The 72,089-nt window shown below is 45.0% G+C and overlaps 1 protein-coding gene across 1 annotated transcript; it reads right to left on the bottom strand.

Annotated features, from left to right (window-relative positions):
- Positions 1 to 36,694: 36,694 nt before the first annotated feature.
- LOC146863361 (cytochrome c oxidase assembly protein COX18, mitochondrial-like) lies at positions 36,695 to 70,111 on the bottom strand. The gene is made up of 6 exons (XM_085642794.1): positions 69,473 to 70,111; positions 49,432 to 49,532; positions 48,175 to 48,338; positions 39,091 to 39,212; positions 38,391 to 38,498; positions 36,695 to 36,923 (listed from the first exon to the last, which is right to left on the bottom strand). Exons 1-6 carry the CDS (start codon positions 69,983 to 69,985, stop codon positions 36,750 to 36,752), a joined length of 1,182 nt encoding a protein of 393 aa, XP_085498920.1. The 5' UTR covers positions 69,986 to 70,111; the 3' UTR covers positions 36,695 to 36,749.
- Between the last annotated feature and the right edge of the window lie 1,978 nt (positions 70,112 to 72,089).

Below are 72,089 nucleotides of genomic sequence, written 5' to 3'. Positions count from 1 at the left end.
AGCGTCCAGCGTCAGTCACCCTTGCCGCTGCGCCACACCTCTTCCCTAGAAGACGAAGACAAGTCCTACTTTTTAAATACACTACACCCTGCCCTGAGGGCTGTTTATGGCCTACCTTAAGACATAATGTATTAAAAAGGAAGTTTTACGTCTGTCAAAAGGTTTATTTTACTGGGTTGAGTTGGTAGCTTAACACGAACACTGAATAAGGAGTGGTGTTTTCTTAAAACACAAGCAAATCCCAACTTAATCGCGGAGGTCGAATCCTTGCGCACCCAGTACAAAAAACAAATTTGGCAAGCTAAATAAGACCATGAGGAACTGCTCCAAACCAAACTGTTTATGGCTTGTAGGCACAAAAATGCAAGACGTTTCTGGATGATCAAAAATAGGCTGAATCATGGCTCATCTCTCATTGCAACAAATGGGAACAGCGTCACTGCAGAAAAATGGAAAAAGCATATTACCACGTTATACAAAGCTTCTCCCATAAAGTCCAATGAAGTGCCAGCCTAAGCAAACAAAACCTTGCACAGCTCTCGTCAACACCAACTGTGGCCATAAACTATCAATATACATTAACTTTTGATGCTGGCAAAATAGCAACATTAATTTGAAAAAGTAGAGGATATAGCACGCCAGGCCCAACGGCATCCAAGTATCAATCTACAAACATGACATTGATTTTTGGTCGGGCATACTTGAAAATGTATTCAAGAGATGGAGTAGTTTCTTACCTGTAACTCCAGTTCTCTTGTAGGGGTATTTCAGTGATAGTCCTTGTGACTAGTCCCACCCATATCCGTGGTGCCCGGAGCACTTCATTAGATATATCTTCTCAAGTTGTCATCTTCTGCCTTTCTTCAGGAAGGCCTGTATGGATACTTTAGAGATAAAGAGACAATAATGCAGCCTAAGCAACTAGGCCACACTGGCCATTACTTCATCCTGAAGTGAAAAAAGATAGCCAGTTTAACTTAGATTTAGTAATTTGCTGAGTTTTACACATAGAAAACTCTCCTTCACAAAACTCCTTTTTCCATGATAAAGGATGAAAAGCAATGGATAGAGATGCCCCCATGGGCTGCCATTATGGGCCTCATGTAGGTAGCCAAATACCGGTCGGTAACGGCCGATTTTCGGTAAATATGCCGTTACCGACCGGTATTCAGACAAGTGAGATGTAGGAGTCCAAAAACGACTTTTCGGTAAATATGAGGCGGTAAATACCGAATCATATTTACCGAATTCTAAAATACCGAATCAGAGTTACCGAATACATACTTAACGAATCGGTAAATATGAAGTGGTAAATATGAAGTGGTAAAAATGATAATGACATGTAGGAGCACTCGGTAATTAAGAAATCCAAGAAAATCGGTAAATAAGAGTCGGTAATTAACACGGATTGAAAGCAGGTGGTAACCATCAACAGTGCATATTAGCAATCCCAAAATGCAACAGCGTGGACAACATGGCCGCTATGTATGTCATTGCAAGGCGCCTACGTCTACAGGCAGCAGGACTGAGGGTTTGGCGACGGGAGGAACGCATCTACAGACAGCGCATCACACTATTCCACCTGACTGATGCAGAGATACATGAGAGGTACAGGCTACACCCCGAAACCATCATGGACTTAATCAGGGACCTTCACCCACTCCTGGACCAGCCAATAAGAAGGGCGCACGCCATACCCCCACATGTGCAGGTGCTCTGCAGCCTACATCTGCTGGCATCCGGCAGTTATCAGGTGGTGATAGCTGCGGTGGGTGGTGTATCCCAGAGTTGCCTGTCACGTTTCTTCAGGAAGTTGCTGGATGCCATGATGCAGAGAATGCACCACTACATCAGCTTCCCCAACACACAGGCTGCACTGCAGAAAACTAAAACTGACTTTTATCACATGGCACAGTTCCCCCATGTCATCGGCTGTATTGATGGTACACACATCCCAATCTGTCCACCAGCTGACACAGAGCACATCTACAGGAACAGGAAGTCCACCCACTCCATCAATGTGCAGGTGATCTGTGATGCAGGGAACATCATCACAGATATTGTTGCAAAGTTTCCTGGGAGCACCCACGACTCGTACATCTTCCAGAATAGTGGGATCTACACACGACTGAGTGCCGGAGAATTTGGAGAGGGATACCTGCTAGGTGAGTAACAGTGACGCCCCTTGCAACCTGCAAATCATAGTGTAAAGAGGCATGTGACTGATGTTTCCCTTCAACTCATATAGGCGACAGTGCATATGCATGCCGGTCATTCATCCTCACTCCCTACCTACACCCAGCAACCCAGAGTGAGAGACGATACAACGTGGCACACAAAACAACACGCAATGTGGTGGAGCGCACGTTTGGACTACTGAAGAGCAGGTTCCGCTGCCTCCACAAGAGCGGAGGCGCACGCCAGTACACACCCATCACCTGCTGCAAGATTATTGCCACTTGTGCAATGCTGCACAACCTTGCCACGAAAAAAGGTACAGATGTGGAACTAACATATTTTGAGGACAACGAGGATGAGTCAGGCCAGCCACAGGGCAACGCAGCTAGAGTGCCAACTGCAATCGATGGGAGAGAGAGACGGGCAGAGATCACATGCAACTATTTCTGAGTAAGTAAGGGGACACAGCCAGTTGTGATTAGTCATGACGTGGTTTTAATGTGGCACCACGCCATGAACACATGAACAAGCCAATCTGGCAATATAACATCTATACAAGGAGTATGTCCAGGGTTACGTCACCCATTGGGAAGTGGCTAAGCAGGGCCACATCAATGTTTGCGCATACGCGCTGCAGTGGTGGATGGCATGGCCTGTGCATCCTCACTAGAGCCACCCCCAAGCCGCCTGCTGCTCCTGCGTGCTTCTGGGATGGGGGGTGTGATGCTGCTCCTGCTGCTGGTGTCGATGCTCTCCGCAGCATCCCCTGCAGCAGTTGTCGACGCCTGACTAGTCAATAGCACCCCTAGTGCACTTGTCACCTGCACCATCCCCCGAGACAGGTCGCTGCAGCAGTGTGTTAGGCCCTCCTGCATCGTCACAGAGCGCCGGCACAGTAGAGAAGTCGCAGTTGCCAGACGGTTGAGTGCCCTGTTGGTAGTGTCCCTTCTCTGCCGTTCCCGGCGCCGTGCCTCGATGTCAGCATCCAATTTGCTGCACAACTGCTGGACTGACTGGGACATGTCCCGAATGCCCGCAGCCATGCCGCTGATGTTAGTGTCCATGTTGAGTAATGTAGTTTTCATCACCCGCATGTGCCTCTGGACTGTCATGACTGCCTTTGTTTGCAGGCGCTGTTGCTTCAACATTTGGCCCTCGAGACCCAAGAAGACACCATGGCCGTCAATGGGTGCTGGTGGACTCTGGACACGCGACCTGCGGCGCCCTCTTGCTCCAGTCTGTGCTGCCTGTGAGGTGTGGGGCACAGTGGCATGGCTCCCTTCCTGGGGCCTGGAGAGTTCTTCAGGGCCCATGCTGTCGTCTGACGAGGTGTCTAAGGCTCGTAGCCTGGCTGCTGGACGCCTCCTCATTCCCACACCTGCAAGCGGAGATGTGGCCGGTGATTCGAACATGAGTGGCGATGCTGGCTCTGGGTGAGGTGATGCTGGCTCTGGGTGAGGTGATGCTGGCTCTGGGTGAGGTGATGCTGGCTCTGGCTGCGGCGAGGCTGCCTGTGTTGGTGGTGCGGCTGCCAGTGGGCCTGCTCCCTGGTCTGAACTTGTGCTGGCTAGAGGTGATATTTGTGGCCGGTGTGCCGTCTCTCCTGCAGCATGCCCTGTCCTGCATGATGTCACATCTGTGGACAGAAATACAACATTGGCTCAGTGTCCCCGAAGGGCTGCATTGAAAGCGTCACAATACATAATTTCACATTCCAAAATGTCCTCTGTCTCCTTGTGCCTCGAGTGCGTGACATGCCTTGTTGCCCTGTAACATTTACGTCATGGTTGGTGTTTCCCTGACTACATCTCCCGGAATGAATTGCCTGTCTGCACTGACACGTGTGGACTGCAGTGTGATTCTCGTTTCACATTGGGGGATGTGGGATAGGGATAGGGGGTGCTACATTGCTGTGCTTTCGTCTTACCTTGTTGTGTGGCGGCTCTGGCAGAGCTGTCGGCGTCCCCAAGACCCACGACGCTCTCTTGCTCGATTGTGGCCCCCACCAGCTCCTCCAGTTCGGTGAGGGCAGGTGCCCTGTTGGTTCCACCTCCAGTCTGGCTGGCCTCCTTCTGGATGTCGCCCATCTTCCTCTTGGTTACAATCCTCAGGTCATACCAGCGCTTCTTTAGGACCTCTATGTCCCTGTGGGTCACTCCCACGGCATTCACATGGGCCTGGATGGCCAGCCATATGTTGCGCTTTTCAGCCTCAGGCACTTGCAGGGATTGCCTTCCAAACAGCTTCTGGTGCTGCTTCACCACCTCCTCCACCAGCACCTGGAGTTCCTTGGGGCTAAATTTCAGCTTCCTCCTCCTTTCCCCTCCGTCTCTCTGTGTTCTCTGGCTGGACATGATGTTCGTTTTCCCGCTCGCACAGGCACCGGCTCCCTGCCTCTCCTCTGCACTCCAAGCCTCTCCAGGGTCGGCTAATTATGTACACCTGCCTGGGTGTGGCCACTTCCTGGTTGGGTGGGCTGTGGTTGCACGGGATTAGCTGTTTCGTCAAGTCATGTGATTTTACTTAACGGTTCCGTACATACCGATTCGGTATTTTCCGATTCGGTAAATACCACCTCGGTATTTTCCGATTCGGTAAATACCACCTCGGTATTTTCCGATTCGGTAAATACCACCTCGGTATTTACCGATTCGGTGAATTCCGATTCGTGATTACCGAATGTTACCGAATCGGTAACTGTTACCGAATTTTTACCTACATATAACTTACCGATTCTAATTTACCGATTCGGTACGGCTCGGTATTTAAGAAACGGTAACATTTATTTACCTACATGAGGCCCTATGTGTCTAAAAACGGGTACCGTGCCTTTAAGAGTCTCCAGAGACCCTCGGTATCCCACGAGGCACAGCCAGAGGCATTTACTTTCAGTTCTTTTTGAAGGCGTAAAGGAGCAGAGCCTGCTGAGTCTTTGGGACATCTGTGTCTGCCACCGGGGAGGAGGGCGGGTTGCTTAGGACTATCACAGAAATACCCCTACAAGAGAACTGGAGTTACAGGTAAGAAACTACTCCTTCTCTTGTAGGGGATTTCCATGTTTAGTCATAATCATGTGAATAGACTAGCAAGCCCATCCCCCAAAAAACCCACCAGCGGTGGCAGAACAGAGAACAACCGCACTATTGTGCAAATAAATTTCTAAGTGAAGCCTGCCCAACCTGAGCATCTGCCCTAGAATCAGTGTCTAGGCAGTAGTGCTTAGTTAATGTGTGGACTGACTTCCAAGTAGCAGCCTTACAGATTTCCGCAATAGGTACATTACGAAGTAAAGCCACAGTAGCTGCTTTACCTCTGGTAGAATGAGCCCTATGCTTACTAATCAAAGGCTTGTTAGCTTTTTGATAACACAGCTGAATACATGAAACAATCCACTGAGAAATGGATTGTTTGGAGGTGGCCAGACCAGTTCGGACCGAGCCATAATTTACAAATAGCTGATCTGATCTACGGATATCCTTAGTCTTGTCCAAATAGTATTTCAAGACCCTCCAAACATCAAGAGAATGCAGCGACCTCCCAGCAGGAGAAGATGGATTTTGAAAAAAAATGTAGGTAGTGTAATAGTTTGGTTTACATGAAACTCCGAAACAACTTTAGGAAGGAACTTAGGTTGCGTCCTCATAACTACCTTAGAGGAATGAAAGACTGTATAAGGTTCTTTACAACATAAAGCCTAAAGTTCACTAACCCTGTGGGCAGATGTAATGGCCACAAGGAAAGCCGTCTTCCAGGACAGATGCTGAAGAGAAGCCTTATGAATGGGTTCAAACGGTTCCTTCATCAGTCGTGAAAGGACTACATTCAGCTCCCAGGGAGGCGAAGGACGCCTAATGGGAGGAAACACTTTCTTCAATCCTTCAAGAAAATCTCTGATAAATGCGATTTTAAAAAAGGAAGTTTGTGAAGGACATTTCCTATAAGCAGTCAAAGCTACCAGATGAACTTTGATCGAATGGAACTGAAGGCCAGATTGCGCCAAATGTAATAAGTAAGGAAGGATGACATCTTCCTTACAGGAGGTAGGATCCAAATACTTAGAAGCACACCAGATGCAAAATCTCTTCCATTTATACGCACAGGACGTGCGTGTAGATGGTCCCTTGGCCTCTTTCAAGATCTCCATACAGTAATGAGTGAGATTTAAATGTCCATACTGTACTAGCTCAGGAGCCATGCCACCAAATTAAACGAAGAGAGGTTGGGGTGCACCATCTGTCCGCCGAACTTCGTCAGAAGGTCCGACCTGCATGGCAGACGGAGAGGTGGCAGGAGAGACCAGTGGAGTAGATCTGTGAACCACCACGGACGGGGCCACTCCGGAGCAATGAGGATCATCTTGGCCCGTGATTGGGAGAGCTTGATCAGCACTGTCAGAATCAGGGGAATTGGCGGAAAAGCGCAGAGAAAGCCGCCTGACCAATTGATCCATAGGGCATTCCCCAGAGTCCCTGGTTGATAAAACCTGGAGGCGAAGTCGCAGCATTTGCTGTTTTCTGCGGTAGCTAACAGATCGACTCCTGGAGGACCCCATCTGTCGAAGAGGTCTTGCACCACTTCGTCGTTTAAGACCCATTCGTGGTTTTCGTGAATGAGTCTGCTGAGCAACCAATCGTGCAGGTATGGGTAGACAAATATTTTGTTCCTCCTCAGATGCGCAGCCACCACTGCCATGCATTTGGAAAAAGTCTGAGGCGCTGACTTCAGGCCGAAGGGCAGCACGGAGTATTGATAATGGTTGTTGCCCACTGTAAAACGCAGGAACTTGCGATGTTTCCTCACTATGGGCACATGAAAGTATGCGTCCTGCAGATCTATTGCACATAGCCAGTCTCCCTGACGAAGTTGAGGGTAGATCTGATGCAAGGACAACATCCAAAACGATTCTCTTCAAACCCATTTGTTGGCTTGTCGTAAATCGAGAATGGGTCTGAACTCGTTCTAGACTTTCTTGCGAACTAGAAAGAACCGTGAATACAGCAATGTTACTTTTTGTCCCAGAGGAACCGGTTCTATCGCCCTTTTCTCTAGGAGGGTGTTGGCCTACTTCTGCAACTTGCGCAGCATGTATCTTGATCGAGTTGGAGGGATTGATGGAGGAGGGCTTGTAAAACATATTGAATATCCGCTGCGAACAATATTCAGCACCCAATTGTCCAGAGTTTTCTGCCACTCTGCCAGAAGTTCTTGGACACTCTCTCCCCCCCCCCCCCCCCTTCCCCCACGGAGATGGACGAGGGACGAGGGGAAAGAAACCCTTCAGGGCTTGGGACCAGCAGGAGCCTTGTTCTCCTATCCAGACTGCTGGTTAGATCGTCCTCCTTGTTGACGTTTCTGAAACGGCTGAAAAGACCGCTGGAACTGCTGCGGTTGGTTGGACTGGCGACCCTGAGAGAGTTGGAACCTTTGAGAGGAATAACGCTGCTGGAAAGGACGGAAAATCTTACGTTGTTCTTTAGGTTTCTCCAAACCTACAGCCTTCAACGTCTCCATTTCGGTCTTCATGCAGGCCATCCCGTCGTCCACATGGGAGCCAAAAAGAGTTGTGCCAGAGAACTAGAGATTGGAAATTCGTTGTTGCGCCTCAGGCTTCAGAGATGTGAGAGGAAGCCAAGCATAACGCCATAGAGCAATACCAAGGCAATACCCGTGGGCTGCCAGGAGCGAAGTATCCGCCGTAGCGCTGATGACTTGGTTAGAGACCATCAGGCCCTCATTCACAATATCCTGGAAGTCTTCCCTCTTTTCTCTGGGTATAAGATCCACAAACTGTTGAAGGGACTCCCACAATGATCTATCGTAACGACCCAGCAAGGTAGTAGAGCTGGACACCTTCATGGAAGTCGCCGCGGCGTTACAAGACTTTCTGCAAACTGAATACAGCTTACGGCTCTCCTTATCCGGGGGCACCGTGGAAATCGGAGCTGTAGCATGCTGTTTCCGTGCCGCCACGACTATGACAGAGTCCAGACTGGGGTCCAGCCGGAGGAAGGCAGGATCCGAATCCGGTGGACAATACTACTTCTGCAAACTTGAAGGCGCAGACTTTATAGAGGATGGCGCCAGGAACAGTTCCATTGCCAGTTCCTCCAAACCCAGCACCAATGGAAGCAACGAACGTGATGTTGGTCTCTTCTGTAGAGTTTCAAATATCAGAGGTCGGCTGCACAGGCTTAGAGAGGGGAATGTTCAGTTTCGCAGCCCCTCTGACCAGAACCTCCTGGAAGGTGGAAAGATCAAACGGGGAGACCCTCTGCGGGGGAGAGTCCGTGAGAGTATTTTATTTATTTATTAGGTTTTTAAAGCGCGACAGCTACCCAAAAAGGGTTTCCCGGCGCTAAGAGATATTGACCACTTGAGAGAGCTAGAAACTTAGAGGAGAGGATGGAGCAAATTACTGGCAGAAGAGCCAGGTCTTGATGGCTTTGCGAAAGCGAATATAGCTGATTTCCAAACATAAGTGCTGAGGAAGGGAATTCCAGAGCTTAGGACCCAGTAGGGAAAAAGATCTGCCCCCCATCCTTGCTAAGCGAACTTTGGGTACACAGAAAAGACCTTGATATGAAGATCTCAGACAGCGAGCCGGAGTGTAAGTTCGCACAAGGACTTGCAGATAACTGGGGGCATTGCCCCATTTAATTCTGTGCATAAGGCTGAGTGTTTTAAATTTGACCCTATTTACGATTGGTAGCCAATGGAGTGCCTTAAGATGACTGGACATATGTTCCCGTCTGTTGCACTTGCAGAGCAATCTTGCTGCAGCATTCTGCACCAATTGTAGGCGACGTATGATTGCCTGTGAAGACCCCAGATAAAGAACATTTCCGTAGTCTAAACGGGAGGTGATTAGTGCATTGACCACAGACTTTTGGGTGTCGTCAGGTAGCATCCAAATGATTTTCCTGAGCCACCTCAGAATGGTAAAACAGGTGAATGTCAGGTTAATAACTTGGGGCTCCATGGTTAGGCCGTCGTCAATGATTATGCCTAGATTGCGAACTTTTTGTGACGGAGTGGGTAGGGGGCCCATTTCGGATGGCCAGTGTCTAGGGTTCCAAAGATTTTGATTTGGGCCCAGAATCACAACCTCCGTTTTGCTACCGTTAAGTTTGAGCAGGTTTTTACTCATCCAGGTGGAGATGTTCCTAAGGCCAGACTTCAGAAGGGAGGAGGAGTCGTGATCACCATTTGAGAGTGAAAATATGATCTGTGAATCATCAGCATAGGTAAACATGTTTAGACCTGATACTTCAGCGATCTGGGCAAGCGGAGTAACGTATAGGTTAAAAAGCAGAGGGCTTAATACCGAGCCTTGAGGGACACCGTGGGGGGATGTGTGGACATTCGAGGTCGCGTTACTGGAGGTAATTTGAAACGTCCTAAGAGTTAGGAAAGATGATATCCAATCCAATGCTTTGCCCCTATTACCTATGGTGGAAAGTGAGTTTAACAAAATGTCATGGGAGATGGTATCGAACGCTGCGCTGAGATCGAGTAGGATCAGCGCAGCGGAGTCACCTCTATCAACTAGAAGGCGAAGATTTTCCATCACACCAAGCAGTGTAGTCTCCGTTGAGAAACCAGGGCGGAAACCCGATTGGGAGGGATGTAGTATGTTATTTGCCTCTGAAAAACTAGCGAGGTGTCCATGGACATGTTTCTCCATTACTTTGGAGAAAGCGGGTAGGAGGGATATTGGGCGGAAGTTGGCCAGGATTTTTGGATCTGCCGAGGGTTTCTTAAGGAGAGGTGAGACCATGGCATATTTCCACATGGCTGGGACCTTAGCTGTGGAGAGGGATAGATTTAAAGCTTGGCAGATGATGGAAAGTTGTGGGGTATCAAGAAGTCTAAGTACAGAGATTGGGAGGGGGTCACTGGGAGAACCAGATTTAACTTTCCCTAAAATGACTTGTAGACCCTGATTATTTATCTCGGGCCAGACTGTAAGTGGCTCGTAAGACAAGTATGGCGCAGGAGAGAAGGTAACCATCTTCGGGTCAAGGTCCCGATCTGTCACTACTTGTGTCTGGTGTTGTTTTTTTAGGTCCTGGTGAATTGTATCAATCTGGTCTGTGAAGAAACGCGCCAATTCCTCACATTGAGCATTATTCAGTGGAAGGGGTTTGGCTGCAGTATTTGAGCCCGCTAATTCTCTTACAAGATTAAACAGAATTTTGGATTTGTTGGTGGCATCTGAAATAGATTTCGCCACGTAGGTAGCTCTGGCCATGGAGCATGCTTTATGATAAAGCTTAAGTTCTTTTCGGTAAGTCAGGCAGGCTGCAGGGGAGTAGTCCGTCCTCCAAAGGCGTTCCAAGCGTTTGCACTTGGATTTGGCTACCTTCAGTTCCTCGTTGTACCAAGGCGCAGGAGCATTGTGGGATGAGAATTTTTTGCGTGCCAACGGGAGACAGATGTTTAGAGCTCCTAATAGCCATTTATTTATATTAGCGGCTACAATCTCTATATCATCAGTATTAAATAATTCATCCAGAGGAGCAGAGTCTAATACAGACATAAAGTAAGTTATGTCCAGTTTCTTCCAGTTTCTTTTGCCGGACTGCCCTGTCCTGCCAGAGGATCTAAAATTCAGATGGTCAGACACACTAAAGTAAATAAGAAAGTGATCTGACCACTGTAGGGGCACGGCTGGGTGGCTAAGTGATAGGGGAAAACTGGAAAAAATTGGGTCCAGTAGATGACCACCTTTGTGTGTAGCTCCCGAATTCCACAAGGTGAGATTCATGGCAGCCAGATCGTGAATTAAATTTATGCCAGATTTATTCAGATGGTCGTCTAAATGTATGTTTAGGTCTCCGATAATGGATACGTTGCTGTAGTTTACTCTGACCGAGGCGATCCAATCCACCAGTTGCGTGGCCCAGGATTGTAGCGGGCCAGGTGGTCGGTAAATCAGTAGACCCGTGAAGGAGAAATTCGGGTGGAGTAGAAGTTTAAAAAGGGCCATCTCACAGGCATTTAAGGAAACGTGTTCCAAGGTACAGTGCAGGGATTTTTTGAAAATGACTGCTATGCCGCCCCCTACTCCAATGGTTCGATCTTGTCTGACAATGGCATAATTGGGCGGAAGAGCTTCGGCTATGTCTGGGCCTGAGCTGGCGTGTAGCCACGTCTCTGTGAGAAATAAGGCATCCAGTAAATTGTCAGACAAGAGGTCGTATATATTTCTTTTATGTTTACCAAGGGATCTGCAGTTTAGGTTACCGAGAAGCCATGTATGTGTCGGCTTATGGCCTTAGGAGATGGGCCGACAGAGCTGGGGGACATCGAGTTGGAAGTTACAGTATGAACATGAGATGGTATCATGCCTGTCATTTGGTAAGATCTTGCAGTTTTGCTTAACAGGGGGTCGCATGGACATTAGTAGATCAGGCGAGTAGATTCTTGATCCAGAAGCGTGGACTCCAGGGGTGGTGGGCCCTGGGTCCGGCCTGGCACGGACGGGCTTCCCTTTGGCGTGCCTTCGGCGTGCATACGGCGCGCCCGCTGCGCGTCCGAGGAAGGCACATGGATATAGGGAGAGGGGAGGCGTGGCCTCAGGAGTGGGCGTGGCCCGGAGGTTTGGCACGCGATGGCGACGATGTTGTTCCCTTCCCGTAACAGCGATAGGATCGGCTGTGCAAGGGCGATTCAAGCAGCTATCGGGGGGTAAAGTGCTCACAGGTAAGAATACAGTAAAGTTTAAAAGCAATTACAATACAAGGCTAAAATCAGGACAAAATGTGAACAAACTCTCCCGGCTTCCGCCTCAGGAGTGGTTATGCCATCTCTAACGTGCTCGTGAATCAGCGCGACTAAGAAGGTTTGAGTTAAAGTGGGCGTGGCCTAAGGAAGTGGGCGTGGCCCGGAGGTTTGGCGCGCGATGGCGGCGTTGTTGTTCCCTTCCTGTAACAGCGATAGGATCGGCTGTGCAAGGGCGATTCGATTCAAGCAGCTATCGGGGGGTAAAGTGCTCACAGGTAAGAATACAGTAAAGTTTAAAAGCAATTACAATACAAGGCGAGTACCTCCCTGTATCCCTGGTATGCCAGGACCGAGACCTTTCGTATCGACGATATGATCTTGTGGAGGACCGGTGGTGTCTATGTGAACGATGTCTCGAGCGAGACCATGTTCTTGGCCGTCGAGGTTCCACAGGGCGCGTAAGCTGAGGAGCCACGGGCCCAGGTTGGAGGATGAGGGGGTGGGGGTGGTGGAGGAGGAATCTGTGACAGAGGAGGAGCCGGAGAAGGCGGAGGACTCCATGGCGGCTGCGGTATACCTGGTGGGGCCACCGGTGGAGGAGCAGGAGGCGACCTAGTTGGTGAGTAGGTACGCGAATACTCAAAACTTGGCGAAGAAGCCAACCTCTTTTTACAAGCGGGCCATGAGGAAGGGACCCTAGACTCTCCATCAGTCCCCCTCGACGTCTATCTACTGCTCAAATGTCGAGTGTCGACGTCATCTGGAATGCGAAGTCCCTGCTGATGACAAGGAAAGGCTCACCACGGAGCAAGGCCCTGAACGGGACATTGAACGTCGGTATCGTCCCCCTGTCGTCGACCTTCTCTTCGATCCTCGTGTAGAAGTAAATTTCCTCCTCGACCTCGGTCTTCGCGTTGATGTCAATGGAGATTGGCGAGGACGCTTCGGCGGCGAACGCCGCTTGTGAGATTCAGATCGACACCAATGATGCTTCGACGGCGATGTTCTGTGCGTTGACATCAAACGCTGGGAACTCCGCGACGTGGATTGTCGGCGTCGCTTCGACCCAGAGCCCTGGGTCGACAGAGAGCATATCGTGGTCATACCTGCTCTCGACGTAGTCGTCACCCTCGACCAGGTCCGGCGTCGTTTTTCTGCTGGGGAGCCCCCCAGAGGTCGAAGCATGGGACTTGGTAAAGGACTTGCCCTCTCCTTTCCCAGTGGCTGAAGAAGCCGCCATCTGGCTCCTCTGCTCCATCCCATGGAACCGAATCTTCTCCCTGTCACGCAGGGTGCGCCTGCAAAAGGTCTTACAAATGGAACAGGTGACACATGAGAGACAGGCAAACTCAGAATACAGACACTGTGAGACTCCGACTTGGCCTTATTCCTACCGCAGTCAGGACACTTGTCAAATACAGATGGAATTATGACAAGAAAACAGCAGAAATTCTGCCAAAAAACTACAGAAAAAGTTAGATAAAGGCCAAAGACGTCGAGTGAAACTGTAAAAAGCCAGGAATAATCACTAGTTTTGATGAAATACCAAAAAAGGTAGTGCTCAATGCTCCAGGGTCCTGCCGGAAAAAAGAACTGAAAGTAAATACCTCTGGCTGTGCCTCATGGGATACCGGGGGTCTCTGGAGACTCTTAAAGGAACGGTACCCATTTGCAGACACATAATGGCAGCCTATGGGGGCTGCTCTATCCATTCCTTTTCATCTCTATCATGAAAAAAGGAGTTTTGGAAGGAGAGTTTTCTATGTGTAAAACTCAGCAAATTACGAAACCTAAGTTAAACTGGCTATCTTTTTTCACTTCAGGATGAAGTAATGGCCAGTATAGCCTAGTTGCTTAGGCTGCATTATTGTCTTTTTATCTCTAAAGTATCCATACAGGCCTTCCTTAACCCCTTGAGTGCCCGCCCCTTTCCCCGCCCTGTGCCGGCCGTTGCATTAGCGGGCGGGGTCTATGACGAGCTGGACTCGTCATGGGCACAGCGCAACCGCGGCCCATGACGAGTCCAGCTCGTCATGGGCACTCAAGGAGTTAAGAAAGGCAGAAGATGACAACTTAAGAAGATATATCTAATGAAGTGCTCCGGGGTCCACGCACATGGGCGAGACTATTCACATGATTATGACTATACACGGAAATTCCCTACAAGAGAAACAGTTCAGCACACAGTGCAATCATCCTGGCAAAGCTCGATTTTCCATACTATTTACAAAAAAAGGCCCCATCTCCCTCCCAGACAGGTATAGACATATCGCACTAGTGGACACTGGGGCAAAATATTTTGCCTTGTTACTACTCCAGGAATTACAAAACTGGGCGACGTCAAAGTTGTTCCCCTTCAACCAAGCTTGGTTTAGAACACAGACCGGCACCACAGACAACCTGGTGGCCATGCTTGAAAACAGACAAATACAGAAAAAGGAAAAGCTGTTTTGCTGTTTTACAATAGTAAAGCCTTTCACCGAATCAACTGTCGTCCTTGAAAATCCCAGAGCCAATATAACAAAGCATCATGCTGCTCTACTCCAACACATGGGCTAGAGTAAAATTAGGACGTCACAACCCTGTATCGGAAAAAATCAGCACGGAACAAGGGATTAAACAGGGGAGTTTATTAGCACCTACCCTTTAAAATCTGTATATGAGCGATTTGGTTCCCGCATAAAACCAAGTTAGCAGTTCTGCTCCTAAACTGGCAAATCAAAACATCTCTTCTCCGATGTATGCCGATGACGTCACCCTGTTCAGCCAAATGCCGGTAGGGCTTCAAAGACTGCTAGATGCCTTAGATACACTTTGCCTGGCAAATGAGATGAAAATTAACTATGAAAAAACCCAATATTGTTATCTTCAGCCAGAAAAAGAAAGAACAACATAATTGGCATCTTGACAACCATTGCCTGACCATCACAAACAAATACACATGCTTGGACTGCTGGTTAGACAATAAAGGAGGTAATTTTCTGCTTCTGAACTCACTAAAACCAAAACTAGTTGTGTTGCAATGTGCCTTTCGAACAATCTTTAAGAGCACCAACAAGTTCTCTTTTGAGGCACTGTTGAAAATAGTGTCTGCCAAATTAGCTCCAACATTGTCATACCCGGGGAAACTGGGGGCCTTCCTAAACAGGGCACAGTGCTTAGTGTTCAGGTCTTTATTTCAATTAGATCAGAATGGAATTTGCATGACAATCAACTGTTCGTACAGATGCCCAGCATAATATACCTGCACTCCACAAGGTTTGCTGAGCAAGGATCATTGAAAAATCTTATCTGGTTCGAAGTTGCGTGTTCAATCCACTCAAATGCCTGGTCACACGCTCTCTCTGAAGCATTGGTGCAAACTCGCTCAATGGAGCTATGGAATTTAAAATTACCACACTTTCAGTTTAAAACAGCCCTAAACACAAAGGTAAAAATTACATCTCTTAAATGTTACTAAAGAGCACTTGCTAGAAGAGAACATGCCCACTTGGTCCTTCGTAGTTACGCCAGAAAAGGCCCACAAAATATATTAACGAACCATTCTCCTCCTATAACAAAATTAAATACCTGCAGCGTCCGATGGGCTCTTTTGCGTCTTTAGACTTGTCGCCACCATGGGCAGTTAAACCAGATTCGAAACTATGTCGACTGTGTGGTCTATTCCAGAAGTCAATAATACTTGCTCTGTAAATGCCGGATATTCCTGGAAGAACGCATAATATAGCTCCGGCTCCTGTGGGCTAAGGAGGGGACACAGACATTACCATCTGCCGTCAGCTTCCTACTGAAAAACGCGCAGCCGTAAGTGATCTCCAAACTGGTAAAATTTTGGGAGAGTATTGAGAAGGAACTAATAATAAACCCAAAAGCCCAAAATGAAGAAGGGGAGGAACCCTGAATCTCAGCATCCTCAAAGTCTACCTTCAAATAGACAGACAGTACTGCGTTTTTTTTTTTTTTTTAAGTATAGTTTTTTTATCCGAACAGACCGAATATTAGGAAGCTAGACACCGCGAAATGTTAACCAAAGACTATTTTATCAAGTTACTAGTTGTCTATTGAATGGTATTTTACATTTTTTAACCGTTGAGGAAACCTGCGGATGAACTATGGGTTATCTGTTAAATTATAAATACTTATGAAAAATTGTGACACATCATTTTAATTCTATTTGGCACTAATGCACTTTGACAGACTTGTCTAAATAAAGTATTTTTGAATCTGAATCTGGTAGCTTAACACTGCATTACAGGCTGCAATGGAAGGCCTTAGACATGTTTTAACGGGCTACTTTAGTGGGTGTACAAATATTGCTGCAGGCCCACTAGTAGCATTTAATTTACTGGCCCTGGATTCAGGTAGTACCATATACTAAGGATATATACTTGAATTAAATGTGCCAATTTTACCATGTTTTCGGGCGAGAGTACAAGCACTTTAGCACTTGTTAGTGGTAAAGTGCACAGTCATAATGAAAAAAAATAAAAAAGGGGGGGATGAGAGCAAACAAATTGCAGGTGACACTGAAGGGAGGGCCAAGTCCAACAAAGCGGTTCTATACACACAAGCTCTCCTGTGTTTCAAATTTCTTTGCGCCCAGCAAATGAGGATCCATGAAAATATGTTTCAGAATGATGTAGAAAGCTGAAATACCAGAAGCTTATAAGAGAAAGCGATATAGCGTCCAGTATTTTAAAAAAACAACACACAGAAAGCAGTGAGCGTTAGCAACTTCACATATAAACACCATTTTCAAAAAGCTGTCAAGTTATCCGATTGATGCAAGAACAACCTGCAAATCCCAATTCTACGGAAATCATTATACAAAATAGAAATCACTGCAAGAGCAAAGGCATGCCCATGCCACTGTAAAAGTTTCCAAAACCAACCTCTGTCTAGACTCTGTATGAGGTAGCTATAACACTGCACAACGCTAAATAACAAATGCACTGCATGGTAAGTACTTAATAAAATCTGGGTTTGGAAAGCCCGAAGAAATCAAAAAGTCCAAAGACACTGTAGCTATAAAACCTTAACCCAGACAAGTGAAGCCTAAACGGAAAATAGCTTCTACTATTTAGAAAACAGAACAATGTCCTAGCCTGTTTTTACTCAGCAAAAAGGTATTGTGTAAACATAAATAAAAATATATGTTAGATCTACTTTTACATTTCATACCATACACAGTTGGCTGGGGAAGGTTTTACGAGAAGTGTGGACAACAGTTTATACAATTGTGATTTTAAAAATAAATCTTATTGTATCTAAACTGGATTTGCATCTAGAAAAAGTTAAACCTCCTTGAATAACTCCTATCCACAGCTTAGATGCTTCATTCTTTTATCTAAACAGATTGGGGTTCTTGCAGCACACCATTATGTATATTACTGATCTATAAACAATTGAGATCAAATTAATGGAAACAATGTTAAGGGTGGACAAGACACAACAAAATAGATCCAAAACAAAGATCCAGGGAAGTCATTTCTCATGCAGTTCAGTATTCTTTTCTTATTGTCGAAAATATTCTTTTTTTTGTAAAATAGTCCCAGCACACAATAGCCGACACGAGTTTTGTCTTATGCTAAGACTTTTTCAAGGCAATCCTGTAGGAATCTATGCGTCACAAATTGATAGTAGCTAATAGCCATTAAAACAGGGTGAGGTCTATAAGGGAACCCCAGTCTGGGTGATGGTACACCCCATGAAACCCTAGGATAAGTAGATAACGTGTTTCTGAATGTTAATAGCACGTTTTAAAATCAAATCCAAAAGACCACATTCTATGTGCTAAGCAACTATTAAAAAGATCTTCATTTGTGGTCCTGCTGCATATATATATATATATATATATATATATATATATAGTCACCTTACACACATAGAGTTAGTCCAAATTGTCCTAACAAAGTTCCCTTTATCTTGATCCAAGCGGCGCAACCATGATACGTTGTAACCAAACGGTAATAATATAACCGCCGATCCGCGTGTGCCCGCAGTAGTAGGAGACTACCACCTCCGTTTCTATGCTTCATTCTTTTGTTTCTCTTTTCGACAAATACTATTATACAACTTCTCCTTCCCCCTTATCTCCTACTATTTTACTCTCCCTTTCTATTTTTGTACACACTATGCTGTATGTGAGGAGCTGGACGGATATATGATGTCCACTTATGTAAGTGGGCACCTTGCACCAGTCCAGACAACCCTTATGGTGATTTAAGGAGGTCTCATACAACCATAGAAAGCTATCCAAGTGGTAGCTGTGGAGAGCAGTCTTGGAGTGTAAAGCACCTTGTTTTACCAGAACCCAATCTTATAGTATAGATTAAATTATAACGAACCGCACAAAATATTTATTATATAACATTATCTAGTACGTTACAGTATCTCCTACACGCTGATAGACAGAAAGCAGACAATACTTAAGCAAGGAAATCACAGTAAATAGGCACTAATACACAGTGGGCTCGGGTGGGCGGGGGCGTGAATTAAATCATATACTAAGAAAGTGGTACAAGAACCATGACTCGAGGCAGGACAATGTCGAGAGGACATAGAATTGCTGGGGACCCACAGAACCACCCAAGGTAAGTAGATAGGGACCCCACGGAGATCGTGTGCAGTGTATGAACTGGGGTGGTAGAGTGAGCTAAAGAAGGATGATGGATTAAACCCAGATCAGTTGACTGGGGGTGAGTGTTTGATTTGCTCAAGAGCTCCGTCCATCATCCCCTTTGGAATCGAGTGTATGAACACAACCACGTGCTCCATACAAGTCTATGTGCAAGTTGCGGTTTGATTTTTAAAGATTAGGGACCCTTCCCAGTGGACCCTGAAGAAACCCAGTGGAAGACAGAAAGTTGGAGAGCCACCCCACCTGTGCATACCATGGTACTCAAGTTACCTAACCCAGGAACGCCAGGTGCATAGGTGTGAATGGTCGTCGGAAACCGCAGTCAAACCCAATGGAGGACTTCAGAAAATTGCTGTTGCTGGAAGAGGAGAAAGTGTCCGGAGGAATCAAAACATGGATTCTTGCAGAGGAGTACCTGAAAGCAGAGGGGACAGTGTCTATGTTACTCAGGGGTGACCAGGAGACTTGGAAGACTGATGCCCTCCGATGTTGGGTGCTTCAGGAAAAATGACTGACCTTGACTCTGCAGCTGCGAGGACCAGAGGACACTGAGGACATGAGCTGTCCCACAAAAGATGTCGAGTGCTGAGGGGTCAGTGCCCGGCGGGAGCACAAACAAGCCTTAGCAAATGCAACCCAGGCAGGAAGTCAAGAAGGTCAATGGTTGGGACTAGCAAGGTCCAGGAGACTCACCACAAGCAGGGGAGTCAGGGCAGGCCCAGAGCAATCAGAAGAGCCCAACGAAAACAAAAGGTGACCCTCAAATGGACCGACAGGCCAGAAGCACAGGGATCGCAAGAGGACCTCGAGCAGCTCACCAAAAGGAGCATGCCACAGTGCCCACGAGGCGATGTGGCTGAAGATCTTGGTGGAAGAAGTTGCCGGAGGTTGGGGCTACTTGGAGCCCAAAGCACTTGTTGCAGAGTTGCCCTTGCAAAAGTACACAGTGCACACAGGTTCTGTTAATGCAGCCCCAACAAGGGATACTGACTCCAGATGTGGTGCGAGGGGAGCTCGGGCCTCAGGAGACGTAGGTAATCACCACCAGTGTTATTGAACCCTACAGGAGTCTGCAGGAGCAGAATGCAGGGAAGTGACGAGGGGAGGTTACTCCCATGTCCTTTGTCCAGTTTCGTGCCAGAGCAGGAACCAACAGCTCCCAGGACTGGTTTGAACTGAACTGTGCACTGGGACACCAAATGTGCCCCTCATGCAGACTATCAGGTGCTGGCAAGCGCACCCACCCAGCCCTAATACACTAAATCCTGTCTGGGAGGTGGTCACAGTGACAGGATGCCTATTGTTCTGCCTTCCCCTGCACGAGCAGAAATGTCTGGGTTTGCCAAAAACACAGGTGACCCTCCTTGCAAAACCAGGTCATTTTGTGATAAGTAATTTTGATGGGTCCACAATACTGTTTGGGCCCTTTCCTCCCGCGGGCACTTAGCCCACCCACACAAGTAAGGTTTCATCAGGAGACTTTGAGGAATGCGGAATGGGTGGAAGTTTGTGGATCCACACATTCTAGAACTTTCTATCACCGAAATGTAAGAAAAATTTGTTATTTTTGACAAAGTTTGAGGTTTGCAAGGGATTCTGGGTAACTGGACCCAGTGAGAGCCACAAAAGTCACCACATCCTGGATTCCCCTGGTGTCTAGTTTTAAAAAATGTACAGGTTTGCTAGGTTTCACTAGGTGCCGGCTGAGCTAGGGTCCAAAATCCAGCTAGGCACATTGGGAAAAAGAGTGAGTTTTCACTAGAAAAATGCGATATGTCCATGTAGCTTTTCAGGCAGTTTCCTGTTGCAGGCACTAGGCCTACCCACACAAGTGAGGTACCGTTTTTAATCGGGAGACTTGGAGGAACTCAGAATAGTATTGTTATTATCAATTGACTTATTTTTGTATTTCTGCCTTTCAAATGTAAGACAATTTGTAAAAAGAAAGTCATTTTGAAAAATGACCTACAATTCACGTTTGTAAGGGTATCTAGAATTTTGGAGATGTGCAAATAACCACTGCTACTAAACTCTATATTTTGTCCTGATTTCAGAAATATATAGGTTTCCTCGTTACCCATTTTTCACCCTTTATATTTTACCAAATTAATTGCTATTTACCCGGTACACAATGAAAAACCATTGCAAGACGCAGCTCAGTTATTGGCTCTGGGCTCCTCAGGTTCTTGGTAAACCTACAAATCCTATATAGCCCCACAACCAGAAGGGTCCAGCATATGTAACGGTATACTGCTTTAAAAAAATCTGTCATACTTAGAAGTTACAGGTGAAAACATTGGCACAAACTGCTGTTTTTTTCAAACCAATTTTCAATATTTCTTATTTTCAACTGTTAGTTTCTATTAAAAAAAACCTTGAATAATCTACACAAGCGACCCCTTGCTGAATTCGGAATCTTGTCTACGTTTTAGAAAAGTATAGCTGTCCGCGATTGCTTTCACACCCATTTCTACCATTAACTGGAAGGAAGTTGAGAGCACAAAAAGTAGCAAAAATAGGCTATGTCCCAGTAAAATGCCAAAACGCTGGCGAAATTTTTGGTTTTCTAACAAAGGTCTGCCTGTTCCTGAAAGCTGGGAAGATGGGGATGTCAGCACCACAAACCCTTTGTTGATACCATTTGCAGGGAAATAAAACGGACGCTTTCTTCTGCAGCACTTTTCCCCCATTGGAAAAAAAAACCCTAATGTAGCTGTATTTTGGCTAATTTCTGGGTCCCCTCCAGGAGAATCCATAAACCCTGGGTACCTTTAAAATCCTCATGATGCTGGAAGAAAAGGATGCAAATTTGGCGTAAATAGCTTATGTGGACAAAAGGTTACAGGGACCTAAGTGCAAACTACCCCAAATAACCCCAAAAAGGTTTTTAGCACGGGGGAAAAGGCCTAGCAGCAAATGGGTTAAGGAAATCTCATCCTGTTTTTTTTTTTTTAACTCTCCAGCTGGTGCCTGGAATTCAGGGAAGACCGCATTGAGTGTCTCTGACCAGAAGCACCACTAAGTATATTTCCGCTTTTTAAAATAAATAGACAGGCACACATTATTTTCGGTCTGTATCTGTAAAAATCAGTAAAAACAAAAAAAAACCCAAGCCTTAATTATGATATAGTCAATACTGCAACTTTTAATTGGGGGGGGGGGGGGGGGGGGGGTCTTGAGGTTGCTTTATATAGAGAATGGGATGGGTAGTGTTGGGTAATAAGTAAGGAGGATAATAGGTAGTGTTATAATAAATATGTATCATGTTTAGTGGAAATGACTGTGTAATTCAAAGTTATGAAATAATTCAAATTGATGGAAATTGTGTTTATGGTGCAAATTAGTTAATGTGCATATGTAAAACAAAAAATGAAATTTCCCTCGTAACATTGTAAGTGAAGGGAGGTGGGAAGCACATTTTCTTATCTCAAAGGAAATGGAATGAGACGGAGTGTGTGTGGCAAGCAGTTCCCCCAATGTAATAACATGTGTGCTTGAGCCAAGAATAAATGCTAATTATTTTTAAAGGACAGCAAAAGTGTGCCCATGGTGTTGGAGAGTAGGATCTGCTTCTTATAGTTACCCTCACTTTTTGCTATGGTATACTATGTACCCAGGGCATAGGTACCCCAGAGGCCTACCAGGGGATGCAGCATGTATTATGCCACCCCTGTGAAGCCTTCCAAAATGACACCTCAGGACTGCTACTGCGGCCTGAGTGAGGTGGTGCATGCACCCCTTACTGAGATATAGGTTCACTATATCTCAACCTATCACTAAACATATAAACCTATCAGTCACCCCTATGCTTGGTTTTGTGTGAGAGGGTGCCCATGCAAGAGCAGAGCCCCTCTGCATCCTTCAGAATCTATTCTCCGGGGTGGTTTGTGATGCAGCCGGACCATATACTCTTAAGTGCATTATAACCTCACAGTAAATGCTAACTTTGGGGATGGCTGCACAGAAACATGTCGTGTTTGGTGTCAAACATCTTGGAATCATACCCCCACACCAGTAACTGGTGTGGGAGTATGATCCCACCCTTCTAGAGAGAGAGAGACATGACAGCACCGGTATAACCGGTACCAGCTAACAGAGCCCTGGCATCACAAAATGGATGCTACCAGCCACAGACACAAGTCTGGCCTCATGCTGTTGACCGAAACTTCGGCAGGGGAGGTCTGGACAATAGGTTTCCTGTCACAGGGAGGTGTAACCACCTCCCAAGACAGGCTTAAGTGTATTAGGGCGGGACGGGTGCACTCCAAGAGTGCTTTGAAGTTCAGCACTGGGGGCACATTTGGTGTCCCTGTGCATAGTCCAGCTCAAACCGGTTGCAGGAGCTACCAGCCCTTGCTCTGGCGCGAAACTGGACAAAGGAAATGGGTGTAGCCACCCCTCTTTCCAAACCCTCTCATAGGTGGGTCCCCTGAGTTAGTCCAAACCCTTCCTTGGGGGTTCCGTCTTTATACCCGACTACAGAACTTTAGATCTACCTGGACGAAACTCTGAAACTGAATCCTGGAACTTCGATGATCTACACGACGGTAGATGACTGAATAATTTCCCTTGGAGTAAGGAAGTTACTCCCTTGCTTGGCAGGCACCAAAGACGCATCTGTCTGGTTTGCATCTCCGAAGCTCCCGCCGGACTCCGAAGAAGTTTGCAACACAGGAGGTTGGTTTCCGTGGTCTTTAAGGTCGATCAGTGCCCACAGCAAGTCTGAGGCCCGTATCCCTCGTGGCGACCTTGCAACCCGAACCCCTGGACACCGCGACGATTTGCAGAAGCATCAGCTTTGAGGTGACCTCTGTAGCTGAGCTTTGGGTTACTTGTAGCCCTCACCCTGAGCAGCATTTGCACTGAAGATTGCCCACCTACACTCCACGAGTGTTCCGTGAGATGGCCCTTTGTGTTTTCTCGCTCGAGGTCCCTTTGTAATACCTGGTCCGTCGACTGGTGGGTCCTTGTGAAGGCAACTCTAACTTTAATTGGGCTTCCCTGTTTGCTCCAGACGTGCCCTGACTTTCCATCGCTTGGGGAGTCTCCGGGACCTTGCTGGTCTGCACCGTAGCATCTTTCCTCTTCCTGAGTAGGTTGCTGTTGACAAAGCTGGTTGTGTCCAATACGGGCACGGACACTGCAGCACTCGACATCCTTCGTGGGACAGCTCGAATCCAGCTCCTGTTCGTCGTCGACGCCTCCTGGTCCTCGTGGCTGAAGAGTCAAGCTTCCCCTCTTTGCACCTGAAGCACCCGACATCGGTGGGCATTCGTCTATCGTGCCCCTGGTCACTGGCAAGTCACCCAGACTCTGTCCCCTCTGCCTTCAGGTTCTTCACATCTTTGATCCAGGCTTGGATCTCTTCGGACACTTCTCTTCCTGGCAGCAGCACTTTTCAGCATCTTGCCATTGAAATCGACGAAGACGCCCAACACCATTTGACACCTATGCACCCTGCTTCCCTGGGTGAGGTAACAAGAGTACTTCGGTGCTCCCGTGGGTGTTGGCCCTAGAACCATTCAAGTCCAAAAGGGTTTGTTCCTAGTCCACCTGTAAGTGTCCTTAACCTTTAAAATTCCAACCACGAGTTTCCCCATAGAAGCTAACAGAGCTCGCGGCTGTGTTCTCACACTGCACTCGGCCCCCGTGGGTCCCCTGTGTCACTACCTTGGGTGGTTCCTTGGGGTCCCAGCGATCCTACAGGCTCTAGGGCTTGTGTCTAGTCAAGTCGTGGTTCTTCTACCACGTTCTTAATATATGGTTTGGTTTGCCCCTAGGGCCTATCGTATATTGTGCTAATTTACTGTGATATTTTAAGTGTAACATATGTGCTTTGACCTCTAGCCTCAAAGAGACTAGTAGAGTGCGTTTAGTAACAAATACATATATATATATATATATATATATATATATATATATACACACACACACACACACACACACACACCTGGTGTGGTTCTCCTTTCATTTGGTCATTCAAGAGATTATAGACTGGTAAAACAAGCTGCTTTACATTCCTTCAAGACTTAACCTGAAGGCTGCTCTCCATAGCTACCACTAGGGTGGCTTTCAAATAAGGTTGTATTTAACCTATCCTCAATAAAGGGTCGTTTGGACTGGTGCAAGGTGCCCACTATAACTAGTGGACAGCATATGCCAGGCCAACTTATCACACGTGGCTCTCGTTTTTTGGCACAGTAGCGTTGAACATAAAGCTTAGTTTGTGTGGGAGACCGTTGCAAATATTATTTAAAGTGGTCTAACAAAAGAATTGAAAGGCAGCATAGTTTGAGGGAAATACAACTTGGGTTGTGGTGCAGTCGCAAATGTTGTTTAAAGCAGTCTCACGTAAATGAAAGGCAGCCTTGTCCAACATGGAATTAAGGTAAATTTAAAGCTGAATGTAAATGTTGCCCTCATGGTCACTGCTGACACCCATAAGCTAAAAAGGAAAAGTTAAGCGTAACATTTTCCCGTGCATTTTGCACAGATTGTGTTTTTTTGCAGTCTTCTTTAAACTTTAATGCTGTTCACACGGCTATAAAGGATGAAAAAAACAAGTATTGGCATAGCCAATAGGTCTCGTTTTTGGGACCTTATAAGTGTTTAGCCATGCAACAGTTGATGTAGTTGCACCAAGGATATTGTGCTGCATAACTAAATACTTATAAGGTCCCAAAAGCGAGACCTATTGGCTATGCTAATGCTTGTTCATAAAGAATGTGTTTAAGAATCAAGGACATAAGCAACTCATTGCTTCTTCTGAAGCAACTCAACAATCACAGCCCTTTTGTTTCCTTTTGGGATTTTATTAGGCTGCACCCGAGTGAAAAGGCCCACATACGCTGCAACCGGCCTTAGATTGCTTGTAATCCCTTCCAGAGAGAGCCTTGTCTGACAGTTCAAACTGCACTGAAGCTAGTGGAGCAGAATCGTGACTGATTTGCATGTGTCTGGTTCTTGTCTGAGGTGGCATGGTGGGCAAAAGAACGATGAACTGAATACGCCCAGAGTCAATACCTGGGGTTAAGATTGATTCAAGCATTCTACCAATCCATTTTTTCAAACCATAATTGAACACAAACAAGGGCACATTATATTAAACGCTTCTAATTTTGGAAAAGCAAACAAATCTGATATGTGCCAAGTTGCAGAAAGGCTTTCAATAGACACAGGCCTTGCAGAGAACCAATGTTCAAAATCGAAAGAAGAAATATAGTAATTGTTCTGTGGTCTTCTGACCTATCATTGTACAGACTCAGCCATAAGTCATCATTTTTTCATTCATTACGAAAGCGGATTTATCTGCATATCCCTCACGTCCCACTAAATTCGCTGAACTACTATCTTAATTTTAGAAAGGCTTATAAAACTCTTACAATCTATTAGTTTTGCAGCTCTAGGCTATTATGGGTGTGGACGTACGGTCTACCAATTGTGCACCTACCCAGAGAGAAGCGCTAGAGTGTGGCAAGAAGGCAGTGGCTAGCCACCACATTTTAATTACCACTGACCGCATGCAGTCCTATCTGTATCTTTGACCGCATCACTGCCAGAGATATTACCTTGCTAGGTTCAAATCTAGCCCTTCTCCTGGTCTCTAATCCAAAAGACGGTCATGGAGAAGAGGTCCCAGCGCCTTGCGATGCACGATCCGCACAATCAATGCTACATTGCTTCTTTTTCTGTCATTTGTACACTGTGCCTGGGAAACGGTTTTTAATCCCATTACTTAGGTTCCTGAACATCAGAACAGGCAGGCCAGCTTTACTTCTCCAATTACTGTAATCAGAACTAAATGTGTATAATGTTTCATAAATGAATCTCGTCTGTTGTAAGATTGGGAAATTTGGTGGGTAAGAAATGTTTTATTTTAGTATTCTTAAAAATGAGGTACATTTAAGTGAGCTGTTTGATGTACAAGGGTCTGGATTAGTTATTAATCCCTTTAAGACTACCCCTCTTTACGCGCAAGTCACTTTATGAATGAACTGTCTTAATTCTCGTCAGACATCAGAATGATTTGATGCATTATGTGCCGGATTACTCGTATGTTGTTGTTAATATTTCCCTTTCATGCACAACTCAATGTATGGATCTGTTTACTCAACCTTTATACAAGTTACTGCTAAATTTGAATGCCTGCATATTATTAATTTGTGTTATGTGCTCTTTTATGGTCTTCAAGAGCTCCTGGAAAAATGTAAAAACTAAAGATGCAAGTTTTACGCACATTCATTCAGGTGGAAAAAACTATTTTGTTTCTGCAGAAACTGTAGAATAGGAAACCTCGAATTGATGACGTAAGTGCATCAAGGTTCATGTCCTTCTCGTAACACAAAAGGTAGAACTCAGCAGTTCATACACGCGCGATAGAGGAAGTCAACAGGTCAGCAAGTTCAAAACCACATTCTGTTGGCACGTCGCCATCTATCGCCCAAGCTCCGCATATTGACAACATAATGAATGATGATGCGCGAGCTGCGGCTCTAGCCAGAGCAGGGGGCAATGCTGGCAAACGGAGACTGCGAACGGGTGGAACATGTACTAGGCTGGCCTTCACCAGAGCAAAGAGAAATTGGGTTTGTCGGATGGCTCCACGGAGTCTTGATGAATACCGTTCCCAAAGGGCCCCGCGCATAGCAGGAAACCCTTGTAACCCTGCAGTAGGCCTGTTCGATAGAAGCAACCTTCCGTCTTATTTGAGGCAATAATTGCCAGAGTAAACCGGCATTTCTGTTACCCCCGAGCATGGAGAAACGTGCATCTGTCCATCAAAAGCACCAAATATAGGAACACAAGACAGGGAACAGACATAGCCCCACTAGCAGCCCCCACACACACAGAAGCGCCTGGTGGAGCCAGCGAGGGCGCCCCTCTGGCTAGAACCGTGGCTTAGAGGCTGCAGCAGTTTATGAAGCCTTCATTCGCTGACCCTTCTCTGCAGCAGGCTCAGGCCGGCCTGTGGTCCTAGCGGTCTGATCATCTCTTAACATCTCCCCCCAGAGAGGCCCTGGGCAGAGCCTGGCTGCAGCAGCCTCGCCTGGTGAGCACTGTGGGGGCAGAGAGGACAGGCTGCAAGAGAGGCAGGGAGAGGCAAAGGAAACAAGGCAGTAGGAGAGGGAGAAAGGAGGCTTCAAGAGCGAGAGGGAAAGAGGGAGCGACAGAACAAGACGCAGAAAGAGGGAATGAAAGAGCAAAGCGGAGGGGGGGGATGATAGAGCAAGGAAGAGGGAATGAAAGTGAAACCAGCTTATAACATATATAATATAATATTGTGAGAGACAAACTTTGGGAAAAACTGGCAACTGGAAGATCCCGCAGGCACGGCTGGGCGCAATAATAGCCCTTCACACAGACACCTGGGTGCAGGTCAAACTGGGCAACAGCACAAGCCTGTCTAGGCGAATTCCAACAACCAATGAACTCAAACAGGGCTGTGTGCTTGAGCCGACTATGTTTAACCTCCTTATGGCCGACCTGACGCAGACCGTGGGCAAACGTAATGCACCCGCTCTAAGGTTAGGAGGTAAGGCTCTAACCAACAACCTGTACGCTCATTGTGTAGTATTAATCAGTGACACGCATGTGGGCATGCAATACCTTTTAAACGCTCTCCAAAAATATTCCAATGAAAACTCACTGGGAGCAAATGTGGATACAATGAAAACAATGTCAATTAAAAGACCAGGGGAAAAACCCCACCACTGGCACTTATGGAATAACCGGGAACAAAACACAACAAATTACAAATATCTAGGGGTGATATTGGACAATAGAGGCCAGTTTACAAGCCAGCTAGAGTCAATCAAAAGGAAAGGAGCAGCCCTGGCGACGACGCCGAGGCAAATAAAAACTCAGCTCACAGGCCCGTGTCTCTCAAAATCTTCAGATTGCGCAAGCCAAAATCCTGCCCACGATCACATACGGCAGTGAAGCGTTAAAGGAAGAGACGCACACACCCTAGACACCACCTTAATCAGGGCTGATAGAATCCTGTTTAACATGCCCTCATACGCATCTACTTCCCAGATTTGGCTGGAATTTGGCTTCATCAAACAGTTAGGAAGGCAGGGGGTACATAACTTGCTGGCACAAGAACGCCACTGCAAACAGTCTAAGCCATCTACTGTGGCCGGAGCTTCAACAGAGAACAGCGGCTCCAGCAAGGAAACACCTATATCAGTGCCTAAAGAACACCGGCCTTAGTCAGCTCTGGAAAATTCTGACTACAAATTCTGTTGTGAAGAAAATTGTTGGGAAGAGGATAAAGAGTATGTCGCTTGTAGAAGACAAAGTAACATTAGCACAGAGAAAACACGCTTGGATGACAATAAACAGCAATGTATCACTAAGGCCACAACCATATTTCAGTGCAGGGTACTCCAGGACCATCAAGGATAATTTCCTAAAACTTGGCTGCGGGGTCAAAAGTCTCCAAATTACACTAGGAATCATGTATGCTAAAAGGAATATTGCGTGGAGGTGGGGATCCGGTGAATCACCCACGTTGCAGGACTGGTGTAGGGATATGGATGAAGCTATGGTGGCGGAAAGTGCGGTGTATACACATCGGGATGCCCTCAAAAGTGGGAAAGAATTTGGGGAAAATTGAATAAATTCAGAGGGTACATATGCGAACCACCAAGACCAGAGGTGAATCAAACGTCCGATTAGGAGTAGGGGGTGGAGGGTGTCGGTGTTATTGTACTGTGGGGTCATGGTTGATGCTCCAGAGATCACATACAACTGTTTTGTTGACATTACTAAGGAAGGATTGGTGCAGATGGAGAATAACTGAATGTAGGCCATGTGGTTTTTTTTGTCATGCTTATTGTTATCAATAAAAAGAACTTTAAAAAAAAAAAAAAAAAGGCTCCAAATTGCCGCTTTTGTATTACCGGTGTCGAGGACATGGCTCACTTGATATGCACCTGCCCCAGCCTGAGAAGAGCAAGATAGTGTCTGCGCAAGTTTCATTTTAATCTGCGAGGGATCAGAAAACAGAGGCAAGCTGTGATATCCTGCTTTAACTCGACGACCCGCAGATGAATTGTAAGCTAGTACAATTCTTAGCACAGATAGACAAGAAGCTGGTCAACTGTGGTTACACCACAGGCAAATGTTAGAACTTCGCTGCTCAGTGGGAAAAATGCATGTGATTAAACAGTTACGAACCTTTGTGCAAACTGGTTGAAGAACAAATCAAGCAAAGGCACAAGAGGGTCCAACCCAAGGACTCATGAACTTTATCTTAACTGGGCCTGGCAATTTGCACAATAATTCTATCTGGTTTTAATCCCTTGTTTTAGTCACACACAAGCTTCATTTTCACCATCTTTTTATTGTACATTTTGCATCAGTTCAAATAAATACAATAAACTTACTTACCTTCATGGACTCAAGGGCTTAAAACATTGGCAGTGGAAGGACAGAAGTAGTTAGGCCAAGCTTCAGGGGAGAATCAAACACAAGAAGATGAAGGAAAGCCCAAACATCCCATGGAAAAAAAATCAAATCAAGTGAGAATGACGATAAAGCCAGCCAATGGTAAGCAATGGTGCCTGACCACACCTCTTTTCGCAAACGGATAGCTAGCGCTGTCTGGTAGGAAAGACCTAAAACAAAGCCTATATCTTACAGGAAATGTTCTCTAAGCAAGTGTTGGATATACACACATTAATACAAAGGACATGTGTTTTTAACTTGGGGCAGGCAAGAATACATGCTTGCTATTAGTAAAGAAGAAACTTGCAAATCTAAATAACAAGATAGATAACATGAAAAAAAAAATCCCCAAATTCAAGGGGCATTAAGTTGGTCACCAGCATTTGATACATCTCGATGAAGGAATATGCTACTTACCAGTATGCATCTGTTCTTGGCATGTAGAGCTGCAGAGCCACACACTTAGGATAGTAGATCGCCATCTGGTGTTGGGCTCGGATGCTTGCAGGTTGTTGTCTTCGGAAGAAGTCTTTGGTCACCAGATAGGTGACTCCTCCCTTGGACTACAGTGCGCATGGGCATCAACTCCATCCTTAGATTGTTTTTCGCCATGATGGGAAATGATGGAGTTTGTAGAAAAGAGAGAGGAGATGTCCATGTGTGATGTCTAAGTAAGACAATGCTGGAACAGATACAGGTCCCGGGGAGGTGGGTGGGCGTGTGTGGCTCTGCAGCTCTACATGCCCAGAACAGATGCATACTGGTAAGTAGCATATTCCGTTAGAGGCATATGAGCTGCAGATCACACACTTAGGATAGACTATCTAGCAGTGTCTCCCCTAGCGGTGGTCACCCGTATCGGTTGCAGCAGTTTGAAATAAAGTTTTAAGGACAGCCTTACCCACAGCAGCTTGTTGCTTTGTTTGCACGTCAACACAATAGTGTTTAGTGAAGGTGTGTGTTGTAGACCATGTGGCTGCCTTACAAATATCTTCTAAGGGAATGTTTCCTAAGAATGCCATGGAAGCCCCTATTTTGCATGTGGAATGCGCTCTGGGGGAACTGTTAGTGTGCGTTTAGCCTTGTGGTAGCATATTTGGATACATTTAACTATCCACCTAGCTATCCCAGATTTGGAAATGGGGTTGCCTTTATGTGGTGGAGAGAAAGCAACAAACAATTGTTTTGCGGAATGATTTGGTCCTGTCAATGTAGTAAAGAAGGGCTCTTTTAACGTCTAAGGTATGAAGAGCTCTTTCAGCTACCGAGTCTGGATTTGGGAAGAACACTGGTAGCTCTACTGATTGGTTAAGATGGAACAGAGATATGACTTTTGGAAGGAATTTTGGATTTGTTCTAAGAACCACTTTGTTGCGGTGTAATTGTAAGAATGGTTCTTGTATGGTTAAAGCCTGGATCTCACTTACCCTTCTGAGGGATGTGATAGCGATAAGGAAAGCCACTTTCCATGTGAGGAACTATAGTTCGCATTTATGCAGAGGTTCAAATGGGGGTCCCATGAGCCTTGTAAGAACAATGTTTAGATTCCACACTGGAGAGGGTGGTAATCTGGGAGGAATAATCCTTTTAAGTCCTTCCATGAAGGCTTTGATCGCAGGTACTCTAAATAGTGACAAGTGTTGTCGATTTTGAAAGTAGGCTGCTAATGCTGCTGGGTGGAGACGTATGGATGAGTATGCCAAATTACATATTTGCAAGTGTAGTAAGTAGCAAATGATGTGTTGGATGGATGCATCCAACGGGTTTATATGATTGTTAGTGCAGTAAATGGCAACGCTTTTCCATTTTGCAGCTTAGCAGGCTCTAGTGGTAGGTCTTCTGGCCTCCTTTATAATATTCATGCAGTCTGGTGGCAGGTTTAGGTAACCGAACTCTAGGACTTCAGGAGCCAGATCGCTAGATTCAGTTGAGCTGGATCTGGGTGTCTGATTTCTCCATGGGTCTGGGTTAATAAGGACGGGGAGAGGTGCAGTTTTTGGTGTGGAACTAGCGAGAGTTCCAGTAGTGTTGGGAACCACGGCTGGCGTGCCCATGTGGGAGCTACTAGGATCAGTTTGAGAGACTGTTGCCTGAGCTTGCGTACCACTAATGGAATGAGTGGGGGAGGTGGAAAAGCGTACGCAAATCTGCCTGACCAGTTCATCCATATCACATTGCCCTTTGACTCCGGGTGGGGAAACCTGGCGGCGAAGGTTGGGCATTTTGCGTTTTCGTGTGTGGCGAACAGATCTATGTCTGGTTGGCCCCATTGTTGGAAAAAGGGTAGTAGGACTTGTGGATGTAATTCCCATTCGTGAATCTGTTGCGTCTATCGACTTAACAGATCGGCAATCTGATTGTGAACCCCTGGAAGGTGTTCTGCAAGTAGGTATATGTTCTGGGGAATGGCCCATCTCCAAATGTTCTGTGCGAGCTGGGACAGCTGGAGAGAATGTGTGCCTCCTTGTTTTTGTATGAAATACATGGCTGTCATGTTGTCCGTCCGGATGAGGACAGTTTTGTTCTGGAGATGTAGTTGGAACGATTTTAGTGCTAGGAACACTGCTAGCAGTTCCAGGTAATTGATATGGAGCACTTTCTGTTGAGTGGTCCATTTGCCCTGAGTGGTGTGTCCGAGGAGATGGGCTCCCCATCCTGTGAGTGATGCATCCATGGTCAGCACTATCTGTGGAAGAGGCTCTAGGAACGGCCGTCCTTTGGACAGGTTTTTTATGTTCCACCATTTGAGAGAGCGATGTGTGCGGCTGTCCACCAACACCAGATCTGCAAGTTGTCCGTGAGCCTGGTTCCACTGACGTGCTAGACATTCTTGCAAGGGACGCATTTGAAGTCTTGCGTAAGGCACAATGAAGATGCAGGATGCCATCATGCCTATGAGTTGCATGAACACTTGCTGGAAGAGAGTGTTGGGTTTGAAACTTTGCAATAAGAGTTTGTATATTGGCTATCCAGGCTGGGTTGGGATATGCTAGGGCTGTGGAGGTGTTTATGGTGGCTCCTAGATACTGATGTATGTGAGAGGGTTGGAGATGAGATTTGGGATAGTTTATTGTGAATCCCAAGTTGTGTAAGATTTGGTGAGTGTGTAGAACACATTTGTTGAATGACTTGGCTTTTATTAGCCAGTCGTCTAGATACGGGAAGACATGAATTTGTTGTCTTCGGAGATGTGCTGCTACTACTGCTAGACATTTGGTGAATACTCTGGGCGCAGTTGTTGTTCCGAATGGAAGGACTGTAAACTGGTAGTGCTGTCTGTCCACCACAAACCTTAGGTACTTCCTGTGTGCAGGATCAATGGGAATGTGGAAGTAGGCGTCCTTGAGATCTAGTGTGGCAAGGAACTCGCCTTGTTGTAGTAGTGGGAGCACTTGTTCAAGAGTGATCATATGGAAATGATCTGAGTTTATATACAGATTTAGGGGTCTGAGGTCGAGTATTGGTCTTAGAGTCCCGTCCTTTTTGGGGATCAGGAAGCATAGGGAGTATACCCCTGTACACTGATGTTCCAAGGGAACAGGCTCTATTGCGTGTTTTTGAAGCAATGAGAGAACCTCTTGTTTGAGGAGCGCAAGATGGTCTGGTGACATGGAACGCTGTTTGGGTGGTATATGTGGGGGGGGGGGGGGGGGGTAGATGTGAGTTCCAGGCAGTAACCATACTGGATAATTTGTCTTACCCACTTGTCTGTTGTGATGGAGTTCCAGACAGGTAGGAACTGTTTGAGTCTTCCCCCCGACTGGAGTGGAATGGTCTGCGGAGAGTGGAGGAAAGTCATTGTTTTGTAGCAGGGGAGGTGCGAGTGTTGGTATTGCCTCAACCTCGTCCCTTGTTGTCGTTTCCTCTAGATCCTCCTCTAAAATATCCTCTACTGGGGGATGTTTGTGTAGTGGGTTTGAACGTAGAGGAGCTGTCCGCTCCCATATTCTTGGAGGCTCCTCTGTAGAAGGAGCGTCGAAAGGAGCCGCGTGGTTGCGGAGACTGTAATGCTCCCATGGACTTAGCAGTCTCTGTGTCTTTTTTCATCTTTTCAAGGGCAGTGTCTACTGCTGGGCCAAATAGCTGTTCTTGGTTGAATGGCTGGCTAAGTATGGTAGTTTGTACCTCTGGCTTAAAGCCTGAAATGCGTAACCAGGCATGGCATCTAAGGAGCACACTTGTGTTTATTGCTCTAGAGGCGGCGTCTGCGGCGTCAAGCGCACAATTAATTAACGCGTTTGAAATAAGTTTTCCCTCCTGGATAAGGTCATTTGCCTTGGTTTTATATTGGTCTGGCAGATGTTATAACAGATTCTCCAACTGGTCGTACTGAGCCCTGTCAAAGCGTGCTAGTAGGGCTTGAGTGTTGGCAATACGCCAATGGTTAGCGGCTTGTGCTGCTACTCGTTTGCCAGAGGCTTCTAGCAGTTTGGAGTCTTTGTCGGGAGGTGGTGCATCTCCTGTGGTTTGGGAGTTGGCGCGTTTCCTAGCGTTGGAAACGACCAAAGAATCCAAGGGGAGATGTAACAAGGATCTTCAGGGGCAGGCCTACATTTCTTTTCTATTCTTGGGTTAAGCACCCTGGCACGGACGGGGTCTTTAAATACCTCTGGGGCGTGTTTTATGACTCCTTTAATCATAGGTAAAATTTGTACAGACTTTTGAGACTGCTCAAAAGTATCTAATAAGAAGTCTTCCTCGGGTGCGTGGGAGTGCATGGTGACTCCATGGTAAAGTGGTGCTCTATTTAATAATTGGCCAAACCCCAGGTGGTCATCTGGAGGTGATGGTTTGGAGGGATATGGGGTAGGGTCAGGCATGTCTGGTAGAGGGAATGCCCAATCATCCAGTGGTGCGGTATCTGGATCCGTGAACGGATCATTAGGATCACCCCCTCCCCCTAGGTCATCATCATCATCCTGTGGAGGTGGTGTATGTGAAGGAGAGGGTAGAGGTAAGGGTGGTGTAAGCAGAGGGGGTGGGGTAGAAGGTAGTATGGGAGAGGAAGGAGGAATAGGCGATGTTGCAGAGTCCTTCTTGTTTATAGGAACTGGGGCAGGTGGTGTGTCCAGTTTCCGTTTTTTACATGGCACCGCAGTGACATGTCCAGTCTTTGGATTAATATAGATCTTTTTCTGTCTTGGGTCAATGGGATCTGGATGGAAAAGTTCTTGTTCCTCGGGAACCGTTTTTGGCGCCGATTTTTTCGGTTCCGATCGAGGTTTTGGTTGATCGGTGGAGTTTTTGGCTTTAGGAGGTGTGCGAGAGTCCTTAGCCGTTGGTTTCGGTGCCAATGATGGTTTCAGAGCCGAAGTTGTATCTTTCGGCTTGGGAACTTTCGGTGACGGTTTATCTATGGGCCTCGATGTTTTCGGTGCCGAAGGCGTCGGAGCCGATTTCGGTGCCGAGAGGTCTTTTGTCTTCGGTGCCGGTGGAACAATGACATGCGGTTTGCTCGGGCCCGAGCTACCGGAAGGCTTATGTTTCTTCGGAGCCGAGCCCGGAGGCGGGGCTTCTGAAGGATGTTTTCGGTCTCGACTGAGACCAGCAGGCAAAGTCTTGACCAATGCCTTTGATTTTGGAGGGGTTGGGGTTGGGGCAGGGGCAGTAGTACTCATGCGTTGCCCAGGAGTAATGGGGTCGTCTGAGTCGTCTGCTTCGGAGAGGATTTGTAGATCCTCGGAATCTTCTTCCGGGACATCGGGACCCTCAAAGATGTTTTCTGGTTCCGGAGCTGGTCTCTGTGCCATGATGTGGCGTCGAGCCCTTCGATCCCGAATGGTCTTTTTGGATCGAAATGCTGCGCAGGCTGGACAGCTGGACCCGTCGTATTCCGCTGATAGGCACAGGTTGCAGACTTTGTGGTGGTCACTGTGCGGAAATTTTGCTCCATACTGGGGGCATTTTTTAAAAGGCGCCCTTTCCATGAGTCGTAGGCCTCACGGCGTGGATAGGACCAGCGGCTTCGTCGACGTCCGGAATCGAGCCGATGAAAGCGATGTCGAGTGAAGGTGCTTCGATGGTTTTGTGGAAGTTTTTTTTGCTTCTAAAAGCTTGGAATTGAGATTTCCAACCGGAGCGGAAAAGTTGCATCCGAACCCAATGGCGGAAAAAAACAATCTAAGGATGGAGTTGATGCCCATGCGCACTGTAGTCCAAGGGAGGAGTCACCTATCTCGTGACCAAAGACTTCTTCCGAAGACAACAACAACCTTTAACAAAGATTCTGGAGTGAAGTGGAGTCTGAGAGGACCAATTACTTGATTCAGAGTTTCTCTTATCCTGATAGTGTGCACAAGTTTATTTACGATTCGAAGTTAAACCACTCCTCATCAAATGCAGAAACTCAGTGCTTCTTTGGAATTTGAATATTTACACAGTACTCACTGCAGAGTCAATTTAAACCGCATTTTTTCATACCAAAAAAATAAGCATGCAATGAAAACTCAATATGTTGCAGAATTCTAGTCTAAATAAAAAAGGAATTGAATCATTTCATTATTAAATTTGAAGGGGGTCTGCCGTAATGACTTAATGTATTTGAAGGTAATTATGAAATTCTTTAACAACTTGTCCTGATATTAAAACAATTTGTAGGTGAAACATAGTAATTCTAGGGCACTACACATTATTTTAAATTTGGAGTCCACATAATTTGGCAACAGTGGTATCCCGACTAATACATGAGGAGAAAAAAAACATCTTTTGAGAGGTTTTATTAGATTGCTCAAGTTGCTCCACTTTGGTGAAGGAATCATTTCTTTAAAAAATATTTTGTGTACAAAGCAGTTGCTATATCTTGGTACGGAGTGTCAGAGTCCGACTTGGTACTGGGAATCCGGAAAGCCTGGCGCAGTGCTGGAGAGCGGAGAAGAAGATTGTGTGCTAAACCCACACAACTGGAGGATAACCAGTACAACGCCATAGACTAGAAGGAGAGAGAATAATTGAAACATGAAACATTTCTCTGACTTGTCATTAAAAATATTGTGTAGAAAATCTGTTTTGGATTCCTTTAACAAAAAAAGATGCAACAGTCAAACAAACACAATATCGAGAGAACTCACAAACACACATTAAGAGGCTTGTCCACCTGGCTCTTCTCTAATAATAGCGACCTCGTGATTTTATGGTGCAGTTTGGGCCTCATAAAAAAAAAAAAGTCTAGCTGGTCGCTTTTGAAAATGACTTGTGCAGAAAAAGCAGACAAGAGGTTTTTGCTTGGAAACAGCATGAGGTAGGACTGTTATCTCAGTAGTATCGCACAATGACATTGGCAATTTGCTGCTTCATAGCAGATTATTTTAAATCACTCCTTTCATTAGGCCACTTTGGGTCTATAACCCAGCCGCTCAAACTCTAACTGTACATCTGAAACATCAGCTACTTGGGCCTGAGAGACCTCGCCACCTTTTAGTTATCCACAACATGGAGCCCAGAGTTTTACCACACTTTCTGCCAACTTCAGGACCATCACATCTGGATATGACTTCATGCTACCAAGACACCTCTTTTCTAGTCCTAGTCTTTCCTTTCACAAGTCACTGGCTTCAAGTCGAATGTGCCAGTAGGTTGAACGGGAATGAACCAAAACAACAAGTCTCAGAACGGACTAATGTGATGAATGAAACTCTACACAAAACAAAGATATTTTCACAACAAGGCATCACGTGGCAACCATAAATATGTATTATCTAAAAGGCCATGTACAAGGACAACCCAGCCGAACATTCCTTACAAACAAGCTTCCCTCAGTCAACAGCACCCACAAGGTCCTTCAAAATCTGAACCAAAGACAATCCCTGCTGGAGGACATTCATTTAGTGTTGTGTCCCAACATGTCTGCAGCCAGCCCTTCCCCACCCTTGTTGCAACTCCGTTAACTCCCAAAGACCAACTTCAAGGTATAGACCTATCAAAACCTATGGGAGATTTAAAATACGAAGGCAACCCATAACCAAACCACATATGTTCAAGCATATAAATTACCAAATGATTCAGCCTACCCAGCCAATCTTCCTCTGTGTCCACCCCTCCTGCCCCCCCCCCCTTTAGTCTCCCTCATCTGCAAGACCCATTTGGGATCCTGGAAGCCGGAGACCCACCCATCAGACCAACTGTACTAAACAGAGACCCTTGGCTCCTGTTGCTACATTGCTGGAGTACTGGAGAGTACCGCAAGATGATGAATACTTCTAATAAACTATAAAAAGCAGCATCACTGTCCATGTGACATATTTGGCATGTAAGAAGAAACAAATAAATATTAATAAGCACCCCTTCAATTCAGTGTGAGGGTTCTAAATGCTGCACTTGGTGGATAAGCTGCCTCAACAGGGTTTATGGAACGATGCTTAAGGACCGTGTATTATACAGACCCATCAGTGGTACTTACAGAAGGAACAGTGGCAGCGATGGGGATCATAGCTACAGAGACTGCACGGATGAAGTTGGTAACATACTTCTGAAATCTGGACAGCTCAATTTTTCTTATTGCAAACATCTGTAGAGAAAGATACCTTTGATTTAAAAATGGTAAACAGCTGGTTGCCGGAAGAATGGTGTTGAAGTTCAAAAGCAGCAGACATGCACGAACGCAAACACCACAAACTTCTGATAGAGAACACCATGTGTACAATAACACATGTACATCAAACGCAACACTGATATGCCATACTGTTGCCCATCGCGTTGCTCACAACTGTGCCCGCTACCCACTTATGTCATACACAACATACAATTCTTTAGACTGTCAAATACACGTTTTTCCCAATACAACAAACCACCTAGAAACACAAAAGAACTAGGTAAATATCTTACATTCTAGGAAAACAATGTACAGAATATTTAACATACATGGAAAGGCTCTACAGGAGATGCGCCTCTTCAGAGCACCTCATGGAAAGGCCAAGGGACCCTGTGAGCGAGGCATAGATAGGGTGGACATCTCGTGCCTCAGGGCTTGTTAAGGAGACAATGGTAGGTGGACGATTTGTGTACACCTGCCAGTGATGAAGATTGGGGTACTATTCTTGAACGCGAGGCACAAGAATTGAAAGCAATGTTCTGCATAGTGGGATTTTAAAAATAATCACCTCCACGATGAGCAAATTCAAGACTCCTAGCGAGATTGGAATAATCCACGTAGAATCTGGAAGAGTGAGGTCAGGAAACCACAAGGTGCCGCCTTCTGTTAACTGCATCCTAACAGATTCAACTGTGAACCAAAAACAAGTATGTAACACTCTTATGGAAACATGATTATGTATAGAAGTGATTTCAGTAAGATGTACATCAGGTAACAAACAACTCGCATTAGATATATATGTTCCCTTTCAGTGTTAAATTAGTTGCTCACACGTGAGCAATAAAAGTGTAGGTCATTAAAATAAAATATTTGATCTGTCATGCTACGGAGTGGACCTAAAATGTGTTAGTGTGATCAATGGCTTTCAGGCGTATCTTCAAAGTTGCACATTACAAGGGTCAAACATGGTTAGCGTGTCCCTGCAGCAATGATAGGGACTCCAAAAGTATTCATCATTTAACATATTTCTAGCAAATGAATGTAGCGATGACAAAGACTAAGGGACCGATTCACAAAGATAACTTACACTTTTGAGTAAGTTTACACTTTTGAGTAAGCCAACTACGTTACGGTAGTCACAAAATGCAGTTTTGTAGTTACTTCACTTTTGTGGCAACCACAGGTACAACAAAACCTTCCCATTTTAAATAATGGAGATTGTGGCTTGAAATAAAACCGTATAGGAAATAAAGTTAAAATAAATTATTTAAAACAGTGAAACATTAACATTATTTAATGTTAAAAGGTATGCAAAAACTGTAAATATGCATTATTGAATTATAAAATATTTAATAATATTTTGAATTTTAAAAATAATGTTACAATTAGAACAAAAGTATAAGTTACAAAAAAAGTTCAATTTGTGATTACCAAAACAGTTAACTTACTCAACAGTGCAGTTTTTTTTTTTTTGTTTTGTTTTTTGTTTTTTAAATAAGGCCAATGAGTCGCTCTGTACTTTCCCAAAGTGACGCTGGAAGGAAGGATGTATTTAAAGGAGACACTTAACGTATGGGATTTCCAGACAATGTTATGGTGTTATCTTGAATGGTTTCCAGTCCTCTCAGTCTACATTATTACTCATATATGGGTTCCCTCAGGAACCAATAAGATATGCAAGCGTGAATCATCCAATCATCAATGGTAATGATTACCACATACACAAGTTTAAGGTTAGAATATAATGGACATTCAACTTAAAAGCATTTGTGAATCTGAAAAATAACAATGCAGATTGTACAATTTAACATATTATACATGTAAAGCGTAATGGTAGCAAGCTGTTCCAAAAGATGAAATGTGAAAGCGGCAAGTTGTTTGTGTGAATCACACATAGCAGTGTCAGGGAAATATAGTACGTATTTACATACAGGTATGGCTACTAATGATTTATATGCACAGAGGGCAGAGACTAATAATTCCCTCTAGGTATTGTAACTAAGGAGTATAGGCAGTTTATAATGTAAGAAGCGGACTCTTTCTTTATTATACCAAAAAGAGGTATCCTGTGCAAAGAGTCCAGGTATTCCCTCACAAGTGGACAGGGGTCTGCTCTAGCAATCCTAAGGTGCTCTTCTGGGGGGGTAGTGTGGTCGAGCAGCCATAGACTTATCAGAGAGGAGTGTTGGACATCTGCAAAAACAGAGTCAATAAATGATGCACATGACTCAATAAGGAGATCCACACCAATTTATAAAAATTACTCTCATCATTATATAAGTTTTGACACCAAGACAATCAAAATCAGGTAAGTACGTTTCGAGATAGAAATACTTTTTAGGTTTCAAAAGTGACAGTACAATTTTTAGAGAAAGCAAAGTTATTGTATGGAAGAAAAACAAATACTGCATACAGGTACTTCACAGCGACTTGTGTAACCAATCTCCTGGACTTAAAGTATGGGCAAGGTCCAAGGCAGCAGCACTGGGATGGCCGGGTGCAGAGGTGCTTTTCAGCAAGGGTGCAGAGGTGCTTTTCAGCAACAGGTGCCCAATGTTATCATATGGGGAAAAGCATGTACTACATTCGGGCACTTCACGGTGACTTACAGGACCAATCTCCTAGACTTAGGAAGAATATGGGGAAACGTCCAAGGCCACACCAACAGGTCACCTCAGGAGGCTCTGAGACGTCCGGGTGCAGAGGTGAGCTTCTGCATTGGGTGTTCAATGTTAGTCAAAGGGGATCAGTCAGGTGGGAAAGAGGCTATAGGTTTGGGCTGGGAAGCTAGTCAGTCTAAACCAACAGGGGAAGGGGGGGCTTCAGGCCTCACGATGCTTGTGGACGTTGGGACAGTTTCGGCCCACTTACACTCGGTCCCGGGGCGACAGGTGCAGAGTGTCTTGAGATGTCTGGACTTTCACAGCTGAGTCACTTGCAATCAAGGGGGCTGCATCAAGAGGCTGAAGGGGGCGTCTAAGAGTCCCCTCCTGGCAAACCCAAGGTGGGCTACTTCTCTAGAGAGCTGGGGGACAACGCTGGTACCCTTAGTCCACTTCATCTCTGGCTTGGAGCGACAGGTGTTATGGGCTGGCTGGAGTCCTCACGGTCCTTTCTTTGGTATCTGCAGGGTTCAGGGGAACAGCTCTGTTGCTCCACAGGAGTTCCTGAGTCTGGGCAGAAATGCTGGCAGTCCTCCCAGGCTCATGGAGGCACAGCAGTATGTAGGGAGAATCGACTTTGGCGCACTTGTCGGGAACAACAAACAGGCGCTCAGTCAGTTGCTTCTTCCACAGTTCTGTCTTTTCACGGCTTATCAGTCCTTACAGGTCTGCAGGATCTGATTTCCTGATGCCAGGGGCTCCCCTAAATACTGGATCTGGATTATGGGGTGTTGGGGGGGGGGGGGGGGGGGGGGGGGGCGGAGTGTAGGGTAGTAACCAATGAGCTACTTACTCCTGGGGTCACTACGCCCCCTATATGATCACTTCCTCTAGGAAGTGGCCAAGTGGCCATAATTCTGTCCCAAAGTTTCTAAGTTTGCCATCACAAAGATGGCTGACTTGATTTTCATACTCACTTCAGGTAGCCTACCTTAGTGGTGTAACTAGCCTTAAGGTGAACATGCCACACTGACTACAAATGTTCCCACCTGTCTAAATGCCAAATGGGCCCTGGACATGGGGGGTGCATCCTCTCCTGTGAGAGAGCGGATTCGCATAACAAAGGCGGTGGGCTCTTTGAAGCTCCTTGCCTTGGAATGCTAATTTGAAGCTCCTTGCCTTGGAATGCTAATTTGCAGGTCATTTGGTGGGAGGGAGAGTAAACACCCTCTGCTAGAGCAGGCTTTGTTTCTGACCTCCTGAGAGCAAAGGCCCTCACCCCTTGGGGTCAGAACCTGGTCTGTGGTGGCAGGCTGGCTAGGACCGGTCAAATCAGCACACTAGTAGTTGGTAGGTTTTCAGGAGGCAGAGTAATTGATACGTTTTTAGGAGGCACCTCAAATGTGTCCTCTGGGTGCATGTATTAATAAACCCATCGCTGGAATCAGTGTGGGCTTATTAATACGAGAATTTCGATACCAAACATCTCTAGTTTCAGCGAAGACATCATGTAGCGTGGGAACTCGTTTTTGACCAGTGTCCAGCATTTAAAATAGATTTTCTGTTTATGGTACCGGACAACGGCGGACACAGAGACCGCACTACCCGGTGTAGTTCCCTTGGTATTACCTAGTAGTTAGAAATAGAGTGAGCGTGCACAAAAACAAACTCCAGCACTTGCCGTTGAGAAGTGCCAACTACTTAGCAGACAACTGAAGGAATAGGTTGGTGGAGTGGTGCACCGCTTATTAAAACGTCAATGACATCAAAGAATCAAGTAAGTCTTAGTAGGTGATAGGTCTCTTTTATTTTCCAAGACAAAGATTTAGCCAGCCAACGCGTTTCGTTCATAAAATGAACTTCTTCAGGGCTGTAAATTATAATGAGAACAAATAATTAGTGTACACCTAACAATTAAATATGTACACATCGAGTATTGCGTACAATATGGTGACACAGAAGTGAATACGGAAACAGGTAAAGATGTGAGAAGGAAAGAAGAAGTTTAGGAAGGGGGAAAAGTTGAACCAGTGAGCAAGTGACAAGTATATCATAAAATAAAAGTGGGAGTGGGTTGTGGGGGAAGGAAGGGGAAAGTAAAAAGTAACCAAAGAGGGGGGGGTTGAGAACAAAAAGGAGTGACATCTTATATTCAAGTTAGTATTGAACTATATTTAAGGATTGAAAGTTTGACCAAAAAGCTAGAGCCAAGAAAACAAGGAAACCAAGAAAACAAGGAAAGGCACACGGAGCGGTGTATTGTAGAAAAAAAAAGTCTTTGATCCAATGGTGTCTTAAAATGCAACTGGGGGTTGGTCATTACATCAGAAACCCTAAATGCACGAATACTATATGTACAAAGTATACTACATTTTATAATGTTGCTGGTACAAAAATATCGGAAAAGCACAAAGCACTGGAAAACTGATTATAATGATGGTAAAAAATATATATATACACACAACACACCTTAACACAAAAGGCAACGTGAAAAAACACCCAAAGCGGTACTTGGTTAATATGCATCAGTGCTCCCTGTCCACATAATTCATTTGAACTGTATACATAACCTAAATAATGCAAAACGGTTGTAGGTGAAACAATAAAAGTCATAAACATCTGTATTCCTGTCATGATTAAGTTAAGAGAACAACCCATCTGTGCTGCGCCCGAGATTAGATATAAATGTATGATAAACAAAACTGAAAAACTCGAACATGAATAATATAGGATAAACAGTAAAGGTGGTGATTACCATTGACAAATAATATTAAGGGGAATGAGGGCCATTTGACCCACATTGGCTTTCCTTTTATGACTTTACTGTTTATCCTATATTATTCATGATCGAGTTTTTCAGTTTTGTTTATCATACATTTATATCTAATCTCGGGCGCAGCACAGATGGGTTGTTCTCTTAACTTAATCATGACAGGAATACAGATGTTTATGACTTTTATTGTTTCACCTACAACCGTTTTGCATTATTTAGGTTATGTATACATTACATATACAGTTCAAATGAATTATGTGGACAGGGAGCACTGATGCATATTAACCAAGTACCGCTTTGGGTGTTTTTTCACGTTGCCTTTTGTGTTAAGGTGTGTTGTATATATATATTTTTTACCATCATTATAATCAGTTTTCCAGTGCTTTGCCGATATTTTTGTACCAGCAACATTATAAAGTGTAGTATACTTTGTACATATAGTATTCGTGCATTTAGGGTTTCTGATGTAATGACCAACCCCCAGTTGCATTTTAAGACACCATTGGATCAAAGACTTTTTTTCTACAATACACCGCTCCGTGTGCCTTTCCTGGTTTTCTTGGTTCTTGGCTCTAGCTTTTTGGTCAAACTTTCAATCCTTAAATATAGTTCAATACTAACTTGAATATAAGATGTCACTCCTTTTTGTTCTCAACCCCCCCGCTTTGGTTACTTTTTACTTTCCCCTTTCTTCCCCGACAACCCACTCCCACTTTTATTTTATTATATACTTGTCACTTGCTCACCGGTTCATCTTTTCCCCCTTCCTAAACTTCTTCTTTCCTTCTCACATCTTTTTTTACCTGTTTCCGTATTCACTTCTGTGTCATCATATTGTACGCAATACTCGATGTGTACATATTTAATTGTTAGGTGCACACTATTTATTTGTTCTCATTATAATTTACAGCCCTGAAGAAGTTCATTTTATGAACGAAACGCGTTGGCTGGCTAAATCTTTGTCTTGGAAAATAAGAGACCTATCACCTACTAAGACTTACTTGATTCTTTGATTGTCATTGACGTTTCAATAAGCGGTGCACCACTCCACCAACCTATTCCTAAAATAGATTTTCTGTTCACTTGTACTGGCAGTAATTGAAATGTCTACTACAGGGGCATATCTGCTTATGCAGATATACCCACACATGTAACATAATGAACCCTGTCTTAAGGCTGTAAGGACTGCCGTAGGGGTAACTTACAAATATTACATGCAGTATTAGGGGACATGGCACACAACAGTGTTATGTTGTGTTTACACCTTTTCCAGCACTGTGTTAAAGTGCCTCTTTTTTTTGCATGGTTAGCCTCCATTTTTTCCTGGTTTTGATGTAGTTTCAAATGAAGTACACAGAGTCCCTGCCAACCAGGTCCCCTGAAACAGTGCTTCTTACCCAAAAACAAATCCCCAATTGGTACTTCTACCCACTGTAAGCCCCTGGTAAATATTACCTAAGCACCTAGGGTCTGAGAGCTGAAGAGGGTCTCTTGGGACCCCCCCCCCCCCCTCACTGGGACCATGCCACTGCCCTTGAAGCTTGCATGCTTCTGTGAGGAAGAAAACTACAAAGTCAACATGGCACCCTGCCTGGGTGCCATGCAAGCTAACACTGTCTGAAGGTATAGGTAAGTAACCCCTATAGCAGGCTGCACTATACCACAAGTAAGGGCATATCTGCATGAGCAGATATGACCCTGCAATATTGGGGTCCATTTCCTAATATTGTAAGTGCCAGGGAAGCCACAGAGAGTACATGGGCTGGAAACTTGACAACTCAAGTTCCACAGCACCATGATGGCTTCACTAAACACAGGAGTGTTTGGTACCAAACTGCACCTTACAATAAATCCACACTGATGCTAGTGTGGGATATATTGTACCATGTACTCAGAGGTGCCGCCTGCAAACCTACCAACCCTGCTGTGGTCTCTGACCAGCTGCATTCAGAGAGCTGCCATCAGACATGTTTCTGGACCCCTGGGTAGAGAGCCCCAGCTCTCTGGGACCAGACACAAAGCACATCAAGGGCAGAGGTGTCATACCTCCTTCTGCAGGTTGGGCCAGTGCTTGAAGATGGAAACTTCAAAGGCCTGCTGCCTTTGTAATGCGACGTCCAGCCTTTGCTATTAGCAGCAGATGGCATCCCCTGGTTTACAACCCTACCTTGGGCGTGAAAAATCCAAAAGAATAGTAGGTGTGCCCACCTCTGCCAAGCCCACCCAATGTGGGGAAGGCAAGATGAAGCACAACTTTCTGTCCCCGCCATCTTGAAGATGGAGAGACCCCTCCAATCAGGGCTAGGTATATGGACCCCCTCAAACAGGAGAGTGGCATGATAGAGGGTGTAGTAACCACAGGTAAAGTGCCTATTTGCCCTTTCAGCTACTCCCCCAAAACGCCTCCTAAATGTAATATTAAGGTGGCTCCCCCAGATCTAGAAACAAGATCTGCGACAACCTAAGAAGAAAGACAACACTGCAGAGACGACTGAAGGATACAACTGCCTTGGCCCCAGCCTTCCTGACTGGTCTCCAGCTACTGCGAACCTGCGAGCTGTCTTACAGCCAGCGAGCTCTGAAACCCTGGGAGGAATGCCGCCTTCAAAAAAGGCTCCAATCTCCTGTGGACATCTAACCTGTCCAGAAGAAACCTACTCCAAGGACTCCGGATACACACCAATCCATGTCTTCTGCCCACTCTGCACCCTTACGGCAACAGCCCGAGTGGCTCACCTGTGCAGTGAAGTCTTCACGGCAATCCTGAACTGTCTAGAGTTGGCTGTCCTCTTCTACCCTCAACGAAGGCACCTGCAGTGTGAATCCAAAGGCTTTCCACGTCTGGCTCTGGTAAAAAGACTCCGACGTCCAAAGACATCCCTGCACCTTAACCTCTTCTGTGCCCATGACGAGATAGTCTCGTCATGGAGCACGGTCGCGCTGTGCCCATGACGAGACTATCTCGTCATGAACCCCACCCGCGTGTGAAACGCCCGGCACAGAAGGGGGAAAGGGCGTGGCACCGAAGGGGTTAAGCCCCTGGGCCTTGGTGAGTTGAACAGATGGTGCCTTTACGACCCCCTACACCTCTACTTACCTACAATGAGCCCTGTACATTTTTGAGAACCCCTGGACTCTGTGCATCTACAGAGCCAGCTTCCTACAAGCAGCTTGTCACGCAGCCTGCGGTGGCAGTCTGTAAGAGTGAAACAAGATATGCTACAGCTCTTTGGGACCCTCTTAAGTCCAGATGACCTAGGTACCAAAGGTAACACTCACTAGAGACTTACAGAGGTGCTAGAGGCTTGGTCACTTTGGGATCAAGTGACCAGTTGTCTTGTTTTGGGGAAGAACACTGGCATTGGGGACCTGGTTAGTAGGAACCTAGGACACTTCAGCTAAAGTTGCACCAAATACCAGGCCAAATGTGGAGGGATTACTGAATCAAGAAGCCAGTTTACTACAATAATCATCAAGATAAAGGCACATCGGCGGTGTCTCAATGTCCCAACTGGCCGGCTGGATCTCTACCCAACGGAAAGCAACACTCCATGTTTCCTTTATAGCACATCCAGGGCATTCTGGGGCTTCCTTCCTCTCCTGCCTGGATCTACCCTGCTTGCGCCCCTTTTCTTTGCATTCACTGCACTTCGGGGATACATTCTTTGCCCATGGTTTTCCTTGACATTGGGACACCATCTGGGAGCTCTCTTGTGATGCCCCCACAAGGCAAACCGTTGAGCATTACGCTTTACTTACCACATTTGCTCCCCAGATTCAATTTGCTTAGTGACTACCCACTCGCCTTGCCCTTCCACACCCAAGTAATGGATTCTGGCATGGTTGACTTTTACACTTTGTCATGGGTTGCTCTGTCTACTGTCTCTTGACACCGGTGTGATGTAGATCCTATCATGTTTCTGTTTAGGGATGGGGAGGGGTCAAAAGATTGACATATTGAGGATCGTGGACTGCCAATATGCCTTAGTGTACATACAACATTAAGTTGGCAACTTCTAGGTCTACATACACTGCTTTAAATTGCTCTTGAAGCCTGCGAGTACCACAGGATACACTTGGTATCCATGAGCCGAATGTGCCTTTAAACATGTTCAAATGTCACCTTTTATTCACTAAATGAAGCCAGATCATACTTCACGTCACATCTTACAAACCCAAAAAAGCCAACATAGCATCAAAATGACTTAAAGTGAATGATTATTTAAAACCTGATGTGCTAAGACTTACCAACACAGTAGTTTTCATTAAGGCTTACCTCCAAACCTGGCAGTAGGAATGCTGAAGTTCCTGAGTGCCAAAGAAACAAAGACCCACATTGGGATCTGAATCCAGATCAGGAGGCTGGCCTTAAATGGATGACAGTTATCGCGGACGTACAAACCGGAAATGATCCTTCGGAGATTTTTCCTGAAATGAAACCTAAAAGGAATGCAAAATGGTTGAACAGTGAAATAGCTCACTATTTATACTTATTTCCGAGACACACAACATTTCTAAAAATTATCACTGTAAACACACACAAAAAACACAAAAAAGATCCTTTAAGAAAATGTAAGGAATTTGCAAAGCGGTCATAACATCTTTATCCCAACACACAGTTGGTCGACCACCCAAGTTGTCACGTGGGAGTAGAAAGCCTCTGTAAACAACACACACAGTAGTAGTATAGCGGAGATCAGAGCAAGCATAAATACCTATGAATGAGCAGGATGCAATAGGTTTAGTGAGATAAAAGTAAAGATTCTAATTCTTGTACAATTTCGTTAGCCGGGGGATCCGAATATCCTCTAGATTGTTGGAGGATCTGAGATTAGGCTTGTCAGACAGCAATAAAGAACCGGGAGGCAGTTCACCCATGGAAATCTAGCAACTAAGCCACAAAGTCCGCAAGCCTGCTTACAAGTACAACCCCATGCACATGTAGTAAGAGATCCTAGCAAAGTGCCGGTATAAACACTGACACTAACGATAAGAACGGTCTGCATGTAGTAAAGTACTTCTTTATCATACAATCACTTCAGAACAACAAGAGGTTTGAATATTTGGAAGACAAAGCATGAATAAAAATACATTTAAACATTTCAGAAGAAAAGCCTACAGAACCAAAAGGCACACATCAGCAGAATGAGGTGACAGAATCTGATGTTCTCCAACTCACATAAAAGAACTAAGGACCCATTAGCTCAGCTTTGGCCTTTAATAAGCTGCTCAGGGTAGGTCTTAAGGAATGGCGGGGTCTTGGCATAGTAATCACCAGTACATGCCTTTGTTGTAAAGGTCTCTACTGGATACTGGACAATGAATAATAACAACACCATTACATTATTACAAAGTATAAAAGAAACCCAATCATTAATGAGAATTCTGGTTAGGAAACAATGCGTTGTATTAATGCATTCAACATTTAATATAGAAGGACCTTTAGAGTACAAGCCAGGCAACAAATGATGAAAACGCAACAGGTGCTCTTTCCAGATAACCATTTGAAAGTACAGCGGAGTTACACACTTACTTTGCAACTTTCTCAGACCAGCCCTTCTGTTTTCCATACATAGACACTTCATAGCGGAGTTGCTTGGCTAAGTTGTCTATCTCAGACTGCAGCTTTTCCACCTAACTAGAGAAAGAGAGGATTTTATCGGCAATCATTAAGATGTAGAATTTGATACGCTCTATTGTTAGAAAAAGTATTAGGTCTACCACCTAGAAAAATAATACACATTTCATAAACCCAGCATCAAGACAGTAGTTGGAAATACTTGACACTTGTATTGAGTATGCCAATTTGAATGAAAGAAACGTGTTGGATCTGTTGAGATGTCCATTGTCGAGGTAACATTGTGCGTTCAAGAGGCAGATCAAAGTGACTGCTAAAGCACCTAGAGAAACACAATTCTGATTACACTTCACAATGATACACAGAGTGGAGTACTACCCAAAGTGATTTTAGTGGTCGGAGAAGATTGATCCGAAAGATTGTGGTGTGTGTATATATATAGTGGTGGAATGTCTATGTTGACACAGGAATGCAGTCTGTACATTAACAAATGAATATTTCTCAATTATCTCTTCAGAAATTGATGCACAATTTTAGAGAGACCCATTACAAGCAGAAATTACATTATCTGTTTTTTATGTTTCTTTTATTCTTTTGTTTAATGAAAATAGATACATCTGAGGGTGTGTGGAAGATTATTTGTCCACATAGTCTAGTCTTTTATTTAAGGATTTTACCATAAGTGGATTTTGCAATCAAGTGAAGGTTTAGATCAATTTCTGACATTTCGGTTGAAAGATTGTGTGTTTATTTACACTTGTCACATTCCTAGGGTGTGGAGGTGAAGAATACCAAGGGTTAAATACAAAAGACTAGGAAGTGAAATGGTGTACAAATATAGATGTAAGGAAGGAGGATTCAAAGATTTTTAATAAACTTCACACATGGAAGAGGCCAAATTGAATTCACAACAGGGAAAATACTTAAAGAAAGTGGTGGTACCTAATGTGTTGGAAGGAGCAGGGAAAACTAGAGGTGGCACCGATAGTGAACAAAGGGGTGGCAGCTAATACTGAAGATTTAAAAGTGAACAAAGCTTCCAGAAATGCTGGGTTCCCCCACAAATATTTTAACACCTCTGCTAAGATACTGTTGCCCATATGAAAGAAATGTACAGGAACTTAAGAAATTGAGGAGAGTTGAACTCCCGATATCCAAAGTGGTCAATATCGTGGTTCACAAACAAGGAAAGACGAGACAGTGTGTTCCTTTTATCGACCCATCACATAACTAAACAGAAATGTTCACGTTTAGGAGATGGTGACAAACAGGTTGGAGGATATGCTCTCAGCCTCAAACACGAAAGGAAAATTTTGACAACATAAGGAGGCTAGATCACGCTCTCAAAAAGGATATTAAAAGAAATTGGCAAATATGGTCTTACTGGATGTGAAGAAAGCCTATGACCGGATGAGCTATTCATATTCATTAGGCACGCAATGCTGAGATTTGAACTAGGGAAGGAATATAAACTGAATGTATGATGGCTCACTATGAATGAATGAATGAATAAATGTATTGTTTCAATTAATTAAAATTGTTACAAAAGACTGGACGTGGTGGGTTCATCCAAGCACCTTCTTGGATCATTGATAAAACATCATTATATAATTTCATTTGACAAATCAAGCAATTACACAGCATAAAATTGAGAGACCATAAAAATTTGACATATGTTCACTAGTTTGAAACTGTGATCAGCCTTTAGTCCTTGGCTCGGTCTTTACTTCCGAGTTCTTTAAGCTGGCGTACAAATTGTGCTAGTCTGGCCAATTCCATTGGAATCTCCAAATAAAAAAAAACGTTTCATTGCATCTGAACAGGTATCAGTGCCGTATTTTAAGAACAGACGTTTTAATAAAGTGCAGCGTGCATGGTTCAATCTGGAGCAGATGCAAACCAGGTGAGCCATAGTTTACACGTACCGATGACACAGTCGGTAAACAACGTTTACCGCAAAACTTTGTCCTGGCTGGGAATCACAACGACCGCGTTGTGATTCCGCATACCATTACTCCGCATGTCGGAACAACGACTTGTGGGGGGGGGGGGGGGGGGGGAAGAGTAATGATGGTATGCGGAATCACAACGCGGTAGTTGTAACGACCGCGTTGTGATTCACTGCGGGGAAAACGACTGCGGGATGACGAGATAGATTAGACACAGTCTGCAGGCAGAGACCGCCTCTAGTGATTTCCAGCAAATATTTATATATCTTTTATTGACCGTATTATTAGTCTGACTGACAGAATTTGCTTTTAAATTGATTTGCTCAGGGCGGAGTCAAGATACGGCTGTCTCAATGTATCCTTATAGGAGCTAGCTAAGAGCCAGATATTGCTGCAGGAGGTCTATTAGCCTAATATCGTCTTGCTTAGATAACAGTCTTACCGCTTTCTTTAAAATGTTTTTAAAATTCCAGGTTGGTGAATAAAATTCCGCAAGTTGGACAGGTCAAGGTGCAGTTCAGTGCAGGCAGTCAGCCATGGAATTAACTTTTGTGAAGATTTACTTTAGAATTGCTTTCATTGTATTTGGAGGGGCTGCGCATGCCCCTCGATAGTATTGAATAATCGATGCCCAATGTTCCTAAGATTGTTTAACCCGAATTCCACCCGTACCAAGGCAAATGCCCAAGTCTTTGCTCAGACCGCAGCAGCAGAAGCAGAACAGGATTAGGAGCGGGAGGAGGAGGATGCCAAAAACTATCGCAAAGCCACAAGCGGTATCGGCACCGGCCTCAGCTGATTGCCTCGCTGAATTTATCATGTGACGTGAGCGCGATGAGCAGGGGGGCAGGGGAGGCTCGAGTGCAGCTGCCGCCAGTTTCGCTGAAGTATAGCAAGGTACAGCGAAACGAAGCAAGAGCGGCAGGAGCCGCGAGTGGTGTGACACTACCTGCAATCCCAGCCCGTAGCCACAGGTGGGGGCTCCGACCTCCAGTGCACAGTGCATAACAGCGCAAAGGGAAGGCTAACACATTTTTAATCAGCAGGAGGCGCATAAAGGGCGGCCGGTGTGGGAGCCAGTGTCCGAAGTCAAACCGCCGCTGCGAAGGACTCCGAGTTGCGTCGGTTAGTGCTTCAACCTTCGCCTCGGCTCTCGATGGAGAACCTACTGAGACTATTGTGGCTGTTGGGGCTAGAGGTGACACTGAGGAGACCCCATTAAGCGCCAAGTGCGGAGCGAGGTAAGGCAGGGGGAGCAGGGTCTCCTCATTTCCCCTCGTTCGGTCTGGTGTGCTTGCTGCCATGCGCCGCCTGAGTGGGGAGAGGCGCGAGGAGGACCTGGCCACTGACGCCAACACCGCTGCCCTCTCCTTGGATGGACAGGAGAACTGCAAGTAGAGCAGAGGCAGAGTTAAACCAGAGCACAGCAGGAGCTCGCTGCCCCTCGCCCTCTCCTTGCCTTTCTGCAGCCGCAGAAATAAAGGGAAGCAGGAGGCAGAAAGCAGAGTCCCGCCGGCTAGCGGGATCAGGTCGATAACTGGATTGTTGAATTATTGAACGAGCAATTGAGTGGAGACGGAGGTGATAGTTTGTTCCTTTTGACAGTCAAGTAAGCTAGTGCGAGATGTCTTCCAAAAAATTATGTTCTGGGTGTGTACTTTCCTCGTCACTAAGTCATACAAGTAGATTAAAGAGATAATACAGCGGGACCAGACATCTACAGCATCTTTGCTATAAATCCCAGCCAGCCATGACGGGCTTCTTTTGAAAAAAGCCCTGGACTGCTCCTGTGGAGGCAATATTGGGTCAAGAAGGTCTGTTTTGTAAGTCCTTCTTGGTAACGCCTCCTCCCTTGTCTATGGGGGGGAAGCACGGGGGAACCCTTGTGGTCTTGTGGGGGGGGGGGGGGGGGCAGATAAAGGCCTGCGAAGCGGCCACGGTCCAGACAAATTTAGGTGCGGAGGACGGCTTAAGCGTGCAGTCATCTGACACCTCCCTACGTGCAAACCTGGGCCCTGGTTCTCGTGCTAACCATCCGATCCAACAGAGCCAGCAACACATTTCCTCGAACCGATTAAAACTAGAGAGCCCACCTGCTGGTACATCCACCGCATCAGTCGCTGTCTTGTATGCAAATTGAGGTTCGGAACATCTTCACAACCAGCAGAGTCAACAAAATACTTCCTTGAATAGGGTAAAATCAAACTGTACTACTGTGGCCGCATCTGTTGTTTCTCCGGAGCAGGGGGGCGCCGACAAGGGAATAAGTGTGGACGTTGTGCTAGAGGTCTCCAGGAGGATTCCGGGAGGGATGTTTTTGCTATGGCTGAGAAGGTAACGGTATGTGAAAAATGTAATTCAAGGGAAGACTTTACACTCCCAGACATTGATATAGAAGCTCAAATAAGGGGCTGGGAAGTCCCTCGTGATCATGCAGATAAGGACGGTAATCCAACGAGTATATTCAGAGAGAAGAATACTCCAATTGTACGCTCTTCCCCTAGGCGACTCGCTTTGCCTCTTATATTGTAGCACAAATCACTTGATTGGTACTTCTCTTGAGTCTGCTTATGATGCTCACGATACATGCCTGCCTTGTTCTCAACTGAAGCTGGGAAATGAGAAGGTTGGTGTGCCTTCAAAATATTTTGTCTGTATTGAACGAATACTAAGTTCCATTTGGTCTTTATTGGAGAAATCTGTTTTAAGTTCAGACCATATGCTGGAAATGATCTCTGTAACAGACAGATGTCAGGTCTCTTTCGCCCGTTCCCCGGGGAGAGCAGAGAGATGTGTCTGTTTGAGCAGGAATACCTCTTTTCTTATTGCCCCCCCCATTGAACCTTTATGTAATCTTGAAAAGAAGAGCTTTGCCTAAGCTCACTATTTGGGGAAGCTGCAGTGGGTCCCCCCTCTGGGAAATGTCATACTAAAATCTTATCCTTTATTCATTACGGAAAAAGAGGGGGGCAGTAGAGATACTGAAAAAGATAAGAAAACTAGGGGTTATGTTGAGCGAAAAGGCAGAGGAGAGATGGAGGGGAAAGCGCCAACCCCATCCGCCTCACAGGCCGAACCCTCTAACTCATCAGGGAAAGGAGGATCAAATGCAGGGAAGAGGGGAGGTCTTGCAATAAATTTCAAGGGGGAAAATATGAAAAAGAAGCGTAAAAAGACAAGACGATTTCCTAAACGAAAAGGGTCAAAACTGTATTTTCCACAGATCCGATAAGAGTGATATTCAGATTATAATGGAGGAGGGAGGTCCCAAACTGACAGCTGAGGAGGGTGCTCCCAGGAACCCATTACAGTGCATTTGACACCAGACGGGAGAGTGGGGGTAACCGTAACAGCAGCAATTCCATTGAGTCTACTGTTGCAGTCTCCACAAGTACCCCATTGTCTCCAGACCAGCAAGCAGGGCGATCCCTTGGGAAGGGGAACGCTAATGGGAGGTGAGGCTACCATACACCAGACATGATCCAGAGTTTTGGGGGCCGGAGTGGATGCCAACCTAGAGGTGGGGCCCCAACCACTGGGCAATTCACAGATGGGATTGAATATAACTTTTACAGGGACAATAGCATCATATAATAGAAAGTCAGAAGTCCCAACCACAACCATTGTGTCGCACTTGAAGACTCAGTCCAATGAGGAGGTACAAGCCGTTAGTTGTGGTGATAGAGTGCCTCTATGGGTTCCCTCAAGAGATGCTCTAAAGAAAGACAATGTGGCGCAGTATGTTTCATCTACCATCGTGGATTTTATTTGGCTATTTGATAGTGAATCCTGTCTGGTAAATAATGGAGTCATTCTCAAGCTTTTTTTCGAACTAGAGGCACTAAAGTTGATAGACAGTAGGGATATTTTAAATGTGAAGATTACCCTGCATGAGAGCTTTTTCTGCTCTAGTCATGTTTTGCTCCTTGATTGTGACCAATTTGGTCTTGCAGAATTGTGAGCATTTCCTAAAACGAGGGCTAGATAGAATGCCTGTATTAGAATTCGAGGAATATTCCACTATGTGTCCTACAACTCAGTGTCCAAAAGTACTGAGGGCCGGTAATTCTGTGGTGTTAGACGCTATGGGCCCTGAGTTAGAGTACCCATTGGGTAATACTAAAAATATTACGGTCTCATTAAATAAAACGAACAGGTTGGCTTTTGATATTGATTTACCAAGGTCTGCAGTATATATCCTCCCAGAGTTCTGAAGGTAAGGAGGGAACCGAGCTCATCTCACCCTGATCGCTCTAGATTGTCCCAGGATATTTTATCCTCTGCTCTGTCAGCCTCTTTGGGAGACCTCCTGTCTCCGCAACAGGGCTTCATTTTACACCTGAAACTACATCTCCATGTGTGGTGATTAAATGGAACCAACAGAATGGCTTTGACTTGCTCACAAATGTGGTGGCTGATATATTAGCTGATTGGCACCATTACACAAAGTTGTGGCCTGGTGCAAGAACTGATGGTCTGATATTTGTTTTTTCACTAGCCCAGCAAGGCTTTGATATGGACTCTGTTAAAGGTTTTTGTTTTTACGTTTCCGTCTGTATATGTTGCCTGACCAACACTAATTGTGTAAATCACCAGTTTTGATGAGCCTTTTGAAAGGGATCATATGTGTGCAGGATTCTCCTGCACCCTTTGTCATGCCACAGTGGGACCTTAACTTGGCCCTCACTTTCCTGATGTGTACACTTTTACTCTTATGCACAACGGTTCCCTATGACTGTTTACCATGCAGACTGTTTTCCTTATTGCGATTACTGCTACATGCTGTGTCAGTGAGCTGCAGGCGCTGTCAGTACAACCACAGTATTGTACAACTCCTTCATTGCGGACAAATTGGTGCTTCAGACTGGCATCTTTTCTGCAGAAAGTGCTGTTGCCATTCCTGTACATCACACTCCCATCCTCTTTCTCTCCGCCACATCCTTCTAAGGAAGAGAGGCTTCAGAGATTGAAAATAAAGAGGGCCCTTAACTTTCAAATAGACCTGACTAAAGATCACCAGGTGAACAATCAGCGTTTTAATAGGTTTGCCGGAGCAAACAAAGGAAGGGCAGTTCCAAGACGACCCCTGTTCAGATGGATCATCCTAGACACTAGGATGCGTTATACCCTGGCCAAGAAGGAGCCTTCTGGGGTTTTTGGGCTCATTGCACTAGAATCAAAACCGACACAGCAGCATTGGCGAGGGGTGTTCTGGTGCTGAACATCTGCCACACTTTCATCGACATTACTGTTTTGACTCAAGTCCACAAAGGCTGCCATTTAGCTCACTTGGTCTTGCACGACTACCTAATGTAAAGTCCATTCATCAATAAGTGGAGAGTCCGAGAGATGCTACTCGAATCTACTCAAAAGATGAGAAATCTGAGGTTAGAAATAGCTTCCAGAAAAACAAGGTTCTAACCTTACGACATCCACAAAAGACCCACTAATTTTGGCAGCGTTTTATTCACATGCTGAAAAGGGATTTAATCCTGCCATTGACTAGAGTAAATATCGATCAACCAGTTTTACCTGCATCTCCTTGTGTGCTTCCATCCCTTAAAAACATTTCTAGAGATGACCTGTGATCTGACCTACTCATCCTCCCAGCTTTCTAGACACACAAAGATGCCTGCCACTCCAAAAAACTCACCTCCAACACACCGTAGCACTCTTCGCCTTTTAGCCCTAAGAACTGTCACTTTGTATATTATTACTTAAATGAACAATAGTTTTCGAACTCCTGTCCTGAGCGTTAAAATTGGTCTCCCTTGCTGCATTGGAACTGTTAACCAAACAGGACCAACAGCGGTCTCAACTAGAGACGCAGCATCTGCTGCACTCTTTACCTTGACTGCGACAACCCTCTCCTTCCTGGAACTTGACCATGCCAGGGCTCATCATACATTGTTGAGCAGATGTGGCAACACAAAATAAAAGTGGCTGGCAGAGAGAACAATTAAACAGAATGAGTTGCAACAATTTAATACTGTGCAATAAAAGCATTCGATTGTAAAACTGAAGTGACTTGACTGCTTTTGCAAACAAACGACATTTCAATTTTAAATGCATGGAATTTCCTCTGAAAATATCACTAACAAACCCATGCATCCGAGACACACTGACAACTTCAGAAGCAAACTGGAGGGGACCTTGGCTCTTCACCACTCCCTCCGCCACTGTAACAATGTTCTACTATGGTCGGCTGTCACAGTGACATTGTCCACATATCTTACTATGAAAGTCGTAAAACATTGCCTCTCGTGATGGGTTTGTGGTGGATACAATATGCAATAGTAATAGGCGGAAACTCTCTGGTGACAGTGCACACTTGAATAATGGACCCTATACTCATTTTCGAATGGGGGGTAGGGAGAGGGCAGAGTATCATAAACAGAGGCAGCAGCAAACGTTTGTTAGGGTTTCACAGATTGTTCACAATAATGCCTCCCCACTGCATTTTCAGCACAGTAATTCCTCCACAGAGCCAGGCCAACAGATCGCTTGGGGAACAAACTGTTTTTCCCGGTCCCACATTGCTCCACTTGATATTGTCTGGAGCCCACAGAAAGTGTACGAGTATTGCAGCGCAGTGCAAGGCACTATCTTGATCCTCCTGTTCTTTAAAGCAATTGCACTTCACATGATTATACGCTGCCCTGCTTAACCAATTTAACCCCCTCCAGACTCCCCCCCCCCCACCCCTTTTAGAGATTTAGCGAAATGCGATTTCCCCGTGACATTTCAGGAGGCACGCGGTTGCCGCAATTTTAAAACATTTACCACAATAAAACAAATTATTGCTCCATTTTGTTTGTGTTGTTCCCCCACTTATCAACGAAGAAGCCCTCCCGCCAGAGGGCAGGCTGCTTCGCTGTCTCAGAGCCTCAAGAATGGGTGGGAGACAACAGAAGAGAGGCAGGTTTATCCCCACTCCTCCGCCCTGCTGTGAGGACTCGAGTGTCTCTTTGAGCAGACTCAAGGGGACTCCTATCTGTGAAGAATATAGCATGTTACAATGCATACTAATACATCGCGTACTATACATTTACATCGCAAGCATTACAACGACTCGCTGTAGGGGGCGCGCTGGACTAAGGAATAGTATTATTTACTATTCCTACTCCAATTTGCGCAACAGCAGGGAAGGTGTTTTATATCCAATACCTCTGCGCCCCCTACAGCAAGTCATTGTAATGACTTGCTATGTAAAGGCATTGCGTACTAACAACGCTGTTGTTGTAACGACCACGATGGAATAGCATTGCGTTGTTTTAACAGCGTTGTAAACTTGGTTTCCCATCTGGGAAGCATATCTTGGTAGACAAATGGATGCAGCACAGACAACTGGCTCCCTCTTAGATCACTAACAGCACTGTGGTGGAGGGGGGGTAGGAATGTTTTTAAGATCATGCTTAAAAAACATCCCTTCTAATAAATGCCTCTCAATGCAGTGCCATAATCTGATGTACTAAGGTGAAAGGCTTTTGCATGCTAAGGAAATATACTTTCTGAATTTTGAGTGTACCTTATTTTTTCCATGATGTTTGTTGGATTATATGCATGCCAAACATCTCCGTGGCTGGACTCATGCAGCTAAAGCTAAAACTCCTGTGAATACATTATATAAACTTACATATAAACACAAATAAATCAATGCTGATACAGTGCTGGTGTTAGCCAGCTGTGTACTTCAATAACCCCGCATCACGTATTGCAACAAAGAATAGCAACACACTTCAGAGTGATTACAAAGTACTTTCATCTTGAATGGGTGGTCATGCTTTTATTGTGTAAGACCATACATTCAAAATGAGTGGCAATACATAAAATCAGTGGGCAAATTAGATTGCACACGGTTTTTGGTTGCATAAGACGCCGAGATGAGAGCATCAAGATATTAGAGAATAATAGTGAATCATCTAAGAGGCTGCTGGCGATCCTAATTAAATATGCGGATATTGATAGAAAAAGAATCCTTGAGGAGATCAATAAAATCTATGCGTCTCTAGCAAAAGAACCGAAACAAGGTAAGATTAATAAATTCTTTGACGAGATGAAAGAACGAATACACAAATTGCAAACTTCAAATCAAAGAAAGAAAAGCCCATAAATTTGCGCACGATAAGCTTGATTATAATGGGCAGATATATACTTTTGCAAAGAAATTAGACACCTTGCACAGACAAAAATTATCATCAAGAAATGTAGAAGTACAGTCGGAACTGAGTGGTCAAATGAGCTCTGAAGTGGACACGGATGAGGGAACTAGTGGTCAGATGAAAGGCCCAATTCCATCAGTTAATCGATGAATTGGATTTTTTACACCAAGACAGAAGATTCAACCTGAGACCCAGGCAACCAGCATCAAATCCAAGACCACCAGGGGAAGAGGCAGAGGAGGAAAGGCTCAAAACAAAGAAGAGCCAGCAGAGAAAAAGAAATGGACCAAGAAATAGATATAGTGGATAATGCTAATGACAACACCATTGTCAATATAACAAACATTGTTCTTTCTGATCAGGATAAGAGAATTCTGAGATTGGGTTTATCGTTTTGTATTGAATCCGACATGGTTTACGCGCAAACACGGATCGATTTTTTCAAATTTATGAGAATGTTGAAAAAACATTTTTTGTCCCAACAAACATTAGGCCAACCTGCAAGGACAAGCAGTAAAATACAACATGAAGGAATTTCGGTATAGGACATGAGCCTTATGATGAAAATGAGAGTACACAGGGAACATCAGCCCCTTACAATGAGGAAACATTAGCAGTAAAACAAGGTGTGGATGAGTATGGAGGAGTAACAACAGATTTTAGACCTAGATCTCGATTTAAGCCAATGACAAGTAGAGATTCTATTGATATCTAGAATGAACTGGTGACTGATTAATTAAAACAGTTGCATGTACAGATAAATGATAAAAAAATGTGTAAACACAAAAAGGCAAAAAGAATATCATGCAATGATCAATTAGCTATAAAATGATAATGACTGCATTGTTAGGAACTTGGACAAAGAGGGCAACGTAGTGTTGTGGGCAAAGGATAAATACTTAACTGAGGCATACAAACAATTGAAGAACAGCTTATGCTAAGCAAGAATAACAAAGGAGGTAATGATATCAATGCATACTGAATACAATCTAGAACTACAGGAGTAGCAGACACGAGGTTTAATCAGTCTTGAAAAATTTGTATACCTTAAAATAGAGAAGCGATAACTCCAGTGCTATATCTCATTGCCCAAGTCCACAAGGATGCAGCCAACCCTCCTGGACATCCTATAATCTCAGCCATAGAGAGTGCTTTTGAGTACACCTCCAAATATGTGGACTCATTTTTTAACAGCTTCGTAAAAACCCTTCCAACATATATACAAGATACAGGTGACTTTCTAAAGAGAATCTATGATCTCCCCTGGGAAGAACATTTTCTGTTAATTACAATAGATGTGTCTACCCTGTATTCCAGTATTGATCATGGTGATGGCCTGAAGGACGTTAAACATTTTTTAGGTGCCAGGCCACTCAAGTTATGGCATAAATACCCGGATGTTATTAAGAATGGTTGAGAGGTGTCTTGAGAGCAATTATTTCCTGTTTAATGGTGAGCTATTTCATCACGTTTGTGGTACAGCCATGGGAACCTGCTTGCCCCCAGCTCTGCTAATTTGCTTATGGGCTGGTGGGAGAAGCAGGTGGTCCAAATAAAATTCCAGGTAATATGGGACAATCATGTAGGTTCATTGACAACCTTTTTGTAGTCTGGAGGGGAACTGAAAAAGAAGATAGATGTTTTCTGGACCAGACTGAGAAAAATTATTTAAATTTGCATCTCACAAATCCTATCAGTGCCCAAAGTGTTAATTTTCTGGTTCTGTGTATGTGGTGAATGGTAAATTAGATACAAAACTATACAGGAAGCCCAAAGCAGGCAATACGCTACTGCATGCGACTAGCTCTCACCCTAAAACTTGATCAGAAGCATTCCATACGGTGAACGCTTAAGAGTAAAATACAATTGCAGTGAAATTACAGAAATGAAGAAAGAAATTATGACCTTGAAACATCGCTTTAAAGTGCAGGGCTATCCTGACGACTGGGTGAATAAGGCAGTAATTAAGGCAGACAAGCAGTCTAGGGAGCAACTGCTCTTTAAAAAGAAAAATGAAAGGAAAAATAAACAGCTATCTGAACTAACCCATTTCAGACTGATTATGACATACAATAAACAACAAGCCAACATAAGAGGGATCATAGGAAAATATTGGTACCTCAAAAAAAAAAAAATGACCCGGTCCTTGGAAAAACAGCACCACGCAATCCACAGATTACATTCAGAAGGGAAAGCTCAATGAAACAAATTTTAGTAAGCAACATTGTTAGACCTGGCACCTTGGCGTGGGTCTTCCTTCCGTTTTTTTGCTGTTGCCTCATGTGTTTTTTGCTGGTGTTAGATGATTTGGGTACTGTGCCGCTGCTGTCCAGTGTCACAGTGCAAGTGCTCCCTATTGTAAATTGATGTATGAATTAGTGACTTCACGATAAGATTATTTGATTTACTGGTCAGACCCTAGTACAGTGCACTGAGTGTGCCCAGGGCTTGTAAATATAATGCTGCTGGTGGGCTTGCAGCACTGGTTGTGCCACCCACAGAAGCAGCCTGTAAAGTGTGCCTCAGGTCTGCCATTGCATAGCCTGTGTGCAGTCTGGTACTGCCATGTTGACTGGGTAAGTGCACCCACTTGCCAGTCCCTGTACCTTCCCTTTTCTGCATATTAGTCACCCCTATGGTAGGCCCAAGGGCAGGGTGCTTTGTAAGTATAAGGTAGGACATGCCCTTGTGTGTGTGGCATGTCCTAATACTGAATTACAGCTATTTTCGTTTTTCACTATTGCAAAGCTACCTGTTCCCCATAGGCCAGATTGGGCAGTTTGATTATTACATTTTATAATCCTAACTGACTCAGGGAACTAGGTAGAAATTCGAGTTTAGTATGCCTGAACTCAGAATGATCAAATGAATCTTTTAGTGAAGTTGGTTTTAACATTCTGTGTTTGAAAATACCACTTTTAGAAAGTAGGTATTTTCTTGTCTAACCATCCAAGCCTGCCTCTGCTAGGTTGTGTATTCCTCGTCTGGAGTTTGAGTGACAGGGGCTGGGGGATTCCAGTAGACAGGATGAGTCCGCACAGGGCTGAATAGAGAGATCTGCATGTAGACGGGTAAGAGAAGTTGCACCTGGGACCTGAATAGGGCTGTGCCTACCCTCCACAATGCTGGCTCCACCTCCTGTGGTACGTCTGATGTCCCTGCCCTGCACTGTGAAAGGAAAGAAGGAGTCATGTAAACAGAGTACTCCAGGACTGGTTTGGACTAAGGAAAGGCCTCTCTGCCTTCAGAGAACAAAGAGAAACTGTCTATAAAAAGGGGGACCCAGAACCCAGAACTTTAGATCACTTTGGGAAACAAGAAGAACCTTTGCTGAGGAGAGGAACCAGAGAAACTGAAGAGACTATCCCGGAGTGCTGTTTTGGGGATTGGCCTGCAGTGGTTGCCGGACTGCCAAAGAAAGGAGAAAGGAACTTTGTATGTACTTTAATCAACTTGTGAAGGATCTCCAAGGGCTTGAGAAAGAGCTTGCCTCCTGCTGAAGTCTCAGGGACAACTGACTTCACCCACCAGCTCCAAGAGTTCTTTGAAAGTGCCTGCAGTTGTGTTTTCTGAGGGACTGTGTGTCGCAAGGAGCTGGAAGCGCGACGCATGAAGAAGCGTGTCGCCAAACTGACGCTGTCGCTTCACAACACGAATGCGCCTCGCATCACCGGAGAAGAGGATCGACGTCATCAGACGCTGCCGCATCATTGGAGAAGCGTGTCGCAGCCTCTGTCGTTGCATCGCTGGGAAAGCGTGTCACTGCTGCAGTTGTCGCATTGTTTCCGAAGCACCTCACATCGCTGGAGAAAAGGATCGACATCGCATCAGATGCCACCGCATCACCGGGAAGCGTGTCGCAGGGCCGGTCGCGGCTCAGAAGAATCGTTGAGTCGCCGCACAGCCGCTGGGCATGCACGCATCGTGTCGCATCAAGAAGAAGCCATCTTTGTTTCATCGCACCGGATCTTCATCACATCACAGCATTGCGGGTCGCATCGCCACGAAAGCACAGTAAGAAACCGATGCATCACCTCCCCTTGCAGAGAAGAACGGACGCATTCCCTACGCATCAGTAGGGACCCACCGCATCACCGTTCTTGCGTGTAAGGAACCGACGCATCATCTTCCCTGCAACACTTTCGTTGTATAGTGTTACGCAGCCTAAGGTACATTGAACTCAAAGTGTCGCATTTTACATCTTAAGAGAACTAAGCTATTTCTACCATTTTTAAAGTACAGTATTGTGGATTTTTGTCGTTTGTGGTCATGTGTTAAGTCTATATAAAAATACTTATTTTTATACTACAACTTGTGTGGTGTCCCTCTGTAGTGTGGTCACTGGGTTACTGAATGTGTTCACAAATGCTTTACACACTGCCTCTGAGATAAGCCTGTCTGCTCGTGCCAAGCTACCAAGGGGGTGAGCAGGGGTTATTTTAGGAATGTACTCACTTACCCTGACTAGAAGCAAGGGTCCCTATTTGGTCAAAGGTACCTACCTCTGCCAACTAGAGACCCCCAGTTCTAAACAAACATGATGAAAGACGCAAAGGTGCAGAGAGTAACAGCATGACTAACTATTAAGCAAGGATTTCTGAAATGTTCAAAATGTAAAGCTTTTCTTTATGGAAAGAACATGGAAACATACACATCAGGGCTGGCACAAAAAGTAAAGAAGATAAAAGGGAGATTCACATGTAAAACAGAATATGCTGTTTATATTCTGCAATGCCCATGCGGACTTCGATACGTGGGGAGTACCATCTTAGAAGTACGTAAGTGTATTTTACACAACATCTGCGTGTGATTTAACATGGGGACAAACGTTACCCAGTGGCATGCCATTTTGAAGAATGCCATAGAAAAGATACAAAAGGATGTAGTAGCACCGAGCATCAGGAGAGGAAATAGAGAGAAAAGATTAAGAAAGTTAGAATCGACATACATTATAGAGCTCGATACGAAGGTCCCAGGTGGTCTTAACACTGGTGAGGACTTGCACACTCATCTATAATGTACACATACCAGTAATGCAATTCTCCCGGTCCTTTAGCAAGTTGATTTTTGTAACTTTTTTTTAATATCACAAAGCATTAATTTAGAGCACTTCTTTAAGACTAGGTAGAATAATGCGCAAAAACAATACCCCGCAGGGAATAGGCCTACTTGGGCTTGATGATAAATAAATAGTGACATCCCAAGCCCACAAGGGCGTAACAAAGGAATCTAGTAGTGGGTCACACTGGTTAACTTCCATGATTATTAAAAGTGTGAAAAATATGGTACAAGCAGCAAATTTAGTTGCATATATTAGTGTATAATAACAGTGACGCAAAAGCATTGTGTTTATGATAAACATTATTTCTAGTGGAATGTGCCAGCGAATTGGATTACCCATATTAATGGATTGTAATAGCAAAATAATGTAACTTTGCAAAATTGATGAGTTGCCTATACGTGATAATGTATGAATAATGAAATTATCACATTTATGTTTTGAGGTAATTTGATGTATATATTTAAGATCGTATACATGGAAATACCAGTCTGTTTTCACTATCATTTAAATATAAGCACTACACGTGATAACTAAGTCACAAGACTGCTAGTAATGCCGCCTCCTCATTGGTGAGCAAGGCTGGGATCCGCCGAAACGCGTACAATGGCGGTCTGACAATAAAATGTTCAAGTACCCACACATGGGGTCGTCATCCTTTTTCCAAGGGAAAGCAGTGATTTTGTTACGGACCGACTCCCGTGAGGTCCGCTGAGACGACTCGTCCTTCATTCTGGCGAAACAGCAGCACTGCACGAGAGAACATATTGAAGGATATATATCTGCATATTAAGTCCCTAGTAGAGTACACTATATGTGCCCATGGTCTGCAAATTAAATGCTACTAGTGGGCCTGAAGCACCGATTGTGCAGTCCACTAAGTAGCACCTCTCACCATGTCACAAACCTGCCACTGCAGAGCCTATGTGTTAAGTATTTACTGCCATATCGACCTGCCAAAATAAACCTTTTTACAAGCCCAAACGTATTCTTTTTTAGAAATAAAAGTCACCCCTAAGGTGGGCCCTGGACAACCCAGCGGGCAGGGTGCAATGTATTTAAAAGGCAAGACATGAGCTTTCAAGTTTTTCATGTCCTGGTAGTGAAAAAAATGTGTTTTTCACTACTGCAATGCCTATCTCTCCCAAAGGATAACACTGGGATTACCTTATTCCATTTTCTAAATGTAATTTCTAGTTGGCAAGAGATAAACCCTTCAAGTCTGGTGTCTCTGGAATCATAATTTAAAATCCAAACCCATGGTGAAGGTGGATTTTAAATTACAATTTCTAAAATGCCACTTTTAGAAAGTTCAAAAGCTTACTAGGTGTTGGGCCTATTCAACATCAGCAAGGCTAGGCCACTACAACATCAAAAGAAAACGCCAGTGCTGACTGTTTAAACAACACAATGATTTCAATTGTTATGTTAGGGAGATTTGTAGAGCGCATGGCTGCCCCAGCAACAAGGCGTCCCAGCGCTAGCAGACAGGTGACCAGGAGAGATGTGGCTAGGTGGAAGTCAAAAGCCAGGTTTTGATCAGTTTCCTGAAAGCTCAGTGGTCCTGGGTGCTGCGGGCAGTAAGTGGGATGGAATTCCATAATACGGGGGCCAGAGATTTGAAGGAGCAACCCCCGGCTCTACACCGGCGGACCCGTGGGATGCACAGCAGATGAAGATCAGTGGAACCGAATGTACGCAGAGGAACATAAGGGGTGCAAAGTCCTTGCAGGACTTGGGGGCCCTGGCCATGTACAATCTTATGTGTGATGCATAGGGTTTTAAACTGGACTCTGTTTGATTGTCAGCCAGTGTACTCGGTGAAGAAGATTGGAGGCATGACATTTCCAAGTTAGGGCAAACAGAGTGCTAGCTGCTACATTCTGTACTCTGAGTCTTGCAGTAACTGTTTTATTTAGGCCAAGCAGAAGACCATTACAGTGGTTCAGGCGCGACTGGACAACCGATTGGACCATCAGTTGGCGAGTGGCAGCATCAAAGAATCCTAAAATGGGTTTTAAGCTGCGCAGAAGACCGAAGCAGGTACCGTTCACTTTTTTTGCATGAAAAATGAGAGGGCGGTGTCAATTAGGACCCCTAAATCTTTAACTGCGTTTTTCAGTGTGGGAGGAGTGCCTAAGGTCTTGACCACCATTGGTAGTCCCACTGGTGAGTGTCCCGCACAAACACGAGCACCTCCGTCTTTGTCGAATTAAGTTGCAGATAGTGGTTTGCCATCCAGTCTGCAATGGCCAGAACAGCGGCCCGGAATTTCAGTTGGTCCAGAGCAGGGTTGTTGGAGAGGTGAATATCAGCTGGGTATCGTCCGCGTAAGATACCATTTTAATGTAACGCTCTTTAGCCAAGAGGGCCATACAGGTTGAATAGAGTGGGGCTCAAGGCGGTGCCCTGTGGGACACCACAGCTAAGAGGGTAATTACTAGACTGGTGGGGGGGGGGGGCATGTACCTGAAAGGAGAGTTCTGATAGAAAAGAGGCAAACCAGGCCAGCACCCTGCCCTTGACCCCAATCTCCTCAAGGCGTTGAAGAAGAATCTTATGGGAGACCATGTCAAAGGCCGCACTGAGATCAAGTAGAAATAGTGCAGAAGTATTGCCCTCTTCTAGTGTGGCCCTCAGCTGCTCAGTGACCGCTAAAAGGGCTGATTCTGTACTGTGCCTGGGACAATCCGTTGTGGGAGCTAAGATCTGGTTGGACTCCAGATATTTAGTCAGTGATGTTGACATGGGACTCAATAATTTTGGCCAGGTAGGGAAGTAGGGAAGCAGGGAGATAGGTCGAAAGTTCACCGGCAAAGATGCGTCGAGTGTGGGTTTTTTCAGGAGTGGGACGACTTTGGCATGCTTCCACGACTTTGGAATCACTGCCGACAGAAGTGAGCCGTTAATGAATTCTCGGTCCTCAGTCATAAGGCAGTTCTGGAATTTCCTGAAAATATCCGGTTTTATGGGATCATCAGGGGAACCTGATTTGACGTTAGCCACTAGGATGGCTAGGTCTTTGGGAGACATGGGTGGCAAAAGTTTGTAGGGTGAGTGGGGGTGCTCTAGAGGGGGGCACCGTGGGTTCGGTGGTACTCCGCCTCATTTCTAGCGAGTTGTATATACATTCAACTTTGTTAATAAAGTATCTTGCTAGTGAGTCACAGCGAGTGTTGGAGGATATGGCTTTGTTGGTTCCTGTGGGAGAGGTTGACATATCTTTCGTAAGGGAGAAGATCGTTTTGGAGGGGTTGGGGTTAGATGAGATCTAGTTGGTGCAGAACGAGGCTTTAGCCTTTTGATCCGATTTCTGGAAGGTTTCTGAAATTGTGATCACACAACTTAGTTACTATGATCACCCTTTAATTCTTCATCGGACAAATTATTCATACCATTTTGCGTACAACTGTCAATCACAGAGGAACAACATCTTCATGTCACAAATACAGCCTCATATTACATAGCCCACATTAAATAAACACGCATTGAGACAATAATGAAACATGCACCACAGAAAACACATAACACAAATATCTAACATTCAATGTATCATTTCTAAATTTGAGAGCAACCAAAGGGGTAAAAGGTAAAATGCCCTTACTGAGCCCCCACTGCATTGGCTGATAACTCAGGAGTGTCAAAATACCTTTTCCTTTAGTTTAAGGCATCTCATAGGGATCAACCTATTCACTTTATTTTCAACAAATACCTGTAAGCCTCTATTCCTCTCTAACATCTCTCCATTATTCCTGCTGTTGTTCATTCAGGCGTGAACAAGAGGAGGAATAACAAAGAGATGTTAATCAACATGTTAGAAAACCAAGACCGAAAAAACTTCGGTCCTGAAAACAAGTTGAAGGGATACACTGCAAATAACTTCAACAAAATATTTGAAAGGAGACATGATTGATCTATATGCTCAACAAAACAAACAAAAAAAAAAACAACAAAAAAACACGGGAAAGAAGAATCCTGTAACAGGACGCTACTAAAACCCATTTTCCTACAGTTCTGGGTCCTGAAGAGAAACCCAAACCAACGCTGGGTTTGAAACGCGTTGACAGCTTGACCTCTAGGGACAGGGTCCACTTTAAAGAGAAATAAAGTCTTACAGGGAATTGTTGTTTTAAAATAAATTGAATAGGTTGACCCCTATGTGTATGGGCCCGTGTTTGTGTGCCTGTTTTATGGTCTGGTGGGACGGTTATAAAAAAATTGCCTGAAGCAAGCTCAAATCATGCAGCCTTCCTTCCATACACTAAAAATACTTAGAACATGTGTTAAGAAGTGTAAAACGGCCTCAATCAGCAAACATGGGCCAATTTGTTAGCTAACTAACTAATGGGGTGCACTTTTATTTTGGTGCCCAGGTCCATTTTCTGTTCCAATTCGATCCTGCCACCAGAGCAGTACCTAAAGGAGTTACTGAAAGGAAAAAAAACAGTTAGCCCCGTATTCCATCTTATGTGTCATTGCCCACTATAATGCAGATATGTATTGTTACAAAGTAGAACTCAACGTCTGTAGGTCAATTTAAGGTCTTTAATGAGGCAGCACAGCATTTCCAACCTCTCGCAAGAAGACAGACGTAATGACCTCCTACATTCCACAGGTATCTGTTCCCATAGAAGACTGGTCAAACAAACAAATGCTCAAACATAAATACAGCTTCCACACGATTACAATAAACTAACTATGCAACATATATGTTTCAGATTTGATTTGTGAAATTCTTTCAGCATCAGGTGCCTCTTGCACAGGGCCCGGATGCAATAGTTTTTAGTAAGCCCTTGCAAAAGCTAAAATGCAACTCTGCAACCCACCTTGGCGATAATGTACATCTGATAGACCGCAAGGGGGAGGGTGACCACTGTTCGAAGCACCACGGTGGCACAGATGATGTTTGCCCACCATGGCAAGCCTGTGGTTTCCTGGAGAGCGAGCAGCAGGCTTTCTGCCAGGTGGACAGGGGCGGTGTCGGCCACGCTCTCGTACCAGCCCAGCACGCCCCCGCTGCTGCTGGCCGTGGGCGCCGAGGCGGCACGTAAACAGGACGCCGTCACCACAGTCCTGTTCTGGCGGTGCACTGGTAGGCTGGGTCCCAGGAACTGCTGGTCAATGCCATTAAGGTGATGGCTGAAGACAGTCCTTGCAGGTTTCCCAGCCGTGTGAACACGTCCCTGACAGGCCCTGAAGTCAGAGACCGTGCTAGTATGTTGGCACACCTGCCGCCACGGTGGGTGAGATGGATGACCGATCCAACACTGTCGGGCTGCTGGTATAATACACCGTCCGAACATCCTCAAGTCTGAAATGTTGAAATAAAAATGAGTCATCCTCTCTCCTGTCCAATTAAACGTTGACTGAACCAAGAGACTAACGGCATTTCTAATCACCTTCACTCTAAATGTTTCTAAGAGTCCGAGGGCCGACCTCAAACCTATATGTAGTGAGAACCAATCGAAGCACCGGTTCGTGCTGATTGACAGGAGAAGCGACTGTGCTTGGGCAGATTGGTTGGCTTACAAGCGCCACCAATCTCATGATTGGCTAGGGAAAATAAGAGCCGTCTGAGAAAAGACGCTTGCCGCTCCGGAAGTAAACCCCGCCCATCCGCACAGGAAGTACCTGCCCAGCTACTATTGAGCCGCCATTCATTCTTTGAAGGACATCGATAGATAAAAGGACACGCAGGACTTTCCTGTCACTTGAGGCTTTAACTGGAGCTCGGGTGCTAAGGGAAAAGGACAGAAGGGTTATAGTGTCAGTTTTCTTGTTTGGAAGAGTGATTGGAGGAGTGAGGCTAGGTGAGACTTTGAATAGTGCGTGCGTCTGTTGAGGGCTCATTAGCAAGGCGGGAAGTGGTGCTTTCTAGACAGAGGATGTAAGGGTGGGTTTCCGTTTCAGATGTCAACATTTCGGAACAGAGAGAACATGACAAATATCGGGCTTTGTTTTTGTTTCCAATTGGCTAACATTGAAACTGGGGCAATTTTAGTGGGAGACAGCTAACAGTTAATTTCGGGCTTTAAAAATGAGGAGTTTCACCTAAACTTGTTTTATTGGCAAGTATTTCGTCTCACAAAACTTAAGAGCAGTAATGTTCACACATGAACTATGTTTTATAAGCGTAATGAATTTCTGCAATTAATTAGCAAGTTATCCCACTTTAAGTTCTTAACATATGTTTTGCCACAATAATTTAACACTATGAGATGGCCACCATAGTTCTTTACGATTCTCTGACATATTTATGCCTCTCTGACAAGTTTACAGGACTTGAGAAGCAATGTTCACCATCAATAACAGCTCCGGCAGCTCCATGTCGGGAATGATTTAACAAAAGGGGAGGGGCGTCTCACCTGTGGTACTAATCGGCAGCTTTGTGTATTACCAATGTATTTGGTGAATTATGACATAAAATTTACAAGCACCTCTTTCATTTTTATGACAGTACAAACAAGTTGGAAAAATAAGTCCACAGCACTTTCATGGATTTATATTTACTAATCTAAAAACAACCAATGCTGCATTACTCAAAAAGAGACTTCTGTCACTAATCTTAGACAAATGTTACTGCATGTGTCAGATTTTTTTTCTAACAAATGCCGGCTTAAGATATTAGGCAGCCTTATCCACAGTGTATGGTAATTAGGGCTGATGTTTTTCTTGCAGTTTTAAACACAGCGTCTTCAAGGAAAAAATAGAACCCCCTCATACATTTTTGGGTATATATCTGCTGCTGATTTAGGATTATTGTTTTGTTCGGTGTTCTCACGTGAGCTGCTCCCTATTTCTCGCATACATTTCTACTAAAAATGTGCTGAGCCCCATTGAAATATTTTCCCTTGCAAGCACATGACTATTACAAGTGTGTAGTTCATGCATTGCGTGTATAAGTGAGACAGAATATTGGAGGCCTGAAGGTGCCATTCCGATGGCCTGTTCCTAGGCAGGTGGAGGTGAGGTTGTTTTCCCAAACAGTGGAAGTGTATTGCTGACATTACTGAAGCTGGAGGGACAAGACCAAGACATTAAAGTGGGGAAAGAGGAGAAGGACACTTAAAAATGAGATTTGGCTCTTTTAGTGAGAAGGGCTACTGCTTTGTCTTGTTGAGCACTGCCATTTGGAGGATGATGGGAGTGAAGGGTGAGACTGTAGTCTGTCTTGTTCAGACTGAGAAGAGTCCTTTAGGAGTGGCCAGCCTTTTGCCTTATCATTGTTCAGTGTGGCTGTTGATAGCCATTTGTCGAAAGGTCACACCTACGCAGCCGTGAGAAGCCTCACTCATTACAAAGGTTGTGTCAGTAGAACAGACAAGTGAAGACAGATGATTAAGTGTACCAATTCAAATCCATTCTGAAAGCATAGGCAGAGAATTTAATGTGAAGTGCTCAAATGGCAATGGGCTGAATTCGTATTACATCAAACTGCAAAAA

The sequence above is a fragment of the Triturus cristatus genome, chromosome 2_2, assembly GCF_964204655.1.
Source record: "Triturus cristatus chromosome 2_2, aTriCri1.1, whole genome shotgun sequence".
NCBI lineage: Eukaryota > Metazoa > Chordata > Amphibia > Caudata > Salamandridae > Triturus > Triturus cristatus.
This window is presented reverse-complemented; position numbering and strand designations above follow the sequence as displayed.

Excerpts from the sequence above, each read along its gene's own strand:
- LOC146863361 (XM_085642794.1), bottom strand. The coding sequence starts at position 69,985 with ATGACTCATTTTTATTTCAACATTTCAGACTTGAGGATGTTCGGACGG. Across the intron at positions 49,533-69,472 it reads AGATGTACATTATCGCCAAG|GTGGAAAAGCTGCAGTCTGA; the intron begins GTGGGTTGCAGA and ends TTCTCTAGTTAG. Across the intron at positions 48,339-49,431 it reads TGGTCTGAGAAAGTTGCAAA|GTTTCATTTCAGGAAAAATC; the intron begins GTAAGTGTGTAA and ends CATTCCTTTTAG.